General features: G+C 49.6%; 2 protein-coding genes and 1 long non-coding RNA gene across 3 annotated transcripts in view; 1 reads left to right on the top strand and 2 right to left on the bottom strand.

Annotated features, from left to right (window-relative positions):
- Positions 1-22,824: 22,824 nt before the first annotated feature.
- On the bottom strand, positions 22,825-59,292 carry Tekt5 (tektin 5). Its single transcript, XM_032912814.1, has 7 exons — positions 58,654-59,292; positions 50,977-51,060; positions 49,750-49,820; positions 46,479-46,622; positions 42,431-42,653; positions 25,813-25,967; positions 22,825-23,311 (listed from the first exon to the last, which is right to left on the bottom strand). The coding sequence occupies exons 1-7, from the start codon at positions 59,218-59,220 to the stop codon at positions 22,879-22,881; spliced, it is 1,677 nt and encodes a 558-aa protein (XP_032768705.1). The 5' UTR covers positions 59,221-59,292; the 3' UTR covers positions 22,825-22,878.
- A 5,224-nt stretch (positions 59,293-64,516) lies between these two features.
- On the bottom strand, positions 64,517-67,083 carry LOC116908525. The gene is made up of 3 exons (XR_004388992.1): positions 66,941-67,083; positions 65,659-65,701; positions 64,517-64,550 (listed from the first exon to the last, which is right to left on the bottom strand). It is a non-coding gene; the product is annotated as an uncharacterized LOC116908525 (long non-coding RNA).
- Positions 67,084-68,270: 1,187 nt separating this feature from the next.
- Nubp1 (nucleotide binding protein 1) overlaps positions 68,271-70,821 on the top strand; it is a 10,693-nt gene continuing 8,142 nt past the window's right edge. Inside the window, exons 1-3 of the mRNA XM_032912186.1 lie at positions 68,271-68,380; positions 68,457-68,561; positions 70,338-70,471. Coding sequence (XP_032768077.1) covers positions 68,362-68,380; positions 68,457-68,561; positions 70,338-70,471 — 258 coding nt within the window. The 5' untranslated portion in view covers positions 68,271-68,361. The remainder of the gene's footprint in view (positions 68,381-68,456; positions 68,562-70,337; positions 70,472-70,821) is intronic.

Here is a 70,821-nt window from a genome sequence, read left to right as displayed (position 1 = left end):
CCTCTTCTTCCTCCTCCTCCTCTTCCTCCTCTTCTTCCTCCTCTTCCCCCTCTTCTTCCTCCTCCTCCTTTTTTCTTTTTTTTTCACCATGTATGGTAGCCCAGATCCACAGGAATCCTTATGCCTCAGCCTTCCATGTGCTAGAATTACAAGCATGCATCAACATGCCTGGCTTCCTCCTGGCACTTTCTTGTCCCCAGTGTACAAGTGTTGGGAATGTTAACTTTCTGGCTGAACACTGCTAGCACTTGGGTTGGGAGATGTTGAAAAAAAATGCATCTGCTGAAGTGTCACCTCTGGCCATTCCATCAGGCCCTGGGGAGAAGAACTGGGTCAGGACCTTAGAGATGATCTCCCCTGATGGTCCTAATGGCTGCTGCAGTCTTGTCTAGGCCAAGAAGTTTCCAGATTCAAAGGTGTCCGACACCTGGACGGCTCTGTGATAGACCCTGCCCAGGCCCTACCCTACAGTACTGCAGCCGGGGCTTCTAAGGCTTCATTTTCCTGAAGCCTCCCAGGTGATTCCTACGGGTGACCACAGTAGAGAAGCTCCCAATACTCCAATCTCCTAGGTGCGCAAATAGGGAAACTGAGACCCAGAAAAAAGGAGGGTAATTTTGTCTAGGGTCTTGTGGCCAGTGACTGGAGGTGCAGAGTTCAAAGTTATGATCTTAGATTCCCAGGCTAGCTCATCCCTGATGGGGAGGTGTCAGGCAGGGCACACCCACTGACACTCTGTATAATCCCTGGAGTGGGTGGAGCTTGCAGGTGGGGTGAAGGTGCGACCCTAGCAGACGGCAGAGAGCAGGAACCAGAGGTGGTTAGACGGGAGGATGTTTGGGGATCTGTTGGTCATGAGTACATGTAGACAGGAAAAGTAAGGTTGAGAGGTGTGTGGTACCAGGCCTGGGAATGGGCCTAGCCTGCACAAAATCCTGGAATCCATCCCCAGCACTGCAGAAAGTGCATGGGGCACACATTTGTGAACCCTGCACTGTGGAGGTAGAGGCAGGAGAATCAGAAGTTCAAGGCCAGCCTTGGTTAGCGCATCCATATCGAGCCCAAGGGCAGCCTGGGCTATATCAGCCACTGTCTTAAAACCAAGTCTGAGAGCAGTGGCACAAAAGAGCGACCAGTTAGTGCAAACGCATCGTTCACCCTCTCCACTCTCCCTCTTCCGCCCTCTCCTTCTCTGCCTTACCTCTTCCTTAGTGCAGGAGATTCAGCCTAGGGCTTAGCGTATTGCCAGAGCTCTTCTCACCCTCACCTGGGGGCGGGGGGGGGGTGGTGTAGGTCTTGATTTTTCCAAAGTTACTTTAATGAGGGTTCTTAAATGCTTCGACTCCCTTCTTGTCCGCCACCCACCAGAGGCAGTAGAAAAGAAAGGTTAACAGGAAATGTGGTTTGTAGACCTGTTTAGAAATAGTTCTTTGGGGCCGTTCACTACACAATCACTGCTCACGAATCGGCAACAGCAATTCAGTCCAAAAGAAGCCACAAGTCTCTGACAAGCGGCCCGAATCCTTGGGAGCAGCAAGAAGCCGCTGGAGTATAACGAGACATTCTTCGGTGAGTTACAGCAAAGGTCAGCGAGGCAGAGCAAGGCGGACCAACGCCAGAGCCTTCCCCACTGTCTGTGGGTCACAGTTCTATCCTTCCTAAACACGAGCCCTCTCGAGTGTCTGCTTCAGTAAGACATGCTCTCTCTGTCTGTCCCAACAAAGCATGCAACTGAGTTTCCAAAGAAGTCGGAGTTTCCCACTTCATTCCTTCTGTAGTCCAGGCGAGCACAGACCTTCCGATCTTTTTGTCTCAGGCCTGAAACACAGCCCTGCCTCAGTAGAGTCCTGTTATGTGCTGAGGGAGTAGAGGTAACCATTTCCACAAAAGCCAGTGACTGCGAAGTTCACAGCTAGATTTTGCCATTCTAATATATACATGCAATTCAAAATAAGGATAAAATGTGAACTATTTTCCGTATCCATCGAATCAATGCATTTGGGACTAGGGGAAAGTAATGTCTTCTCTGGCTGGAGCACAGGGAATGGTTAGGCATGGTGGCTGTGTAATGCTGAGGTATTGTGCAATATTACTGAGACTGAGGTAAGAGAACTGAGAGCTGGAGGCTAGCCTGGGCTACATATGAACATATACATAGAGAGGAAGGAAGGGAGAAGGGGAGAGAGGAAGAAAGGTATGGAGGGAGAGAGAAAAGGAGGGAAAGAGAATATGTAAATGGAGAAGGACTCTATGAAGATGGCAGGTTCACAAGAGAAGGAGTTCTAGAAGGTTCCAGGAGCAGAGAGTGGCTCCCACTGAGAGTGAGTGAATGGGGAATCTTCCCTCAGCTGTCCCACGTCTTAGTAATTCAGCTCTGTGAGTCTCTGGCAGCTCAGCTGGGCTCATTGATATCTTTAACCATTCAGTGACTCTTTTTAAAACGTTTTGATTTGATTTCTTTTTCCTTTTAAAGACAGGGTCTTGTGTAGTCCATGATGAACTCAAACACAGTTTAAATGGAAGGATAGCATTGAACTTATGATCTTTTTGCCTCCACTTCCTGGCTACTGGGATTACAGATGTGTGCTACTACATCCAGTCTGTGCACCACTAGGGAAGGAACCCAGAGTGTCATCACACTAGGCGAGCACTTTACCAGTGAGTCATAGCCCGAGCCCTGCAGTGACACTCTCCCCTGCAGGAACTTCTGTCTCTGCTTCAACTCAATACTCTCTACCATTGTGGAAAGACACAGATCTGTCTGTCTGCAGCGTGGAGCACTCTGGGTAGGGTCACTGGAAAAGAGACACTCAGTTCTCTACTGGGACATCCCCTCTACGTTCCAGTCCAGGATCCTTGGCTTCACTGAAGCATGCTTGGGATTCCCGGGACTTCAAAAGGGACACACCCACACCATGACCCTAGGGGAAGCTCTGGTTAAGTCCCCAGTGCTTGTCAAGGTCGTCAGGGAGACAAAAAGAGGCAAGGCCAGTGGCCGGGTCTGCTCCATACAGCTCTGGAAAGGCTTCCTACTGTAACGTTCTGTCGTGCAGTTTGTTAGACAATTTGAAGGGAAGGGCTAGAGATCATCTGTCTGGGTTTAATTTCATGTCTTCGCGAAGTAGTACTTCCCTACTAGGTAACAGCAATCACGGCGCCTGCACCGTCAGTTCAACAGCCAATCCCAACGAAGGATTTTACTACAACAGCCAATCCCAACGAAGGTGCCCCACTACCACAGCCAACCACAAGGAGAGAAATTCATTCTCTCTCTCTCTCTCTCTCTCTCTCTCTCTCTCTCTCTCTCTCTCTCTCTCTCTCCCTCCCTCGAAGTGGTGCTCTCTGGGTCTACTTGGCTGTCGGTGAAGAACGAGGAGATAGACAAAGTCACAGATGGGTACATGAGTGTTGGCTGCTACAAGACTCAGCTGCCGGCCCACAGGCCACCTGTTGGAGTAGAGATCGCAGGGGGCACCAAGGCAAAGGCTGCCCGTCAATAGTAAAGTGCCAAGGCCTGGAATCAGGAACGGAAGGGCCCTTGAACCACAAAGCCACTGAGGGAGGCAGGCCCTGTTCCTGGGCCCTGGGCCTCCTCTTGCTCAGAATCACCTCATTGGGGAGGGGAAATTTGCTTGACTCAAGGCCACACCTGTCACCGCCATGCCACTTTGGCCTACTCTTCTCTGGAGATGTTTGTCTTCTTCATGGTGCAAATTCCAGACAGAGAGGAATGTACTCTTAAGAGCAAGGGGCAGCGTCAAGGGCCCCAAGTCCGTGGACCCAGCCTGGGGACAGCTGGCCTCAGAAGGCCAGGCATGAAGTGATGACAGGGGTGGGGTGGTGATACTGTCCCAGCCCAGCATTCAAGAGATAGCAGCTCAGGTTGCTTGGCCCTACCCCTCCCAGGTCCCAAGGAGCCCAAAAGGAAGGGAGGGGAGAGTCGGGGTAGGGGTGGGGAGGGTAAAAGCACCTCCACTTCTTAAAGAGTGGGCCCACCTAGTGCCACAGGGCTTTGAAGCTAGATTCAGGAATGCCTCAGCTCCAAGTCTTGCACACAGTAGGGTGTCCCACACACAGTAGGCACTGAAAATATTTGCTGAGGACCTGTACAGTCTCCAGCAGGTTTTGGCTAGACTCCGATGCTGCCCACTCCCCAGCCTCATCTCTGGCTTACATTGTTACCATTCCTCCAGGTTTGGAATGCGTCTGTTTGCTGTCAATGTCAGCTGGTTCTGAGAACAGCCAGACCCAGAGCTCGGCTGGGGTCTCGTGAAGAACAGGGCATAGCCAGGGAGCAGATCACACATGGACCTGCTAGGCCCTTCTGCGTCTGCCAGGAGAGAACCCCCAATCCAGGCCTGTTTTATTCTGAACCCTGGAACCCCATAATTAGATGCACAGAAGAGTGCTAGGGCCTGCAACCCTTTTGCCTGATTTTGCAGCCCCTGCCTTACCCTTCGAGGGCCCCTGCCTTCTTCCTGTGTCTACTTAGGCAGATCCTGCTCAGCAGCATCTCGGCTTTGCGTGAAGGTGATGTGTTTAGTCTTTCCTCTGTTTCAGGCTGTGCTGCATTTGCTGGAGTCACTAAACCTCTCTGTGCTTTTGTTTCCTCATGCATAGATTGGAAAGTCAGGAGCATGTCCTGTACTGTAGCCACTCACTTTGGAAGCATCTTTCTGTCTCTGAGGTTTTCCCAAGGGGACTGTCATGTGCTCTTGTACTTGCCAATGTAGAAGAATTCAGAACTCAGCATCTCAGACGACAGCTCATGCTGTCTTGTCCTTTGGCGTACATGGTACCAGAGGCAGCTCGTTGGGAACAGTGACAGCTGAGCTCACTTGTCTGCAGGGACAGTAGCTTGTATTCTATCCCCTAAGAATAGCCAGTGTCATTTCCAGCTATCTCCCATGTGTGTCCTTGTCTCTACACCTCGAATTCAGTGGTGTGTGTGTGTGTGTGTGTGTGTACACGCTTATGTGTGTGTTTATGTGTAGGTGGGTGTGTGGGTGTATAGTTGTGGGTGTGTGTGGAGGTGTGTGTGTGTGTATAGTTGTGGGGGGTGTGGTTGTGTGTGGGTGTATAGTTGTGGGGGGTGTGGTTTTGTGTGTGTGTGTGTGTGTGTGTGTGTGTGTATAGTTGTGGGTGTGCATCCGAATGCAGAACAACAGCCACCTGGGGAGATAGCTCAGTGGGTAGTGCTCTCTGTGCAAACATGAGGGCCCGAGTTTGAATCCAGGTAAGAGGTGGTATATGGTGATACACACCTGTAGTCTCAGCACTGAGAGGGGAGGGGACAGGAGCCTCTGGGTTCCAAGCCAGTCAGTGGGTCCCCAGGGAGTGGAACTGTTTGGGAAGGACTAGAAGGTGTGGCCTCATTGGAGGAGTTCTGTCACTGAAGGAGGGCTTTGAGGTTTCAAAAGTCCATACCAGCCTCTCTCTCTCTCTCTCTCTCTCTCTCTCTCTCTCTCTCTCTCTCTCTCTCTCTCTCTCTCTGCCTCTGCCCACTGCCTACAAATCAAGAAGAAGCTTCTCCAATACCCTGCCTGCCTGCCTGCCTGCCACCATGCTTCCAGCCATCGTGATAACCCTGTGAAGCTGTCAACAAGCCCCAATTAAATGTTTTCTTCTATAAGTTGCCTTGGTTATGGTTTCTCTTCACAGCAATAGACCAGTGACTAGGATAACATGCATACACACAGACACTCACACACATAAATCCTTTTATAAACGTAAAATCTAAGAGAGGAAGACACACAGGGTCCTCTTCTTGCCTTCATAGATGCATGTCTGAGCAAACATCCACATACTAACATGTGTGCACATGCATGCACCACGCACACACATCTAGAGTATATAGATACTCCTACGTGCATCTGTGTATATGTATGTGTTTGTGGATATATCCTACAGCAGTGAGATCAATCATGGCCCCGGGGAGTCAGAGGGGCTGGCTGGGAGGGAGTAAGGAAAACCGCAGCTGCACCTTGGCAGCTGACTGCCGGAGGTCAAAGTGCCCCTCTGTGGCTAAACACCCTTGAGGCTGCAAACTAGTCGTCCCCACCATGTCAGAAACTAAGGTGCCAGGACATTGGCCCACACCCATGCTCTAGTGAACGGTCTGTATCCTCACAGGCCCAACTTCGTCACAGTGTCATTTGCTTGGTGGTTTTGACCCTCCTAGCTAGCTTTCCTAGAGGATCATGGGAAAAAAGACTCTGAGTGTGATCCAGTCCACCGTGATTTGGGAAGGAAAGAGACACTTTACCTCATGAATATGCCACCCACCCAATAAATATTCATAAAAATCTTTCTAATGCACAGACTCACAGCACAGAACCCACCCTGCTGCCCACTCTAGCAGCACAGCCCACTCCAGTCTCTCTGGAACACTTTGCTAAAGAAACTCCTTAAACTTCGCCTCTGGGCTGAATTCTTTCTTGTGAAGCGACAAGAACTGAGAGTTTTCTACGAGGCCAGGGCTGAGTTGGTTGGCAGTCACTCAGAAGCTTCTCACAGTGGCTGAGTCTCTGTTTTCGTTTTCTTGCCTCATACACACTAGGCAAGCACTCTAGCACTGGCCCATAGCCCCAGCCCTGTTCCCTTCTCATTAAGTGATGGCCAAAGACAACGTTGGTGTTGTCCCTCTAACCTGGACTCTGTGTGCCAAGGAAGATGAGTCACCTGTCCCTCACTCCCATGCTGTGTGTCACTTTGAGGCAATCGGGGTTGTAGTTAGGAAATTTTCCATACAGAGCTCCAGGGCCACAGCACAAAGGAACAACTAAGAGGTCCCCATGACATCACAAATGTCATTTTATATTTTCTCATAGTCACAGTAAATAAGCAAATGGGTAAGCTGTTTTCAATCCCTGCACTTGGGAGCCTAAGGCTGGAGGACTGAGGGTTCAGGGCCAGCCTGAGCTATACGGAAAGTTCAAGGTCAACCTGGGCTATATACCAAGATTCAAAATTAATTTTAGTGTGTTTTCTGTAGCTCATATCCCACGTGTTATCATTATAGCAAGTAAAGTACAGAAATGTTTTCCTTTTTATCTGAAGAATAACACTTGAAAACCTGGTGTTTATTTAACACTCAGAGTCATGGCTTCCAAATGCATACCTGTGTGTGCTGAGTGTCCCATATTGGATAGCCAAGCCTTCTTCCTTAGGGCCAAAAGCTTTCCAAATGAATTGGGACACACCCAGTTGTTTGACCAAGGTTGGGTGTCAAGAAGACCGGGATCCTCTGAAACAAAGCTCTCTAGGACATAAAAGAGTCTGCATTAAAAACCTAGCTGCCTCCCTTAGGTACCCTGTCTCCTCATCCTTGAGATGGGGGTGGTTCCAATACCCTCCCCCCACCCAAGGCGGGTTTTTTGTTTGTTTTTGAGATCATGTGAACCCCAAATGTTAGAAGTCCTAAATGTAGGCTCAGAAAGGAGCGGACACAAACAGAGCCTTCAGAATAATCACTGTTAGGAGAGAGAGCCTCACAGCCCAAGGGAGGGGGAAGAGGATCAGGAGGGGGAGCCCAGTGGTGCATCATGTTCAAGGTGGCATGATGGGCTTGGAAGGGAAAATGAGCCTTCCCTTCAATAAGATGCTGCGTTGGGAGAGACAGCTGCCATGCACGGCAAGACAGGGATGGTGCAGGTAAAGGAAAGGCTCTCTGACATGTTTTCAGGAGACAGGGAAAAGTTCCGCAGCCTGCGACTCGGCCTGACTTAGCCATGTGCCAAGGGCTGAGGCAGGGACCGGGAAGGACCATAACCGTGTGCAGCTGCAAGGGAGAAGAACCAGACTCGCTTTTCCCTGGAGCCTGAATATTCTAGCCTATGCCTGTCCTTTTGTTGTTCTAAGGACACACTGCACAGGCTGTCACTTGTGGTCCCTTAGTGGCAGGTTCCCTGCTCTTAGTGTGAGGAAGCGGGGCTGGAGAGATGGCTCGATACTCATGCAGAAGACATAGCCTTTCCCAGAACCCACAGCAGGTGGCTCTCAACTGTTGTAACCCCACCTCCAGGGAGCTAACAGCAGCAGCAGCAGCAGCAGCAGCAGCAGCAACAACAACAACAACAATAACAACACCACCACACACACACACACACACACTATTAAAGATAAAATTTAAAAATACTAAGAAAGTGAAGAAATTCAATGTCCTTGTAGACCATATGGTGGGTCACAAGAGTGACCGGGATCAGAGACAACTTAATGGGAGGCAGCCCATTAAGTGACGTCTTCACTTCTACCTAGGCATGGCGGCTCAGAACTGCAATCGTGTCACTCAGGAGGGTTTCGAGTCTGAGGCTAGCCTAGGCTACATAGCAAGATATTGTCTCAAAAAACAATGAGCCTTTAAGTTCTCTTCTGTACGTAGGGGCCAAATCCTGTACCCAGATGCCAGCTCCTCCTCCGGCAGCTTTATCTGGGAGCCATGGTGATGATCACGGGAGAATAACATAAAACAATACCAAGGGTGTGGCCCTGTGAGCCCTGCTCCACCGCTCTCAGAGTTCGAGATTGGATCTCCAGCTCACACACCCAATGATTCCCCTGCTATTCCGTGTATTTTGTGCAGTGACGGACAAGCTAATTCCTTTCCTTTGCTGCCTATGAATTCACGAAGCCACAGAAAGACCTTGAACATCTCTACAAAGCTTCACAAAGTAACCGTTTGTGTTGTGTGGGAGTTCTGGAGTGCTGGGGTAAGCTGTGGCCTGCTGGGTTTTCAGGAAGAATGAATGTTAATTTCTCCTCTCTGATACCAAGCCCAGCCCAAGCCATTTCATTCAACTTTTTGTGACACCAGGGAGGGAGACCGGTTTCAGTCAGGCCTGGCACTTTCAGCTGCGGGGAGAGGCTGGATCCTCCCTTAAAGTTGCTAGGACAGAAGCCCAGATGTGTGAGCCTTGGCTGAACCCTCCAGAGAGAGAGAGAGACAGAATCTCGCTGTGCAGCTCAGGCTAGCCTGGAGCTCATGGACAATCTTCTGCCTCAGCTTCCCGAATGCCAGGAATTCAGGTATGAACCACCGGGCCCAGCTGCAAGATTCTGAAATTAGGTGTATTTGGACAGATTTGGCTGTGGTCAGTAGGAATCGTGGACATGACCTGGGCATTGAATTCTCAGATTAGCATCACCTGCGAGGGTACCATTCTTATTCTGAGTGTCCAAGGACAAACATAACTTTTCCCAAAGCGTGGTTCAGAAGGTGACTAACCGCATGGCACAGAGCATTTGCTTCTAGGGAAAGAATCCCAGAAAACAGGGACTGCCTTGGAACATTGGGACACAGATTCCTGGCCCTCAGGGACGATCCCTCTGGACCCTCTGAAGAAAGGGCCTAAGAGGCCACACATTAGCTAGCTCCCAAGTGACAGTCAGACACAATGACACATATAGATTTTCTGTAAGTAATTTACTATGTGACCATGGGTAGCTCCTTTCTGGGAATTAGTGTCCACATAAGTTTAAAAGAACCTGTTAAAATCCATTTCTACAGGGCTTTCTAATCATATTCTCCCCTTCTTTTCTTCTTTAACATTCATTCATTCATTCATTCATTCATTCAGTCAGTCAGTCAGTCAGTCAGTGTGTGTGCATATGCTATGGCACACTGCGGAGGTCAGAGTACAGCCTGTGGGGTTGGTTCCCTCCTTCCACCGTATAAGCCACAACGATCAAACTCAGGTAGGTCATCAGGCTCGTTACCCACCTAGCAGATCAGCAGCCTAGCTAACCCTATTCCATTGTCTGTGTCTACGGAACAAGTATTCTCCGTGAGTGTGACCAGAGAGGCCAGAAGAAGCATCAGATCCCCAGGAGCCACAGTTATAAATGGTTGTGAGCTGCCAGAAGTGGGTGCTGGAAACAAAACTGGAAGAATGCCACGCACCCTATACACCACTCCAGCCTCATCTCCAACTCTTATGGTGTTATCATCTCAAATCTGACGGAAGTACCATCTCCAGGCTACAGGGAGATTTCCTCTGCCTGAGTTCAGACTACCAGCACCACCTTTAAAAAGCATACATGGTTACATATATCTATAATCCCGGCACTGGTGGGTGGAGACAGGGAGATTCCTGGAGCTCATTAGCCGGCCAGCCTAGCTGAACCAACGAGTTCAGAGAGAGACCCTGTCTCACAAAGACAAAGTGAAGAGGGACTGAAGACACCTAACCTTGACCTCTGACCTCTACATGCCTGTGCATACCCATACGCAATCACGCAAGCGCTCTATACAAATTAAAAGCTCACAGAGTACCTGGTGAATGTTAACCCAGTCTTAGTTGCTGTCATTTGCCCGGGCAGCTTAAAGGGGAATGTTCCCTGTCACAGGAGATCTTCAGTGTGGTTCCTTTGGAGTCTCCTGGGGCACCTTTCTGTGTCGCTGGGTCCATCCTCCCTCTGCAGGCTCAGCCAGGAGAAACTTTAGTCTTTGCTCAGCCCTCCAGCAAATGGGTTCATCCAGGTTTCACCCTTCACTGCTCAGCCAGGTCCTCAGCCCCACTGCCCTCAGTGTGGTCAGGATGCAGCCTTCCTGATACTATGCTGCAAACCATGTGAGCTCCAGACCACATTTGCCCCAGCCATTGTTCAAAGCTAAGACTTGGGAGGACAAAGGGTTCAGGGTCTCTCTGAACAATAGGTGGGGGGAGGGGCAGGCTTCCCAGAGGAAGAGGAAGAATGGGTCTGTGGGCGAGTTGGAGTTGTGGCAGAGAATGAGAGGGCAAACTGGCTGGACGTGGCCTTCCAGTGGTCTGCCCTCCCATAGGTCAGCTCTCCTTCCAGTAAAATCCTAGAGCTCTTTTTGTCTGAGCCCCCCTCACTTACTTGGGTGAAAGAAAGACACCCTGACCTTCCTGAGTGCCTCTGCCCAAACCGCCCCTTTCCCAAGCTTCAGCTTCTCAGTACCTGGACCTGCCTTCTGGAGAAACATCCTCTTCCCACAGCTGTCTAGCCTGTACCCCTTATTCCCTCTGCATGGGACCCTCTTGCTCATCTTGGGGCTGTGGCGATCCCTCAGTTGGAGAAGTGCTTGTCAAATATAAGGACTTTGGTCAGATTCCCCTGCCCTGCTTCTAGGTCCTCGGGACCCTTGCCCAGGTTGTTTCGTTCTGCCAAAGAGGGCAGAATCCAAGAGGATGGGATGAAGGAACCATGCCAGCAGTGAGGGGACACTGTTTATGGACAGAGGTGGTTCCCTTGGACCAGTGTTGTCTTGTGGTGCTCCCGCCAGGAGGGTGCTCTGTCTGGACTCCTGTCAAAGGTCCAAGGCCAAGCTCTGGGCCAAAGGAACATCTAACAATGCAGAGTGTCCAATATACAGGCCAACTGCAGTCCACAGAAAGCTGGCCTTGGAGAGCAGCCCGGGAAGCCCTGCCCTTGGCGTGCCAAACCACTAGGTGGGCATTGTGTCTCCCTCCCACGCCCTGAGCTCTCCTGGGGAGTGGAGAATGAATCAAGGAGGAGTCAGTGGATAAGTTCAAAACCCCAACACCATTTCGTGGTGCACCTCATCTTTATCTGCCTCCATGAAGCACCCCACCACCACCACACATGAAACATATACAACACACACATACACAACACACACATACGCAATATACACATAACACATACGTAGCAAATAAAAGCACCAAATATAATGGGACTAAGTCAGGCGCGGTGGCCCATACATGTAATCCCAGTGCTTAGGAGACTGAGGACCATTATGAATTCAAAGCCAGACTGGGCTATACATTTGAGGCCCTGTCTCAAAGTACTAAAAATGAAGGGCTGGGACTGTAACTTGGTTGGTAGAGTGCTTGCCTAGCATGTACCACAAAGCTCTGATCTTATCTGCAGAACACTTAAACCAGAATGATTGTTCACACCTGTAACCCATCATGGTGGGGCACACCTGTAATCCATCATGGTGGGGCACACCTGTAACCCATCATGGTGGGACACACCTGTAACCCATCACGGTAGGGCACACCTGTAACCCATCATGGTGGGGCACACCTGTAACCCATCATGGTGGGGCACACCTGTAACCCATCATGGTGGGGCACACCCTAACCCATCATGGTGGGGCACACCCGTAACCCATCATGGTGGGGCACACCTGTAACCCATCATGGTGGGACACACCTGTAACCCATCATGGTGGGGCACACCTGTAACCCATCATGGTGGGGCACACCCGTAACCCATCATGGTGGGACACACCTGTAACCCATCATGGTGGGGCACACCTGTAACCCATCATGGTGGGGCACACCTGTAACCCATCATGGTGGGGCACACCTGTAACCCATCATGGTGGGACACACCTGTAACCCATCATGGTGGGACACACCTGTAACCTAGCATGGTGGGACACACCTGTAACCTAGCATGGTGGGACACACCTGTAATCTCAGCACTCAGAAGGTGCAGGCAGGAAAATCAGAAGTTCAAGGCTAGGCCAGTGAGAAAGATCAGCTGTGAAAGCTGAATTTGATCCCTGGAACATGCACAGTGGAAGAGAACAAGGGTCTCCTACGAGTTGTCCTCAGACCTCCATGTGTGACACGCACACACACACACAGAGAGAGAGAGAGAGAGAGAGAGAGAGAGAGAGAGAGAGAGAGAGAGAGAGAGAGAGTAAAGAAAGAAATACATGTAAAACATAGAAGAGTTCATTGGAACAGGAGAGATGGCTCAGTAGTTAAGAGCCTTTTTACTATGTTTTTAAACATGTGAAGGTTTTAACTGCATGCATGTCTATATGCCGCACATGTGGGTTCTGGGAATTGAACCTGGGTGCCCTGGAAGATCGATCGGTGTTCCAATCACTTAGCCATCTCTCCAGCCCCACATCCATTGTTCTTGCAGAAGACACGGGTTCAGTTCACAGTACCTGCATGGTGGCTCACAACCACCTGTGACTCCAGTTCCAGGGTATCTGACACCCTTTTCTGACCACCTCAGGCACCAGGCACACACATGGCACACTCACATAATGTAGGCCAAACCCTCATGTACATGAAATAAACTTTAATAAAAGATTAGAAATCCAAGGTCTAATACAGAGTTTGAGGCCGTCCCAGGAACCCTGAGACTTGCTCAGTTTCCAGGCTCACCCGAGGCCCTCAAGTCTGGCACATCACCCTGTACAACGTGCTGAGAGCAGTTCCAGCTCACAGAACCCTGAACACTGTGGAAGTGAATGGTTGCAATGAGCAGACACTACTGGTAACAGTGCGGTGCTCTCCTGGGGCAGCACCAGGCTGAGACACAAGCTCAGCAGCATGGGAGAGCCGCACCTGCTAAGTGTGGCCCGACACCTGCTTTCCATTGGTCTTGGAGTACGTTTTCCAGAATCTCGTAGAGCAGAATGGACTAAGAATTTCTGCACTCGGACCTGCTCTGGGGAACCGGCGAGGATATTTTTGGACCTCCCATATCCCTTCCCCCTCCCCCACTGTCACCTCAAATCACCCACTTGGCCAGCACCCTGCTTCCAGGGGATGGGGCTGGTGGAGCCTCAGCCTCCTCTGCCTCCAAGGCACTCTGTTTACCAGGCCTGGTAACGTCCAGAGGTTGTAGGTCACACTGGTTCCCCACTGTGCCCTAAATGTCACTACCCAGGGATCCTTGCCCTTTGGGGCATGCTCACAGTGGCCACGGGGATGTGAGGGGAGGTTCCTGGCATAGGCATTTGTGCAAGGGAGTAGCCCAGGATGCTCAGCGGGCAGGCCTGTGGGCGTCAGGCAAACAACCCTTCAGTGTCCAGCACAGCCCACCCAGCCCTTCTGCCCCATGTGGGTGGAGCCTAACAGTAACTCTGGGGTAATAGGGGCAAGGGCTTCATGGCCATCACCCCCTCCTCCCACTCTGGCCCTCTTTTGTAAACCCACCCCCACACACCGTAGGATGAGGAACCGTGGTGGCTCCACATGCCTGAGTGTAGGCTGGGTGGCTTTCGACCGAAGGCAGAGACACTATCCACTCAGTCAGTCAGGGCACCGGGGAAACCCTTGGTCCTTCCCTCTCTCTCTGTCCATTCCTGACCCCTGCATAGTAAACTTCAGGCAAGCAGGCAGGCAGGCGTGCAGCCAAGTTCAAGATCCAAGGAGTCAAGCAAGTGGGTGCCAAGCCTGGGGTGTGGGGTGTCAAGGGCGAGGAAGCCTTCGTTCCCTCTGTTGCCCCTCCCCTTGCTCGTGCCGGCTATAGCAGAGGAGCCTCTGTTGTCCACCCCGTCCTCTGGGGTGTTTGCAATGTTTGCAGAAGTCTAGTTTTCGGGAAGGGCCGCTGTGGAGAGGTGGGCTGTTTGAAACAGGCTGGTAGGAGCGCCGCAGCACATACGTGGGGCAGCTGTGGGAGGGGAGGGTACAGGTGGGAGGCTGTGCAGGAAGGAAGTGCTCAGGGCTACTGTTTGCTGCACTGTGTGTTCAGGGCTTCCGGGGGCACCCAGGCTGACAGGATGCTGAAAGTGTCCATCACTGTGGTCACTATGGAGATGAGAGAGGTTCACTCTACTCTCTGTGAACTGAGTTCCCCGGAGTGTAAGTAGTTCCTCAGCCTCCACAGGATTGGAGGGCGTATGCCTTTCCAGAGGAGGAGGCCCTTTCGGCTCCAATACCACCTCAGGAGAGCCACCAGCCAGCCTCCCCTTCAGCTCGAGCCTTAGCTTGGATTTTATTCATGTCCTGGTTCCTCTCCCAGCTCCAATTCCCAGAGACTCCCCCTCTCCATCCTACATTCTCTTGGGATGCTTGTCTCAGGTGGGCAAAGTAATAAATCTGCCTAGAACTGCTGTAAAATTACCTAGTCCATGCTGCCACTCACACTGGGACATCTATTCATCTAACGAGAATGTCCTGGGGCGCATGGCTGTAAGGCCAGCATATGGAACGTAGGGCAGGCAGATTGCTACAAGTTCAAGGCCATCCCGAGATATATAGTGGGTTCAAGTTTTGCCTGAGTTATGGAATGAGTCCAGGACAGCCTGGACCAGTTTGGGCACAGATGCATCTCATTTTCCCGCCTCCGGATCCTCACCCTATACCAGAAGTTGGTACTGGAAATAAGATTGCAAAGTGAAAGAAAAAGATGTCCCAGTGTCCAGGCACTCAGGGCAGGTTAACCACACCTAGGCTCCGTCCTGGAGTTCCTGACTGTACAGATGGGGAAGACTCGGGAAATTTGCTGGGAACTAAGCAGGCAGCTGCAGACAGGACCAGTGTTGCTGGTGGAGAGAAGAGCTCACACAGAGGTGTCATGACCAAGTAAAGCCCAGAGGGACTGGAGCTGGAGGAGCAAGCCAAAATTAAAGGCCTGTGAGTCCTCCACAAGAGGCTGCTATGATTGCTTTATGAAAGGTCTTACACTAAGCAGACACAAGCTTTGAATCTCAGGCTCCTTGCCAGGTTTGCGCCTCTCTCCCAACTCCTGCTCTGGGCCCAGGCAGTTGGGAGGGGAATTTGGAGACAGGCTTGAGTCTGCCCAGCTTCAACAACCAGGCGGCTCCATCATGCCTAGGACCCCCTACCTGCTAGGCAGCGTGTGACTTCCCTTCACTCCTAGAGGTCAGTGAGAACCTGTTATCGATGCCAGGCCGAGATGCCAGTGCCTTCTTGCCCCTAGAAGGCAGGATCAGAACCTTACCCACCCTCTGCCCACCTTCTCCTCCTCTGGTGTTATCTACCAAGATGCTGACAGAGAAAGACAGCAGGCCCTCTACCCATCTGCAGCCAGGATCCCCACCACCTCACACATCCTTCAGCTCCCCTCCTCCTAGAGGAATCCATGGCCATGCCAGTGGGGCTGGGTTTGGTTGGCACGGAGCTGGCAAGTGCTTACTTCTACTCAAGGGCATGTGAGGGGGCGCTGCAGGGCCAGCAGGAGAGGGTTAGTGTGTGCTTCACTTGATACAATGAGGAGGGCTAGAGGTCTTGCTACTGATGTCATTCTTTGCTGATTAAGGAGGGGTGTGTGTGTGTGTGTGTGTGTGTGTGTGTGTGTGTGTGTGCACGCACATGCATGCATGCATGCATCCATGTGCGTGTGTCTCAGAAAGAACCATTTTGATGGTCAGAGGATTTTGGGGTGGATGTTCTTATTCCAGGGGTTTGAATTTAGTTCACCAGATTTGTTCATCAAGCACCTTTATCAGCTGAGCCATTTCACTGGCCCAAACTGAACCATTTCAAAGTGTGCCACTGGGTCATGTGAGCCTCACCTCTAGTTAGCAGCAAACCATACTCATCGCCCAAATAAGGCCCCACGCCTGTGCCTGTTGGGCAGCTGCTGCAGAACCTTAGGGACCAAATGATGGTTGACCCAGCCAGCCAAAGTGTTTGTTACACAAGCCCAAGTATATGAGTTCAATTCCCAGAGCCCATGTAAAGGAAGAGGAGCCAACTCTTCAGATTTGGCCTCTGGTGTTCACAAATAAGCCACGGCACAGTGCCCCCCCCCATTAGTAAATAAATATAAACACTAAAAAGCGAACTGGGTGAATCTGACCCTGAGGGCAGCAGGGTATATTGTGTGAACAAGATATCTGATCCCCCTACTTGATTGTGCCAGGTATGTCCCTCCATGGTTTGTAAGGACAACCCCAAATGTGGGAGAGAGACAACCACCACCCATATCCTCAGCTAATGGGTCTCCTTCATTGGACATCACCAAACCTGAGCCCAGCACGACAGCTGTGACACCCCTGTCAGGACACACATGCTGTGAGGTTCTGAAGAGATGGGGCCAGCAGTCCCTCACATGCCCATCTCAGTTGTCCTGGGCTCTGTCTGCATGGGTGCCCACACCCAAGCTTGCCCTCGGTGGAGTGCCAAGAATGCTAAGTAGTATTACTGGGCGGGGAGGAGGGAGAGCTGCCCATATCTCGGGGACACCGAGAATTCCATCCATGGGCACGTCTGAGGTCACATGATACCAAAGAAGGTGCAACCAGAGCCGGGAAGCCCAGCCCCCACCCCATATCAGAGCAGGGATGTTCTGTATGTCTTCAGGGGAGGAACGGACAGACGAATCTGCAGCAGCCCTTAGGAATTTCAATTGTCTTCTGACCCCTCCACCCGGCCTGCATGAGGGGGGCACTTGTCTAGAGCACAGGAGTGAACAGCTGAGACTTTGTGTGATGGTGACGCACTGACATTTCAGGGCCGGGCTAAACGACGTGGGCACTTTACTCTCTGAGCCTGTACCCCCAGGAGCTGTGAAGGGGGGAGGATGTCTGGAGTACCCAAGGGCAGCTGGGACCAGTTCATCCTCACTGTGTTGCAGTGGGCAAGCGTTCTCACCTCTCTGTGCCTCTGTTTTCTCAACTGTAAACTGAGGTGGGCAATGCCCATTTCATGGGGTTACCTGACTAGTGTAGCCCTTGGCATCCTCCTCACTGTCTGGCTGTTATCACCAGAGGTTGGAGAAACACCGACAGCCAGCGGATAGGGCTATGGTGTCCTGCTCCCTCACACAGCCTGTGGGGCTCACCTTTGTCAGTGTCCTTGGCAAACAATAGCGTTCTTTTATTTGGGAAGCTGAGTCCAGCCATTCTGGACTTGAGTATCTGAGTTGAAGTCTTATCTCTCTCACTTATTTACTGCCAGAGTTGGTGCGTTCCTGCTGTACTTAAATCTGTGTAGTTTTGTTTCTTAGTCACATTTATCGGTCTGTGCGTGTGTACCAGAGTACACGTGTGTGGTGGTCAGAGCACAACTGCAACCATGTGGGAACAGGTCTTGGACTTGGGTCATCAGACCTGGCAGCAGGCACCGCCACCACCTTAACCAGCTTGCTGGCCTTCATTTCTTTCTGCTTTACCAAGTCTAACCAGTGTTCACTGATTCTTTATCAATGCCCATGGCTACTGAGAGCTCAGCTCTTCCTCAAGAATGCATGACTTTAAGGACACGGGCCCCTTCTGTCTGTGAAAGCCCCGCCCCCTGGCTTTCCCTCTTACAGTTCAAGAGTGGTAAGAACTTGTTTTTCTTTTAGACTTCAGGTTCTTCAGCTGGCTGTTATGAAGTTCTGCCCTACTAATCTGTCCCTGGCCATTGTCTTCGTCAGTCTTGCATGTGGCATCTCGGATGACACCTGTCATGCACACAGGTCCACATAGGTACACCTCGTAAGTGTGCTGGAGGCCAGTCACACTTGGCTTGCCCTTCCCTTCACACCCATTGACCCGAATGAGAGAGGAGAGGCATTTGTCTACACGGGCGATAGGAGAGGGCTACAGTGGTCGAATTCAGGAGAGACGAGAAGAGTGACCTAGTGGGACTTCTCATCCTGTGCAGGGTGTGAGACAGAACCACAGACAGAGTAACTAGGCTGTGGTAAGCTATTAGTCACTGCTGTGATAGTTTAAGTCGGAAGTGTCCCCTCCAGACACACGTTTTGAATGGTTGGTTCCCCGGTTGGTTACCGTACCTTGGGAGGCTCTAGAACCGTGGGAGGTGGCAGCTGGTTGGCAGAAGTACATTATTAGCATGAGTCCTTCTCCTAATTTGGCTGGGTCTCCATTCCCGGCCCACCGTGCTGTGAACAGCAGCTCGCTGTGCTCACGCTGCCACAGACAGGCACTTTGCCATCTCTCATGACGTGACAGACATTTTCTGCCCTGAGTCATCTGCAGGGATTTTAGCTACAAAAGGTGTAGAAGTAACCGATGCCCGGTACACAGGAGAGGCCTTTGGCTCAGTGATCAGACGTGAAGGCAGCTGCCTGGGTTTACATCGGGTCTGGTGAGGCCTCCCAGAAACAGAGCAGACTGAAGAACAGCATGGTGGAGTTTCACATCTGAGGTCTCTCCTCTACTCAGCCATTGGTAGCAGAAAATTCACATCACTGGGAGGGGTGTGTGTGTGTGTGTGTGTGTGTGTGTGTGTGTGTGTGTAGAACCCCAAGGCTGTGAGATAGATCAGCAGGTGAAGACACTTGCTCAGCCTGACTGCTCCAGAGTTCGATCCCCAGGTCATACATGGTAGAAGGAACTGGCCTGCTGTGCCATGAGCCTCCACCACACACACACACACACACGCACACACACATGCACATGCATGCACACGCACACGCTCACACACACACACACACACACACACACACAGAGAGAGAAAGAGAGAGAGAGTGTGTGTAATTAAAAATGTTTTTGTAAAAGAGCCACTGGACTCCTCAGCTAAGCAAAGCTGCTTTCTTGGGGTGCCCAGGAGGGAAGGCCTACAAGAGCACAGCTACCCCGTCTGGAGTCTCGCACAGATGTTCACTGATTGTGAACAGGTCACACAGGAAAGCTGACCAAGTCTGTTCTCCATTCCCAATCTTGAGGGCACCATGCAAGTCTTTAAAAATAAAAAGGGTTATTTTACATATCTGAGTGTTTTGCCTGCATGCACATATGTACAGGACAGGAGTGCCTGGTGCTCGTGTGCTCAGAACAGGGCATCAGTTCCCTTAGAACTGGAGATATAAATGGTTGTCAATTACCATGTGGGTGCTGGGAATCAAGCCCAGGTCCCTTGGGGAAAAAGCGCCCTTAACTGCCAAGCTCTCTCTCCAGCCCCTTAAAGTGCCTTCCAGTCTTCACCCTGGGGCTGTGACTTTCCAGAGGGACCAGCTTATTTCTATATCTTCTCCATGCTGGCTCTTTGAGACAGAATCTCATATAAACCAGGCTGGTGTCAGCTTCAAGGGTAGCTGATGACTCTGAACTCCTGATCAGTCTGCTTTTACCTCCAGAGTGCTGGGAGTAAAGACACACTCCATCACAACACCAGGCCACCTGTGGGGTGTGTGTGTGTGTGTGTGTGTGTGTGTGTGTGTGTGTGTGTGTATTTGTGCTTGCGTGGATGCATGTGCACCATATGCCCTCAGAGGCAGAAGAGGAGGACACTGACTCCCTTGGAACTGGAGTTCACAGACGCTTGAGCCTTGATGTGGGTTCAGGGAGCCAAACCCCTGTACTCTGCATGAGCAGTGTGCTCTTCTAACTGCCGAGCCATCGCTTCAGATCCACCACACCCAGTTTTATGCAGTGCTGAAGGTTGGAACCCAGGGCTTCATGCATGCTAGACAAGGTCACCAAGTCCCCCGTATCCCCAGACTTAAGGAGTTCAGAGTTCTTACCAAATCCTAGCAAGAAGGGCTTATGTGATATCAGTGGTGACATCTTTGAGGCAGGACAAGTGGGAATCAGTAAGACGTGGGGAAGACTCTGTCAAACTCTGTATCATCCACACCAAAGGACATAGATGGAAGGTAACATATAAGCTTTTTTCTCCCCCCCCCCCACCCCGAGGTAAGGTTGTATAGCCCTGGAAAGCCAGAAATTTGCTATATAAACCAAGCCTACTTCAAAAACTTGCCTACTTCTGCCTCCTGAATACTGGGCTGAAAAGCATGGGCCACCACAAACAGTTCCATAAAAAAAGCCAAATGCATATATATATATATATATATATATATATATATATATATATCCTTCATTATTTAAATGCCAGCTAGGGATGTATGTTATGGGTTATAAAAATCCTCTAGAGATCAGGGTCAGCCTCCTCAATCCCCACACCATGAACTTCACTTTTCTCTCGCACCAAAATCTCGTAGAGTTCTAGCACCAGCTCTGGTCTTCAGGAAAATGCTCACACACACACACACACACACACACTCCTTAAAGACTGTTGTTTCTTGGAGCCAGCTAACTGGACAGCATCCCTCCTGAGCCAACTTGGAAAATAGGTCATCTGGGGATTCCTCTGTAACCTCTTGGCCGGTTCTTGGGCCTGGATTGGGGCCAGCCTTGGGGCTATCTCTGAGATTTCCTGCCTTGGGCCCGGTCTGCTGCAGAGGCCCTACCCTGTCTAACTGTGGTTAGCAGCACACTGACTTCTGAGAATCGTGTGTGTGTGTGTGTGTGTGTGTGTGTGTGTGTGTGTGTGCGTGTATGCGCGCTGGGGTGGTCCACCATCATCTGATGTATTTGGAGGCGTGTCTGGGGCTCACTCTTCCCGCCCTCAATATAACCACACCTGTCACCCTCAGGTGTTAGCTGCCTACCAAATGCAGGACTGAGTCGATCCTATACACCTGCATGCGCTGATGCAGGCTCTCGCTCTTAGTATACTGAGTGAAGTGTCTCTGACACGCCACTGTACAGGGGCTGAGACCCAGATGAGACTGAAGTCTCAGGTACCCTGATTTCTTCTTCTTTTTTTTTTCAAGTTTATCCAAAACCTCCTAAACATAGGTTTCTCAAAATCGTCACGCAGGGGATGCATGCTGCTGTTTCCACTCCATCATCCACAAAGCAGTGGTTCTCAACCTTTCCAATGCTCCAGCCCTCTAGTACAGTTCCTCATGCTGCGGTTGCATCCAACCATAACATTTTGTTGCTACTTCATAACTGTATTTTTGCTACTGTTATGAGTCATAATGTAAATTTATTTTGGAGATAAAGGTTTGCCAAAAGGGTCTTGATCCACGGATTGAGAACCACTGCACTAAAGGACTCTTTAGAGCAATAGTCTGTAGGACACAGCATCAGACTGGAACTCAAGGCATAAGCTAAACCCATGTCCATAACGCTATGCTAAATTTCTGAAAGAATTCATTAGGGGAGCTGAAAGGAGGAAGTTCTCCTCCAGATGGACTGTAAGTGTATGCAGAAACTGGAGCTAGCCAGATGGCCCAAAGGGTAAAAGCACTTGCCAGGCAAGTCTGGTGACCTGAGTTCTATCTCCAGGGCCTACAAAGTCACCCTCTATTCTACACACACACACACACACACACACACACACACACACACACACACACACACCCCCAACACTCAGAGTCTAGTAAGGTCCAGATATCAAGACCCTCTCAAAGAAGAAAACAAACAAAAAGATGAGAGTTTATTCTAACCTAATGGAATGTGGATTCTGGACTGGAATGAGCAAGTGGATGGAAAAAAAATGGCGGAATCTAATGAACTGTGGGGTTTAGTTGACAGAAATGTGTGGATATTAACCTCTTAGTTTTGGTAAATTCTCTATAACATGTACGATGCCAGTACTCTGAGAGCAGAGTGTGGTGGTACAGCCTGTAGACTCCACACCTGGGAGGCAGAGGCAAGAGAATCTGTGAGTTCAAGATTAGCCCAGGCTACACAATGAGATTCTGTCTCAAGAAAAAGAAAGAAAATTCAGGTACGCTGGGAGAACAGCAGCATGAGGATTTATGGAGAGTTGTGACATAACATGTGGATGTTGGGAATCAAACTTGAGTCCTCTAAATGAACAATAAGTGTTCTTAGCTGCTGAACACTTCTCCAGTCCTGAGAGTCTTATTGTTGCCCAGAACAGCTTGCTCCGGGCTAACTGCCCTGTGAACTTCACTGGCAATCCTGTTTCTGGCTCTCTTCTAGCTGCTGGAGGGCTGGTTATAGAGATCTGCACCACCTCATGTAGCATTTTAATACAGGTCCTGCCTATGACGCTCACGGAGTCAGCAAAGACTTATCAGCTGCCTAACTCTGTTACTTTTGCCCTAGTCTGTAAATCTGAAACTATTGGGAAATGAACCCAGTATCTTTTAAGCATCCTAGACAAGTAAGTCACCACCGAGACAGAACCCTAGCTCACATATTGAATTCTTAAATAGTGAGGAGAGGAAAGGTAAGGAAACAGGAGAGAAGAGAGAGGAGAAAGGAACCCTCCTGTGTACCTGAGGTGTCCTTGTGGAATCCTGTCCTATCTCCCAGGACCTCCCACCGAGCTATCCATCCCTGGAACTAACTCAGAGAGCTTTGATTTACTTCCGTTCTGTATCTTTACACTTTCCTGAAAACAGAAAGGGGAGAAAACGACTCTTTTATTTTCTTTTCAGCCTTTTCCAGCATTATGCCATTTAACACACCGGTGCAAAGCAGGAACCAGGGCAGGAACCAGATACAGGGTGGGAACAGAGCGCAGAGCCGCCACAAGGGGCGGAACCCCCGCAAGAGGCCCCGCCTCCGCAAGTGACTCCGCCTCCACAAGAGAGTCCACCTCCACAAGAGGCCCCGCCCCCGCAAGAGCTGACACGCGGGACTTGGTTGGTATAAGGGCCTGAGCCTATGCCAGAGCAGGTGTAGCCAGTCAGGCGGGGCGTGCTGGGGAAGGATTTGCGCATGCGCATGCACTTCTCCTTGTCAATACACAAGGTGTTGGCTTTGATGGCCAGCTCGTGCTCCAACCGAGACTTGGTCATCACCAGCAGCTGCAACGCATCTTGCGTCTCCCGAAGCCTCAGTTTGAGCGTCTGTAGAGTGTCGTCTATGGTGAAGACCTCATTCACGAGCCTGGGGCAGGGCAGAGAGAAACCTCTGTGACTCTCCTTTCAGCACAGCTAGCCCCTGTATGGCTGGTAAAATGCCTGGGGGTGGCCACTGCGGTATAGTCTTCAGCCCTAGAGGGGAGCACAGGTGGACGAGCACCTCTGAGAGGGTCACCGAGGCTGATAAAACATGAAGGAGGAGACGGATGGTACAGAGAGCAGAATCTGCATGCCCCCAGGGGGTATGAGACCAGGTTATGGTGACTTTTGCTCAGGTCTCTCCCATCAGGAACACGAATCCAGGCATGCTGGGTAAGCCCCTCTTGGCTCATAGGTTCACTCCTCAGAGAATTATGGCTCCCAACCAATGGGAGCCACCTGGCTTGGAAGAGAGCTCCTCCCAGCAACCCACAGCCATTGGCCAACTGCCTCAGAGGTACTGAAGACTGCAGCACAGTGGAAGGACCCCTGGGGAAGGCAAATCTGAGACCAGTCCCCATATTTCCCCACCTTACCTGCCTCTGCAGAATTTCCCAAAACCCTGGAAAGTCTCTGAGGGGGAACTTTGGTGTAGAGAAAACCAGATGAGGATAAGAGGGCCATGTGGGGACCAAGGAGGAGAAGCTGTACAGAAGCAGTGCCAGGAGGGACTCTGGATGCTGTCTGCAAGTGACAAACCTGGGAGCTACATGAGGCTGAAGAGCTCGTGAAATGTGGCCTCTTGATTCAGAAACTGATATCTGATATATATATATATATATATATATATATATATATATATATATATACACATATACATATATATATTTAATTTTTTTTAAAGATTTATTTATCTATTATGTATACAGTGTTCAGCCTGTGTCTACGCCTGCGGGCCAGAAGAGGGCATCAGATCCCACTATAGATGGTTGTGAGCCACGATGTGGTTGCTGGGAATTGAGCTCAGGACCTCTGGAAGAGCACTGACTGCTCTTAACCACGGAGCCATCTCTCCAGCCCTGATATATATATTTTTAAAAAGCCCCCTGTTCGGGGTTGGGGATTTAGCTCAACGGTAGAGCGCTTGCCTAGCGAGCACAAGGCCCTGGGTTCGGTCCCCAGCTCCGAAAAAAAGAAAAAAAAAGCCCCCTGTTCATTCAATTCATAGTATACCTTTTTAATTAATTTTTAAATACTTTTAAAAGACAAAGTCTCCTGTAGCCAAGGATGACCCTGAACTCCCCTCCCCTCCCTTCCTCTATCTGCTGTGTGCTTCTGCGCAGTTTCTGTGGTGCTGGGAACCAACTCAGTTCCTTGCTCATGCTAGGCTAGCACTTTACCAATAGAGCTGCCTCTCCGGCACCACTTAATTTAAGTTAAATTTAAGAGGATGAGCATGTAGGTCAGTTGGCAGTGTGTGCCTCCAATGTGTGGGGCCCTGTGTTTGATCCTCAGTTCTACATGAAAAGAAAAGCCAAGAATAGAATTACAGTCAACAAGGTGGTGGGCTCCAGGATTGTGGCAGCCATTAGATGCCAGAGAAAAGCCCTCTCCCTGCCCTATGCGTCTGAACCCCCTTTTTTGGAGCTGCATAAGCTTTCTATCCACTCTCTTGTCATCAACAGAAGCAAGTACACCTAGCCAGCAGGGTAGGCAGGATCTAGCCAGCCAGGAATGACTTGGGCTCCTTGCAAGGAGAGAAGTAGGAGATGAACAGGGATGTAAGCAGGCTCCTCTTCTTCCATCAGATCCTGTGGCAAAAGATGCTAAAGAAATGGAGGGGCCAGGACTGTGATCTATCCCTACTGCTAAGGTCTCCTTGGCCTTCTGGAGGAAGCAGGAGGGTTTCCTGAGCAGAGATGTGGTCTTGAGGGATGGGGAAGCTTTAGAGAGAGACAGGGTGGAACCCAGAGCTCTAGACTTCCAATCCAGCTCACAGCTGAGCTTTGAGCCTGGGTGTCCTGAATTATGGTTCTCAGACAGTGTTCCTGCTGCAGCCATCCAGGCAGGACTGGAAATATTCTGAAGAGACACCATGCCCCTCATGTTGGCTACCACATGATTGAAACTATAGTTCCCAAGAAACTGAAGTTCTCTCTCATCCCTGCCCACATGGGTCTCATGATGAAAAGGAATGGTCTGGAAACAGGGTCTCACCAAGTTCTAATGATCAGAGCACCTTGCAGGAAAGACAGGAGCCTAGGAAATGATGGCTAAGACTACATTGTGAGACCAGGGCTGCTGTGTAGTCCTTTGTCCTCTGTTTAAACCTCATGTGAGGACCTGAAGATGCACTGAGGGAGTGTTGGAGCTGGGCCTCTCTCTGTATGTGTTCCTTTCCCCAGTGTGGCCACACTGCATAAATTTCCTGCCCATGCCTTCAGATGCTCATCTAATTGGCCTTGTTAAGGGTGAGTAGACAAACCTACCTTGTTAGAACTGCCAGGAAGAGCCCAGGCTCCGAAACCTACAACTCCAGTAACAGTGGAGCTTCTGAGGCCCACCTTTCTCTTCCTAACCCCAGTAGTTCCTTCTACCCCAACTCACCTGAACTGTGACACATCCCTGCAGAGCTCCACGTTGGGCCGTCGGGTCCTGCATGCTAGCCTGGTCTGAGCCACCTTCAGTGGGCATTCCTTGGCCACAATGGCCCTCTCCAGCAACATGATGGTATTCTCTGCCTGGAAGATCTCCTGCAGTATCTGTGGGAACGGGAAGACTGTCACAGCCTGGCAGAATTCTCTCACTTCCTCCTCTTGGGGGAGGCCGGGAACTGAAGTCACCTCAGGGGCCACTGCTGCCACTCCTGCTTGTCACCATGACACTGACTGCTGTGGCTGGGCCAGCATCAAGACTAATTCTGGGTTTTGAAACTCAGCTGAAGGAAGCCAATCATTGTTCAATGGAAAGAGCAGAAGGAAGAAAAGGAGGGATGGAGGGGAAAGAAAAAGGAAAAAGGAAAGGAAGAAAGGAAGAAGAGGGAAGGGAGAAAAGGGGTGTGTGTTTTGTGTGTATGTTTATGTGTGGTGAGTGTGTGTGTGTGCATGAGTGTGTCTCTGTGTGTAAGTGTATCTCTGTGGTTGTGATGAGTGTGTGTTTGGTGTGTGTGTGTGTCTGTGTGAGTTTGTGTGCACGTGTGTGGTGTGTGAATGTGTGTATGAGTGTGTGTGTATGAGTGTGTGAGTGTGTGTGTGTGTGGGTGTTTGTGCATTATCTAACATCTAGTCATGTAAACAATGTTCCCCATATAATGCTGCCTGCTGTTGACCCACTCCATGGAAAGGTGAGTCCCAGCAGAGGCAGGAGCGAGCTTGCTAGGATGAGAAGTGCTCCATGTCTCCATGTGGGAAGAGGTTGCAGAGGTGTGAGGCTGGGAAAATCTCGTTCATTGGGCTGTATGCACTTTTTGATTATCAGACTGGTACATGTTTATATATCGGTAGAAAAGCAGATGAAAGACTGGGCGGTAGAGTGCTTGCCCCGCATGCACGAAAAAGTGAGAAAAAGGTCACACGGGAACAGATCAGTGAGGAGTTGACATTTGTCCTGGGGACATGGAAGTCACTATGTGTCTTTCTATACTTTTATGTGTTTGAAATTTTCCATAATAAGAAAATGAAGAACATGAATGGAAATGTATGTGCAGAGCCCTGGCTTCCATCCCCAGTATAGCACACTCCTGTACTCTGACTCGGGAGATGGAGGCAAGGGGGTCAGAAGCTCAAAGACACCCTTAACTATGAAGTAAATCTGAGGCTAGCCTAGGCTGCATGAGACCTTGTCTCAAAAATTAATACACAAATGAAAATGCTATAACAAGGGCGACAGTAAAAGAATAGCCACGCTGGGCTGATCTGTTGTTATTAAAGGGGCCAGGCCTTGCCCCTGGCCATCCCTGGCCTTGCCTAAGGTTGGGCAGATGGTAGTACCTGGAATCTCCACACAGAGCAATAACGGCTCTCCACCCCCAGGCATGCAGCAGCCTGGCTCTGAGAGCTGTTCTCTCCTGTGAGAAGGCTCTTTGTAGATGGTTGTGCTGATACCCACTCCAGCCCTGGAATTACCCAGTACCAAAGATGCATGTTTTATTCCTGCCAAGCCTAAAACTAATGCTCTCCACGATCACTTTATTGCCAGAATCTTCTGCAATTATCCATCACCACATAGAGTTCGATTTCGTATAGCCCAAGAGTCAATAATGCTTGAAGAAAAAAAATGCACCACTAAGCTCAACCACGACATTGTTTGACCCTGCTTGATCCAGTTTTACTGTAAATAGATGTTGGTTTTGTGTGCCGCCATCATGCTGAAATTAGACCCAACTCGTAACAGGGCTGTTTATTATTCCTCCTCTGCCAGTCGAATGGGTGTGGAGCTTAAAAACCAGAGAAATCGCTAGTACAGTACTGCTGGGAATGTCTCATCACCCAGACTGGGGGAGTAGGGGACAGAGGGAGCCAAGAGTAGGAGCCAACTTTGTCAGAAGAGTGGTCAGCTAAACCCCAGGACACCTGGTCACATCTGAAATCCAGAGTCACCAAGTGCTACCACTCTCCAGTGTGTGTGTGCGTGCATGTGTGTGTGTGTGTGCATGCATGCGTGTGTGTGTGTGTGTGTGTGTGTGTGTGTGTGTGTGTGTGTGTATGGAATCCTTACTCAGTATGCTGGCTGCCGAAGGTGGGACATTTGGGAATTGAATAGGTCATGACATGGGACCTTTCCTTCATGCAAGAAACAACAAGAAATCAACTGTTTTCTAATCCGGGGGTCTTTCTGATACTGGAAACTTCCATTCTCCCAAACTTGACTTTCATTGTTTGGGTGTGATTTTGTTTGTCTGTTTTTTGAAAGAGTCTTAGAGTGTACCCTGAGCTAGCCTGGAGACCATACATAGCCCTCCGGTTTTAGCCTCCAAAAGCCTAGGAATATAAGCACGTGCCACTACACCTAAGTAAAATCCACTGTAAAGTATCCACTCCACACTTTATAACAGCCCAAACACTCCAAGACAGGCTGGACACAGGCATATGCACGCCGCTATGGAGGTCTTTCTCACTTTTTTTTTTTTTTTTTTACCCCAGGCTTCCCTCAAACTCAAGACAATCCTCCTGCTCCAGCTTTCAGAGAACTGCGATAACAAGGCATGTGCTAGTTCACCTGATCCATAAGCTGTCACTTTTAAATAAATTATTAAAGATTGAGGTGACTCTTTTTAAACTGAGGTGCACGGCACTTGACGGTGCAGATGGTTATGGTAAAGTGGCCAGGGCGAACAGGTCTGAGACTCCTTTTCATGTGTACATAAACAAGGCAGGGATGGAGCCTTGCATCAGTGGTGACATAGGGACACGCGGGTGAGGACAGGAGAATATGTGGGGTCACTTTCTTCCTTCCCCAGGCTCCGGGCTGGAGCCCTCGGTTGCTTCTTATCTCACACCCCTTTGCCCCTCCTTGCTGTACATCTTGATCAGACCTGTCTGTGGGTTTTCCAGAACACTGGGGTTTTCCAGAACCTTCTGCTATGGCCCACTGATGATTCACACCCAGGGCACATCTGCCCAGGCCCAGGTGTGTGTTCCTGCTGCCAAAAGAATGTCCCCACAGCCTCTTATCTAGCCTGCCACTTTGAGCCAGGGTTGTCTCCATCCGAAACATTTCATCAGTTTCATCTCAGCCCTGGAAGCCCTGGAAGCACGCGGTGCGCATGCGCGCGCGTCTCCAGGCTCCCCAGTGGGAGATCCAGCCTCTGAAAGATTGGACTGTGGTCCTGATAGGCTGCAGGACAAGCAACAGTTTGAGCTGGCCAGGGCCTGGACCTCCCTGAGCCATCAGGGCCATCACCCTGAGCAGGAGAGCATCCTGGATTGTCACAACACAGAGAAAAGTAACAAAGGACAACAGCCCAATCCCCTGTGAGAACGCTATTTACCAAAGCGTGTAGATATCTCGTATGTTTGTAATGGCACATGAAATGAAGAGCCACATAGCAGCAATCAAAATGGGTGTCCAGGGATGCAGAGCGCGCTGCTAGCAGTACCACAGAGTCCATAAAGACCGGAGCCAGGGACGTCACATGAGCAATGTGTGCCAAGAGCTCACCCAAAGGACAAACTCATCCCCTTCGTCAGGACCAAAAGAGAAAGCAGAAAGCTCCCAGTCCCAAGAGTTTCTTTCAGTTGGGTGTTGTGGCTTGTTCCCGTCATCCCAGCCTTCGGGAGGTGGACGTAGGGGAATAGTTCACGGTTCTCCTCAGTGAGGCCAACCTGGGCTACACAAGACCCTGACTCAAAATTAATATTAATTAAGTGACTTTGAGGTAAAAGTGCTTGCCACTGTGCCTGATGATTGGCTTCAGTTCTAGTCTCTAGACTAGACAGAACTCGCTGTCTCTTCTGATCTCTACACATGCGCCATGCCATGCGCGCGCGTGCGCGCGCACGCATCCCCTCGCCGCCGCGCCCCCCCCACACACACACTAAAGTACATGTAAATGAAAGTTTCCCTTTAAAAAGAGTCTGCAGTTCAAGGGGGAAATTACCGTCTAAACAGTAAAGTTTCCTGGCTTTCCTAGCTGAACACGGTAGTGTTCCAGAGACTTCAGAATAGCTGTTCGGCTCTGCCCCACTGAGGTTCTGACTCTGTGGGTGGGAGGTTTCTCGGAATCCTTGGTTACTTGGTCACAGAAACCCGTTTCACTTAGAAGTGTAGAACCACGAGCAGGCGAGGGGTGGCAACAGGGAGGTAGGTAAACTGATAGGGTCCTCAGCAAGAAGGGGCTAGGTTAATTACTTTGCTGCAAGTGGGGATGTGGAGCTAAGCCCAGGCTGTCTATGCCAGCAAGGAGTTGCAAGCAGGGCAGGGTTAGGATCTGTGCACGGGGGACCCACAGGCACTTCCCACAGAGGAACTGGCACAAGGGAGCTGGCTCCATCCCGAGCTTCTGGGAGAAATGTACAATTTTGAAACTGGACCCAGTGCTGTGCTCTTTCTCCTGTGGCCCAGACTCTCCAGACACCCCAGGCAGGAAGCAGGGAACCCCGGAGGCCTCTGGAGGAGAGAGCCTGGGCAAGCCTGCACATGCTCCTGAGTGCAGCCCTCAAGTTCCAAGTTCTTACTAAAGGTAGGTAACATGTGTACACGGGCCCACAAACACTCTGCCTCCTTTGAAGCCACCCCGACCTGTCCCCAGAGCTGTGACAGTCCCACATTTATATCAGGTGCAGCAGGTCTGCAACCTCAGCCCTCCAGGGGACCACAAGTCCAGGTCCTGACTGGACTTAGCTCTGAAAGCTGTTCTCAACGAGAACAAAGAAGAAAACTCAAGCAGGGTCTCACACACAGGGCCTTCACGGGAGCTGTCCCCTCTGTTTAAGGGACTCCTTCTCAGATACAGGGAGGCTCCCTTCAGCCACCTCCTCAGGCTGTGGCTCATATGCTTAGGCGGTTTCGGTTGTAACCCATTAAAACAATGCTTTAGAACTTCAGCCACAGATGTGGCAAAGCCCAGTCAAGTTTGCAGCCACTCAGAGCAGAGGTGGATGCCCTCTGGAGAGAGCCATTCCCTCTCCTGGCTTACGCTCTGCCTTGCCTTGTTATACTACACACTCAAGCAAGGGCACACACACACACACACACACACACACACACACACACACACACACACACGGCTGCCTGGCATCTTGGCCCAGGCTCTGAGGGGTTCCCCTGGAATGTTCATCTTTCTGTTCCCACAAAGCTAGGGAAATAGGCTGGAGGGCACAGCTTGGCTCATCCCAGAGGCTGGGCGGGACCTCTGGGGATTGGGCCCAGGGGGTCACCCCATGGGAGGAGTCTGGGTACACTAGATCAGGCAGCTGCTAGGCTTTCCCTGCCCTGGCTGGGAGTGGCAGTTCAGTTGGGAAAGGGTGGCATGAAAGAGAATTCCTTCTTCACTCCTCTGCATCCCCATGAGGCAGGGCGCCTGCCACTCAAAATAAGGAGTCCCGGAAGGGTGTGTCTGAAGCCTCCCGGTGCTGCACATCAGGGGACAGATCACTCCGTCTCCCTAAAACCGCAGTGTTGGGAGTCACACACGCTTCATGGCTCAGCTACTGTCCTTATTTGCTGTGTGACCTTGTGAGTTTTCCAGCCTGTCTGAGCCTAATACCTGTACTCCACATCTGCAGAGCCCTCCCTGGCTGCCAGCTGTGCTTTCGTTCTTTTGCTGGACTGGCAGAATTATAACAACCCACTAGGGCGTGGCTGTAAGGACTGAATGAGATGGTTAATAAGTCTTACATTGGTGGGTCTGAACTGAGGGTTCAGAGAGCCGGTGAAGACATTACAGGCTATGTCTGTGAATCTCAGAAGAGCTCCATTGGGATTGCTGGTCCCAGTGGGCATGCCCAGTGTGAGTGACCCTCATCTCATCCATCAAAACCCAGATTGCATCAAAGTACAGGGAAAGGGCGGGTTCTTTTCCCCTCCTGAGCTATGATGCACACGCCTGCCTTCCCCACAGCTCCTTGCTCTGAGATTCAAGTGGGGATTTTCACTGGTGGCACAAGCCTAGTACTTGCTTGTGGGGAATAAGATATGGTTGACTCTGAACTAAATGTTAAGTGACCATGGACTGGGAACTGTGAGTTCAAGTGGCACTGTGAGTTCATAGTCAGTCACAGGATAAAACAGCCACAAGTGCTTTACCTATGCCAAACTCACTGCTGAGAGTGCCAGGTTGGCAGGTCAGAGCAGGGTGGGAAACCTCCCTGTAGGTTGCAGCCTGAGGACCACTGTAGCCGCAGGGCCAGTAGAAGCTAGAGGGTTGCTTTGCTGGACCATTCCAAAGGTTCTACCTGCCGGCTGCAGGGATGTTCCGTCAGACAAGAGGGGATTAATGATAGTCCAAGATAATTTGTCCCTGGGTCTGCGGCTTTACAAAGTTCTCATCAGCCATCAGCCTGGAGGAATCCCAACGCCGTGCTCCGGGACTCCATGGTCAAGTGTCTTCATCCTGGGGCTAAGCTAACCAGCAGTGTTCTTGGTGTTTTCTCTTTTCCTCTCCTTCTTTCCTTTTAAATGTTATTTACAGGGACTGGGGCGGCACGGGTGAGAACCATGGCACAAATCCACAGGGAGATCAGAAGACAACTTCAGGGAACCGGTTCTCCCCTTCCATCATGAGATCCTGGGATTGACCTCAGCCTGTTGGGCTTACCCAGCAGTGTTTTACCCACCGAGCCATCTCTCCAGCCTTTCTGTTTTGAGACAGCATTTCAACTCTGTAGCCTAGGCTGGCCTAGAGCTCAGGGTGATCCTCCTGACTCAGCCTTCCAAGTACGGATGCATACTGTATGCATCAGCAGATCTGCTGTACTTTGCAAGTCTTCAAGTTGACCTCTTCCAGGTGACTCAACTTGGTGTTTGTACTATGAGGGCTGCCAGACCACGTGGAGATGGGTGTGGCTGTGTTTTAATAAAACTTTACTTATACGACCAGGTTTAGCCCTAGGCCTGTTAGTTTGTAACTCACTACAAACCATCACAACCGAGTCATGACCCCTCAATGCTGCAAAGCCGTTGCTCCTCAGGCTTCTGGGACTCAGAACTGTATAGAGCCTCGGGTTCTCAACCTAATGACAAGACCCTTTAATACAGTCCTTCACATGCTGGGATGACCCCATCCATACAATCATTTTTGTTGCTACTTCATAACTGTAATTTTGCTACTGTTGTGAATCATAATGTAAATATTTTTGGAGATAGAGGTTTGCAAAGGGGTCATGACCCAGAGGTTGCTGAAGCTCTGGGGACACTGACTGGCACTGTACCGTGTAGAAGACAGTAATCCTGGCAGCCTCAGACAAAAGGACTTTACTGGGTAGAAAAGTGGGCTGCTCTTCCCAGCTGGAACACAGACTGGGGCAACGACTTTGAGGGGGAGGGGAGTGCATGTGGCAGAGCTGTTTGCCTCATAAAGCTCTCTGCCTGCATCTTGTCTTATGACAGCCAAACAAGCCTCCAAAGCCAGACGGTTTACTGTGGAGAGAGGAGTGGCTGCAGCTCCAGCTGGCGATCACCCCCTCCAGCTTTGTGCAACCTTGCAAATTTATTGTTTTCTGATTTGCACAAACCCGGGGGTTTCCAAGGAGATGCCTGGCTTGATCCAAACAGACTCTCCAGCTTCAGAAAGGGGCAAGAAGTCTGGAATACTGGGGCAGGGGTGGGGGTGGGGGTCAAATAGTGGGATATTTTTCAACTTCACCCAAGCCCAGGAGCAAAAAGTGGAGAGAGAAGGGCTTAGGAACCCTGCCAGGCACTCAGGACATGGAAGGTCCTATACCAGGGTCCTCCCTATTGAGCCCTTAAATGTGGGCATTGAGGTGTAAGGGAGGGAGGTGGCTCAGTGGTTGAGAGCACTTGATGCAAATGAAAAAGGACCTGAGCTCAAATCCTCAAGGCCCACAGGAAAAGCTGGGTGTGGCCCTGGGACCCTGGGACCCTGGGACCCTGGGACCCTGGGACCCTGGGACCCTGGGACCCTGGGACCCTGTGCCGAGAGGAGCAGAGACAGGGGGATCTCTGGGACTTGTTGGCTGTCATCCCAGGACTATAGTCAGAGAGAGACCCTGTCTCAGGGGAAAACGGTAGGGATGATAAGGCAGGACACCCTCAGCAGTTGTGACAAGACAAAATGTCTCCAAACTTTGACAGACATGTTACAAGTAGATTTGGGTTATAAATGATTGCTCTAATGCTGATGCCAAGCAATCCCTGAGCACAGCGATGGCAGAGGAGCGTAAATGTCAGTGGTTAACAGTCTCTAGCAGGGGTCCTGAAATCCCTGCTAGGCTTTGGGAATGATTTGGGGTGGGGACCTACAGGATGGTTTAGCCGGTAAAGGTGCTTGCAGCCAAGCCTGAGGACCAACCGGCATCGTGGAAGGAGAGAATGGACTCCCATAGGTTTTTCTCTGACTTTCACAAATAACTACGGTGCCTCCTCCAACAAATAAATGTGAAAGCAAAGCCAAAATGGAGTAGGGGATTTTATAGTGCTCTGGAGTAAATGCTTGGAAACCCACTATCTGAAGGCTTCGAGGGGATTTTCCCAACACATTTTTCTTTTCTTACATCTCCCTCCTTCCTCTCTCCTCTCTCTCCTCTCTCTCCTCTCCCCCTCTCCCCTCTCTCCAGGGTCAAGATGGTCTCAAACTCATTAAACATAGCAGAGGATAACTTTAAATTTCTGATCCTCCCAAGTGCTAGGATTACAGGTATGGAACACACACACACACACACACACACACACACACACACACACACACACTTTGCCTAAGGTTTCTCTAGCACTGGGGATCAAACCCAAGGCTTCTTGCACCCCAGGCACGCACTGTACCAACTGAGTTGCATCCCTGGAAATGTTTGAAAGGCTTATAGCAGGTCATAGCTGCCCAACTGTGGTAGCTTGAAGAAGAGTGGCCTCCATAGGCTTGTATTTGAAGGTTTGGTTTCCAGTTGGTAGGTTATTTAGGAAGGAGCAGCTGTGGCCTTGTTGGAGGAGGCGTACCACTAGGAGTGGGCTTTGAGTTTCCAAAAGCCCTTGCCAGGTCCATATTCATATTCTCTCTCTCTCTCTCTCTCTCTCTCTCTCTCTCTCTCTCTCTCTCTCTCTCTCTCTCTCTCTCTCTCTCATCTTGTGGATCAGGATGTAAGGTCCTGCTTCAGAGCCACACCTGCCTCCATGCTCCCCAATCCTCTGAAGCTGTAAGTGCTTAGTTAGGTGTTTTCTTTCATACATGGCCTTGATTATGATGTCTCTTCACAGCAATAGGAGTAACCAGTACACCAACTCAGAGAGAACCCTGGAGGTAGAGGTGACCGTCATTATTCCTCCAACACAAAGCTAAGAGGACACAGGCCCCTGCCACCTACCTACTGAGTCCTCTCTTGCTGAATCTCCTATTCCACATAGCTGTTAAGATTACTCACTCCTGGGGTTGGGAATTTAGCTCAGTGGTAGAGCGCTTGCCTAGCAAACGCAAGGCCCTGGGTTCGGTCCCCAGCTCCAAAAAAAAAAAAAAAAAAAAAAAAGATTACTCACTCCTTCTCATCGCCATGGCCTCCTCCTCCTCCTTCCTCCTCCTCCTCTTTGGTATGTCTGTGTGCATGTGGTGTGTGCTAACACGTGTGAGTGCTCATTCACACATGTGTGAGGCATGTGGCAGCCTGAAGTGGGTGCTAGATGTCTTCCTTGACTGCTCTCCACGTTTTTATTAAGGCGGCGTCCATCACAGAAGCCAGAGTTCTCCAGCTCTAGCTAGCCTGTAGCCATTTTAGTTGGGAGATCCTGTCTCTGCTTCCCAAGTGCTGGGATTACAGGCGGGCCACATGCCTGCCAGGTTGTTATGCGGTGCTGAAGATCGAACCCTGAGGTTCCCACACAGCCATCTCCTTGACCCTTTTCTTATGGACGACGATCCTGCAGTTCACAGGAACGAATCTCCAAACCCCCTCGGCCAGATCCAAGCTCAGTCACTCTGCTTGTCCACACACGAGTTTGCCTTTCCACATTTTTATGTTTTTTAAAAACTTTGTGTGTATGGGTGTTTTGCCTGAATGTATGCCCCACATATATGCAGTGTCTAAAGGGGCCAGAAGACCAGAGTCACAAGTGTTTGTGAACCACCAATGTGGGTGCTGGGACTTGAACCCAAGTTCTCTGGAAGAGCAGCTCATGCTCTAAACCACTGAGCCATCTCTCCCCCATTTCTACGGTGTTTAGAGCTAAGGATCTTTCGTCTCACACTGAGTGTGGTGTGCAGGGCCAGGCAGGGCTGGGCCAGCAGTTCTGCATCCCAGGACTTGGCCAGATTAGAAGCCAGCCGTCAGCAGCTTGGTCCTTCACCCCGGCACTGGAAGGGCTCTGGCTGCTTGGAAAGCATGAAGGCATTTCCCATCCACGGAAACCTCACATCAACCAGAGGCCAGCAGCCAGAGCCAGGACCTTGGCTCCCCACTGACTGTCAACCTCAGACTCTTCACTCTCCTGCCCAGTTCCCAAGCAAAGAGGTAGTTTTGCTGATTCTAACGGCCAGAAAGTCAAAATGCTGAGGACTTGTAGGCTTTAAGACTCACAGCCTTGTGTGGTCTTGTTAAACTCTTTCCATGACAAGTAACTTTCTTTCTCCATCCACTCTTCCCTTCCTACATTCCTCCCTCTGGTCTTCCCTCTTCTCCTTCCTTCCTGCCTCCTCCTTTTCTTTTTCCTTTTTTTTTTTTTTTTTTTATAAGGTTTTATGTATCCCAGGCTGGCCTCAAAGCCACTATACAGCTGAGGAGGAATCTCCTGAGTGCCAGAAGTGCAGGCAGGTACCCCTGTGCCCAGTCTACACAGCACCGGTGAGTAAACCCAGAATGTCGTGCATGGTGGGCAGGCATTCTGCCAACTGAGCCTTCCCCAGCCCTCCGTCCGGTTTCTGAAGAATGTAACGCAGCTCAACACGTTCTCTCTGCTGTACGGTTACCTACTCAAGGCGTCGAGGCCCTCCAAACCAGTGGCAATTAACCAGTGATGCTAGGGTTTGAAATAACAAAGGGCATGATCTCAGGAGGTGTGAGGCCTAGCAGCAAGCCAGGCAAAACAGGCAGGTGAGCGCTTAGAAGTTGAAGCCCCAGGAAACCCTCGTAATCACCTGGAAGTTAGAGCCACTACATTGAGATGGGGACAACTCTCCGTGGAATAAGCAAGAGGGTGAAACCTTGGAGAAGGGGGTTCAGCCTGTTAAGAGGAGGCCTCTTAGAAATCCAAGTCTAGGCCTGAAGTGACTCAATGGGTAAAGTGCTTGTCCGCAAGCATGAAGACCTGAGTTCCCCAGCAACCAAGGAATGGCTGTAATTCTAGTTTTGGGAAATGAGAGGCAAGCCGTGGAGCTTGCTGGGTACCTAGTCTAGCTGAACAGGGGAGCTCCAGGTTTGATGACAGACCCTACCTCAAAAACGTAAGGCAGAGAGAGTAACAGAGGAAGATACCTGATGATGACCTCTGTCTTACACACACATCTGTGTATGGCCATCTGTTTGTGTGCACGTACACACACTCACTTCACACACACAGGCACTTCACACACACAAACATGCACACACACACATACACACACACACACATACTCACACACGCACATAGGAAAAAAGACATCCAAGCACAGGTGTGGGTGTGCAGCTGGGTGTGGGACCAGAGCGAGGCCTGGCTGGAGCAGGTGTGACTCAGCAGTCAGGGCTATGGAAAACAATCGCCTGGGGGTGGGGGCGGGGAGAGAATGATGCAAATATAGAACTTATATTGACATTCTCAAAAATAATAAAGGAAAAGAGAAAAGAATCACACAAGCCCACCTGCGGTGCATGCCCCAAAAGTCTAGCATTTGGGAATCTAAGGCAGTAAGATGAGATAGTTTGAGGCTAGCCTGGGCTATATTGAAAGTTCTAGGCAGCCTAGGTTACACTATGTATCTCAAAGAGGAAGAAAATCACTTGTCATTTCCCTGGCCATCACACACAGCCCCCTCAGTGATGGTCACACCTATCTGTCTCGTGTCTGCTCCGTGTCCCCTGACTACAGGCAGTCCACAACCTCGTTGCCTTTGAGAGCCAACAGAGAAACAGCTTGATGGAGGTTGGGCTTCTGGCTTGTCTGGTTCACCTTGACGCCAGTCTCCTGATGCCACACCCCTGACCACAGCAAGAAGGAAGTGATATTTGGATCCACACACTGCAACACTTTACCTGGCAGTCACAAGGGCGTTTCACATCTCTGCACAAATCTAGTTAGGTCTACGTAACAGGAAAGCCTGGCTTTGTCCCTCAAGGAAAAGAAAGAGGAAAGTGAAGCAAAGGAAGGACACAGATGTTTGCCCAGATGTTCATCCAGGCCAACACACACTGCTTTTGATCTTCCCGGCGAGATCCATGGCATCAGCAGCCGTGGGCTACAGCGCAGGAGCTCATCCGGACGCAGATTCCCAGGCCCCGCCCACTGGCTCAGTCGGACCGGTGCATAGGGAATACACAGTGCGCAAGTCTCTACTGCGGCCACAGGTCCGCACCACCAGGTTCTTACTTCTTCCACCTCGTTTACTGCTCACTTCTGCCTTACTGTGTACAAGTTCTAGCAGGGTTAGCTTGATCTTTCTTTAAATCCAGTCATTTTGTTTTATATGTCATTACTGTTGGGCTTTGGGGGGTGGAGGGTGGGGGCTCTTACTATATTTTTAATTGCATTTACTTGTGGTGCGCGTGAGGATGGGGGTAACAAATACCCGTGCCGCAGTCCGTTCCTGTGGAGCTCAGAAGGCAGCTTCTAGGGTCAGTTCTCTTTTTTTCCACCACGTGGGCCCTGGAGATAGAACTCCAGTTAGCAGGCTAGTTGACTGTTACCCACTGGCCATCTCCTTACCCTAAGTGTTTTGTGTTTGCGGCTTAATGCTGTTGTTTTGAAAAAGGGTCTCCCACTCTGCACACCAAGAACTAGCAGCAAGCCTCGTGTGCACTGCAGTTACAGGTGTGAGTCTCCACACACGGCTCAATCAATTTAGAAGCAAAAGCAGCGTTTCAGTGGAAGCTTCCTGTCGCTACCATTGGTCTAGATCAAACCACACTGCTGTGTGGGGAAAGAGCATGAGCAACGCATGAACTAAGAAAGGCAAGTGTGTGCGTTGGGACTCTAGCCAGGCTCTGAGGCGCCTGCGCCTGGAGAAGGCGGATCATGGATGGAAGGGGCCATGATCTTGCTATCCAGTTCAGGGGTACTAATGGTCCTGTAGCAGAACACATCAAATGTCCCCTTGCCTGCCAGGATCTGCCTCCATCAACCTTAGAATAAACACTTTTTTGCGCTTTCCACAGCTGGGTCAATGCCCCCAAACGTCCTTCTCCTTGGCACATCAGTGGGTCCTGTTCCCCTGTTCTGCACTGAGTTTCACCCTAACATACTCCAGTGGATAACTGGATGTTGGAGAGGGAACATAGGATCCCAGGCTTTTGGCTGACAGAGAACTCAGACCACCTACGAACTATCCTCTCCTGCTCTGGGGCCAGCAACTGCTTCCCTCCAGAGTGGTCCAGAAGATGGCTTAAAGCCCCAGTGTTTTCTCAGACCCCAGGGCAGGTTACAGATTTGGGACAACAAGGCAGCTTATCAAATAGAGGCACTGTTACAAAAGCCGCAAAAAGTGATGTGAGCTCAATCCTCAGCTCCTACAGTGGAGACCGTCCCCAAACGCACGTGTGCAAACAAGCACACCTATGCACACATGCACACAAACACACACAAAGAGGAGAGGGAGATACACGAAATAATTTTTTTAAAAAGAAGGAATATAGCCCAAGGTTATAAGAAATTTGTACCCAACCAGTCAGGGCCAGAGCTCACACACTGCACAGCACAGCTAGAAGCAATGGGTGGCAGCCTCTATTGCATCTTGCTTTGTAATTGTGTTTTATCATAATTGATAAATCAAGTCACTTGGCTTCAGTGACTTTAGGGCAAATTAAAAAACCCTAAACTCTGATGTCAAATTAAAAAGAATTCCAGAATTCTGTAGCAACTCAAAGACAAGTGGCTCTAAGAGGTCAGGAAGGAGGAACTGCTGACTGAACTCAATTCCAGGGCACAAACTTGGTCCACTGTCTAACCTTGTAAACAAAGTAGGTTGGTTGGTTGGTTGTTGGTTGGCTGGCTGGTTGATTGGTTGGTTGGCTGGTTGGCTAGTTGGGTTGGTTGGTGGGTCGGTTGGTTGGTTGGTTGGGTGGGTGGCGGGCTGGCTGACTGACTGGCTGGCTGGTTGATTGGTTGGTTGGCTGGTTGGCTAGTTGGCTGGTTGGTTGGTTGGTTGGCTGGGTTGGTGGTGGCTAGTTGGCTGGTTGATTGGTTGGTTGGCTGGTTGGTTGGTTGGCTGGTTGGTTAGTTGGTTGGTTGGTGGTTGGTTGGCTGGCTGGTTTGCTGGTTGGCTGGTTTGCTGGTTGGTTGGTTGGTTAGTTGGTTGGTTGGCTGGTTGGTTAGTTGGCTGGTTGGTCAGTTGGTTGGTTAGTTGGTTGGTTGGTTGGTTGGCTGGTTGGTTGATTGGCTGGCTGGGTTTTCAAGACAGGGTTTCTCTGTGTCACCCTGACTGTCCTAGAACTCACTCTGTAAACCAGGCTGGTCTCACATGCAGAGTTTCACCCGCCTCTGCCTCCCGAGTGCTAGCATTGAAGGTGTGCAGCACACCCAGCACAAGTACAGTCTTATTAGACATAGCCATGTTCATTTGTGTACAAGTTCTCCACAGCTGCCTTCTTACACACCCTCAGGGTGGAGTAGCTGTGACAGCAGCCACACGGCCCACAGAGCTAAAGCTAGTTAGTATTTGGCTCCTTACAGGAAAACTCTGTGACTGCGTCGGAAGACTCCTAGGGAGATGTCCTGTGAGACTGGAGGGTGGCTGTGCTGGCACTCTCTCTCTCTCTCTCTCTCTCTCTCTCTCTCTCTCTCTCTCTCTTTGGGGGGGGTGTGCGCGTGTGTATGGTGTATTTGCACATGTGTGAGGCAAGTGTGGAGGCCATGGAAGGACACTGGGTACCCTGATCTCACTCTCCATTCCCCGAGACAGTCTCTCACTGAACCTGGCCCTGGGGGAGGGGGTGACAGTCAGAAGACCCTCCTGTGTCTGCCCCTCAGCACAGGGCTACAGCAGAGATCTGTATGACAGGGATATTCAGAGTAGGTTTTGATGATAAGTGATAGTTGAAGCAAGAGTTAAAAGACATTTCAAGAGGTTGGTCACAAGGACACCTGGGGAAGAGTGCTCCCGGCAGAGGAGAGAACATGCAAAGGTCCCGGGGCAGGCAGTAAGCAGGTGTCTGGGGAAGAATGGGGGCATGAAAGGGGCTGCAGCAGACATTGGAAGAGCTGTAGTAGTAACAGCAGGGAAACAACAGGCAGGGAGAAAATGGGAGCCAGAAGGTGGCAGGCCTTGGGGGACAGCGCACAAGCGAGCGCACACACACACACGTGCACACACACACACACACACCCTTCTTCCCATTGACACAGGGAGCCAATAGCAGTGGAGGGCCTAGATTATCCCTGAGAGAGTACAAAACCCTACAGGAATGTGCCCCTTTTTGCAACATTCTGATGAATTCAGCCACATGTAAAGGCCAGAGTTTGATGCCAGGTGACCTCCTCAATCCTCCCTACCCTAACTTTTGAGGCAGGGTTTTCCACTGAACCCAGAACTCAGCAATTCGGCCATTTGAACTGGCCTGTGAGCCTGCGGATCCTCCTGTCTCTGCTTCCCTAGTGTTGGGACTGCAGGCTCACACTGCAGAGTCTGACTCTTTCCATGGGCGCTGGAGACTGAATTCAGGCCTTCACTTGGAGGGTAAGTGCTTTGCCAATTGAGCCACCCCCTCGCCCCTTCCCTCGCCCCTCCCTCCCTCCCCCTCCGGCTGGCTTTTCTGTAAACACCCCTGTCTGTCTCTCTGTTGCACCCATGGAAGCCCCCTTCTGACTCACTCCCCACTGCTCCCCTCATTACAGTCTTGCAATTATTTTCTAGAAACTCATCTTGTCTGCACACCTGGGCAGATGCCAGTTCAGACGCGAGTGGGCGTAAATTGCTCCAGCAACTTTCCATCAAGGTCTGCCTGTCTGTCTGTGGCCCTCTACACCATGGACAGAGAGGTATACAGCAAAAGGGCTGCTTTCACACAGGTTTGGGGCTAGTCCCTCCAACTTCAGCAAGACCCTGCAGCAAGACCGAAGTCACAGTGTAAATTCCACACCTACCACTGCTCTCAAACCGACTGTTAGCTGCCTGTAGACAGGCATCCTGTTTGGGACGCTCATTCCCTTCCTTTATTCCTAGTGCCCAGCATAGCTTCCGGTAGCCAGAATGCAGTCTACGTTTGTGATGAGCAGGGGAAATCAAGTCTATGCAGGAAGGATACCCCAGAGGTGTGAACTGACATGTTGTACCCCAGTTACAGAGTAAATAGAGGGTACCAAGAGCCACAGCAGTGCCCTGGGTGCCATAGCCCCAAACTCCAGTCTCCATCATCAATGACCAGGGATGCCCTGCTCACCTGGGAAGCTCACAGCCCTCTCTTAGACTGGACCGATTCAGCACCCGAGTGTCCCGCCGGCTCACCTTAGCCAGCTGCGTCTGCAGCTTGTTCTTCACATCTGTCTCCTCAGAGATGCGAGCGTTGAAGGCCAGGTTGGTGTTGGTGAACTGTCTCCACAGCTGGTCCGACAAGGTCTCAAACAGGTGCTCCGCCTCCTCCCGCAGCCGGATGGAGTTGGCCCGCATGTTCTGAGTGTGTCTGATGTTGTCATTGCTGAACTTGGCCCAGGTTTCGGGAATAGAGACTCTGCAAACAATGGAGGGCAAGCAGGAGTCAGGTGGGGAACTGGGGGAGCTGCTGAAAGACTCGGGGACCTCCGTATTCAGGCGATCCTCAACCTTGGCGTGTGGTTTTTTTGATTTTCCTGCGCACCCAAGGGTAAACCCGACCTCCCCACTTTCCAGGAGCTCCCAGCACAGCCTTGATGACCACAAACGGCCCTGCTGAGGGCAACTGCCCTAACCCATCCCTCTTTGTACAGGGTACGAATGCAGTCAGAAGGGCTTGGTGATTGTTGATAAGGCACTCGGGAGTGGATGGGACAGGTGGTGGTCCTTCAAGGAGCTCTGCCCTCCCACCTCCAAATTCACAACCAAGCTAAGAAGCCCAGAGTGGCTCAAGTGCCCAACTCAGTGACGAGCCTGAGGCTGCACCTGACTAACCTGTTTGCTCAACAAGTAAGGCTTCAGCTGGTGGGTGTTGTGGTTTGTTTGTTTGTTTGCTTGTTTTTGCAGTACCAGAACAGAGCCCAGAGTATCACACAGGCTATGCAAGTGCAGTGCTCTGAGACACACACACACACACACACACACACACACACACACACACACACACACATACACACACACGCCATGTCCTAATCGTTGTTTTGAAGGTCCACCACAGCCAAGCTTTACTCTAAGCTCCAGCAGCAGAGCTGTGAGTAAGAATGATGGCACCCAGGTCCCTGGGGCAACACATCCAGAGGAGGAGAGGCCTAGTAAGTAGAGAAAGCGGCTGCTCTCTACTCCCATGTGCCTGGAAGGAGTTTGAAAGCAGGTGATGGGGACGCTGAGTCGGGCCTGCATTTTGGCTGAGGAATGAAAACAACACATGGAGACTTCCAGAAATAAACCATTTATATGTTTTTAAATTTTTTAAGACTTATTTATTGTATATGAGTACACTGTCGCTGTCTTCAGATACACCAGAGGAGGGCATCAGATCCCATTACAGATGGTTGTGAGCCACCATGTGGTTGCTGAGATTTGAACTCAGGACCTCTGGAAGAGCAGTCAGTGCTCTAACCACTAAGCCATCTCTCCAGCCCAATTTATACATTTTATTTTATCTATGTCAGCATTTTATAATGACATTACATTTATGTTGTGTGCATGTGGAGGCAGAGGACAGCCTGCAGACACTGAGTCCCTCCTTCCACAGGGTGGCTCCGGGGGATTAAACTCAGGTCATCAGGCCTGCTAGCAGGAGGCCAGCCCCTTATGCCGTCTCACCGGCCCACTTCAAAAGCTTTAAATATCCTCCACTATGATATGTTGCTGTGATCACTGTGTCTATCAGGGTGATGGTTACCCTTTGTCTGAGCCAATCCTTGTCATAAGTTTATATAAATGTATTGAAGAGAAAGAACAGATGTTGTAGTGGAACACATCTGGAATCCTAGGAGGCTGAGGCGGGAGAACAAAATCAAAAACTGAGCAGGAACCTATAATATTACAGTGTTTGGTCTTCCTACGTTTCCAGTCATAGGAAGAGTATGCGTGAAAATATAACCTATGCATCTTCAAGGGCTGACCCGGGAGACCCTGTGTCAAAAAAAATAAAAGACAACCCCCCCCAAAAAAAACCCATTACACTAAGACAATGTGCTCCCACAACGAGACACCGTTGTCAGTAGATACCATGCCCCTGCCTGCCCCTGGAGCAGGCAGCTTCGAGATCCCCAGAGACAATTTCCTGCTCCCTGGGGAAAGTCACCAAAGGTAGCTTGTCTCCTCATACATGGTACACCTCAGTGGCAAGACTGCACTTCCCGGAGCCCAAGTCTTCTAAAGACAGAAGGGAGTGCAGGCTTCGACAGAGAGGCAAGGAGTCAGCGCCGGCAAAACCCAGACATGGTGTCCCGTGTGGACTCAAAGCTCAGTTCTGCCAGCTGCTGCCAGTTTAGGTCAGCCACTTCATCTCTCTGTGACCTGGTTTCACCAAATGGGGATAATGACAGTGCCTATGCCCTGGACGAAATTCTGATCATAGAACCAGATGCACGGTAAGCGCTTGTCACTTAGTTATTAATTCATACCATGCTGTGTGTCAAGCTCTCCACACAGCCAATGTCACCATCACCGCCATCGTCTGTCAGCACTAGTGGCCCTGTGGTTATCACCACCTTCATAGTCATCATCACGACCATTGCCAACGTCGTGACTCTTCCCAGGCTGCTGAGAACTGCGCTGGGTAGAGGCACTGCAATCCAGTCAGTCACCCGACCTCCTCAACCTGCCTCAAACCTGCAGAGTCCCGAGCTAGCACATCCAGTCCAGGGAGCAATTAGTGGCCACAAAGGCAACTCTGAGAGTCCAATCGCTTGAGGGCCAAAGCCAGTCTCCTAGCCGAGATGGCTTGGTGCCAGGTTTAGGGGAAAGCATGCACAGGTAGAGGGGCCATTGGTCTCCCTGTGCAGATGGGCGGTTGTGGCTACAGGAGCTTCAAGCTCTGCCTTACGATTCCAGGACCTCGACTTTGTTGGAAAGAACTCACACAGCAGGAAGCGACACCAACCAGAAATCAAAGAAAGGCACCTTACTACTTGGCTAAAATCCAGACGATAACTCTGGACTTGGTCCAGAGAGCCTCGCCAGGGGCTTCTTCCCCTCCTCTCTTTCTTCTCTCTTCCTTCCCTCCCTCCCTTCCGTCCATTCCTTTATTCTTTCACTCTATAAATGCCTACTGTGTATCTAACTAATGCCCAGTACAATTCTATCTGCTAGACTTAAAAAGTAGTGCGTGATAGACCGCACCCTCTTGCCTATACCCAGAGCACCTCTCTCCAGCCCTCTTCTCCTCAGACTGTGCCTGTGGATAGAAAAGCCTGTCTTATTCTTCTTCATGACCCTCCATGCTATGGTGACATGCCCTCAATAATGTGCTATGCATTCAAGAGGCACCTATGTTACTCAGAGCTGCCAGGGGGAAAGAGTTATGCTGCACACCCAGCACCCAGCCAGTGTCCGCTGTTCTATCAAACACCGAGCTCTGTGCTCCCCACATCCTGTATTCACCTGTTGTCCTCACGGCGACCCAGGGAAGTAGGCACTCTTTTGCCCCCGTGGTGTTGATACATAAATATAGCCCAAGTGTTTAATTTGCTTTAACTTATCCACAGTGTGCACATGGAGACCTGAACACAGTAAACCATGTCAGCCTGGCTGCAGAATTGGTATGTGTGTGGTTTCTCTGTGTACACACGCACGCATGCACACACACAGTAAGCAAGCACTGAGCCGCCTTATTCCTAGTTCCTAAAAATCTACTCTCTCTCTCTCCCCCACAAATCACAGTGCTGGTGGACACTACTGAATGGAATTTCTGCTTCTATTGGTGACAGCCCTTATGTTTTATGCTGTGGTATAACTGGCAATGGGGTTATTCCCAGCACACCCTGACGCAGTGGCTAAGCCAGTCACATAATTTGGATCTTGGAGAGGGTAAGCAAGAATGGAAGAATGGTACTGTGAACATGTTCCCAGTGCCTCCCACCCGAGGTCACAAGGTGGGTACAGAACAGGGCTGCAGGGTGAGTGCAGAGACCCCCAGGACACAGATCAGTAGCTCCCACGGCTTGACTCCAGACGGCTTCCAGAACCTTCCCCGCAGCCTTCTGCTTGGTTCTGATGCTCCCCTCCAGACTTCTGGTGAACTTTCATTTTAACCTGTTGGTCAAACTGAAACCCCGCCCCTTGCAACAGAACATCCCACTCAAAGGCTGTTTGATTGGCACACACTACTCTACACCTCTCGCCTTTACTCCCACTGGACCTGGCCAGAGACGAGGAGACAGAGCTTGGTACTTACGTTCCGTCAAACTTCTCCATGCCGTGGAAGAAGCTAATGGAGTCGGATGTGTTTCTCAGGTTAAAACAACCCTCATCAATATACTGTGAGGAGCTCTTGTCCTCGATGTCCCGCTCTAGGGCATGTTGAGCGTCCCGATTATCTCTGCAGGGAGAAGCAACGTGTGGTCACCCTGCGTCCTCCACCAATGGTCATCACCATGCAACAGGCGGAGGCCAAGCCCAGGCTGCAAGCCCAGGCCTCAGTCTCCAGGGAAAGTGCTCTATGGCAGACCCAGAGGCTTCTCAGCTCTATTCCCACCTGGTGTCAACACCTCACGGCCATAGCCACTAGGGCTAGCTCCAGGACAAACTCATCCGTTATCAGGAAAACAGAAGTGAACCAGGCCAACAACATGACTCAGGACATAAAAGAGCTTGCTACTCATGCTTGATGACTTGCATAAGGAGAGAACTGACTCCTGAGTGTTATCCTCTGGTCTCTGAATGACATGGGAGTGTGTGCCAGCACACACACACACACACACACACACACACACACACACACACATACACACACACTGCAAGTTGGAAAAAAAGAGGATGGGCCAGCATTTGCTATAAAAAGCCAAGTAGTCAATATCTCAGGCTCTAAGTAACACAGCATCTCAGTAGCATTCACTCAACCAGTCACAGAATAGTTAGGTGCATGGCCTGTTCCCCCCACCCCCACATGGTAGCTCACAACCATCTGTGACCTCAGGTCCACAGGATCTGGCCTCTCCAGATACCAGGTACACATCTAGTACACATATGTGCTTGTAGGCAAACACTCATACAAACAAAATAAAAATAAGGCTCTTTTTAAATCCCTGTATTTCCGGGCAGTGGAGGCACACACCTTTAATCCCAGTACCTGGGAGGCAGAAGCAGGTGGATCTCTGAGTTCAAGGCCAACCTGGTCTAGAGTGAGTTTCAGGACAGCCAGGGCTCCACAGAGAAACCTGGCCTCAAAAACAAATAAACAACAACAAAACCCTGTATTTATAAGAACAGAAGGCAGGCAAGATTTAGACAGTCCCAAGCATTTCTAGACAAAAGTCTGGAGTCACGTCCATCACAAACAAGTCACTGTGAAGTGAGGCTATCTGACCAGAAGAGTTAAAGTGTAGTTAAAACCCACTCACTGCCTTCAGGTCGCTCAGATTTATATAAACAAATACAGCAAAAGTAAATATAATGACCATGGTAAAGGGAAACATGGGGGCTTTAAAAAGACAGGATGTAATACAGTGGAGGGAACCGTTAAAGCGGCCAGAGAGTTAACGTGGAGGACTTCCCGGGGTTGAGCCGGTGTCTGAGCTGGGTGCTCATGTCAAGTAGGAATGAGCATTCTGGACAAAGCTGCACAGGAGACAGAATTCCAAGCTAACACAGAAGCAGAAGAGCTGGAAGTGGCCAGCTTTCTGGGGACCAGGAAGCAGCTCAGAGTCAGGAAGTGGATGGAGTAAGGGTCTGGGTGGAGTCGGAGGCAGGGCCTGGAGAGAGGCAGGGACTGAACAGGGTCAGGGAGTGGTGCCCGGAGTCAGAGACTGGTGGGGTTGGAGATGGGTCAGGTGAAGAGGAAAGGAGGGGTGGGGGCAGGGAGACTCCTGGGATCAGAGCTAAGAAGCTTGGCCCAGGCAAACCATCTTTGCGATCCTCACCAGATACCAAGTACCTGCTTCTTTTTCATTTCAAATGACATCTAACACCAGAATGAATGAATTCTGAAAGGAGGATTCAGAGTCTGGTCTTAAAAGGAAAACAGTAACTCTTGGCTATTAATAGAAGGTCATTTTAGACCTAAATGTAATTCCTAGCTAGGATCTAGCGACTCTAGGAGCCTGAACCCCTTTCTGTTTATTTCTGTTGGTTGAAGGTGAGTTCTTGTTAATAATGGCAGGGTCTTGAAGTAGGAAGGCGATGGCAAGGCATTAACAAGGGTTCGGCCAGGCACCAGCCTCTCCTCCCTCCCCCTGCGTCTCCCTCCTCTCAATCTCTGGCTCCTCCCGTGTCTCCATCGAAAACCCTTCTGTGTCCTCCTTTCTCCTTTGTCTCCCCCCTTCTCCTCTCCCCTCTCCTGTGGATATGGTTGCTATTGAAAAGTGCCTAATCACTCAGATGGTGATGCTACCGTGTGACACCTGGGAAATCCTGTCAGGGCACCTCGCCAGGACCCACCCAGGGTCACGTTAAGTCAGGATAGAGAACTCGGACTGTGTCTTGGCTCATGAACATGCGCTTTAATGAAAGCCAGAAGAGAGCTGGGAGCGCGGCAGGCATCACTGCTGCGTGCTGGTGAGGCCAGGAGGAGGAGGAGAGACCTCTGAGTCCTCTTTTCCGGCATACTCTCACCCTGCTGTCAGTCTACCAGGAAGGGCCCAAGCTTGGCTCTTCCCCAGACAGGAGGAATCTTTTCTGTCCTTTGTGGATGAGTGTACCCATTAGAACGCCCCGCTTCCTGGATGTAAGTCTCAGTCCTGGCCCAAAAAACCTTGAGCCAAGAGTCCTCACCCATGACCACCTGAGCAAGTCGGCCTCCCAGCAAACTAGGTCTGAGCATTCATTCCCACACTACAGACCACCCTGCTGGCCGCATCAGGAAGGGCAGCCTGGGCCGTGCCCTCTGCGACAAGAGCCAGCAAACGAGAAAAGCCAGCAGAGCAGCGTGTCTAGGAAAGGTAAACACCAAACTCCGGTGCCACTGGGAGAAGCCGTCTCCTGGGAGCCGAGAGGCCCAGGGGCTTAGCTAGGGGCCCCAAGCCCAGCAAAGCACGGGCCTCCCTTTAATTATGCTAGGGGCCCCCGGCTTGGCATGATACCAGTTTACATCATGGTCTAAGAACAGAAGCTGGTGCCTTTTGAAGACTCCCTGCTGAAGCGTCTGCCAGCACCCTTCTGGAGATGTCCCAGGTCGCTGGCTTATTGCCTAATGTCACTGGGTGCCGCCCTTCCCAACGTCAGACCTGGCCTGGGGAAGCCATAGCTAAGGTGGGTCTAGGGAGGCTGGTGCCTTCTGTCAGTGCCAATGGCACCTGGGATGGGCTAGCTCTGGAGAGCAGACAACATCCCTCGGTGGTCCCATCCATTGAGAGGAGCATTGGCAAATCAAGACACCTACCACCCTTCCCACCCCACAGAGCTAGTGTTAAACATCTAACAGCACATCATGAATCTCAAGAGTTACCCAGAGACAAGTTTCCCAGAAAGCTGGGAACCCACAAACAACCCTGAAGGAGAAGGCTCCTTACCTAATCTGGAAATCAATTCTTTTAGCTAATTTTCTCATCTGATCCTGGCAACATTTTAGTAAATCTACTTCCTGAAATGGAAAAAGAAAGTCAGAAAGAGCAGATGCAGGTGGACATTCACAGGTCAGAGCCCTCCTGCAGGAACCCCATGTAGGGAGACACCAGAGTGGGGGTCCCAGGACCATGGAAGCTGAGAGTGGATGGTAGAGGCCTGGAACTCAGCATCCTCCTGCCTCAAACTCTCTAGTGCTGGAATTGTAGGCGTGTGCTGCCACACCTAGGTTTCTTTTTCCCTTCTCTTCCTCTTTTCTCCTTTCTTTCTTCCCCCTCCTTCCCTCCTTCCCTTCCTTGTTTCTTCCTCCTGCTTCTCTCCTCTCTCTCCTTTCTACCCTCTCCTCCCCTCTCTCCTTTCCTCTCTCTCCTCTCTCTCTTCTCTCTCTCTCTCTCTCTCTCTCTCTCTCTCTCTCTCTCTGAATTGAACTTGAACTCAGGGCAGGCAATTCTACCACTCAGCTATCCCCTACCCCTCTTTTTATTTTGAAATCGGAGCTCACTGCTTTGCCCAGACTAGCCTTGAACTCATTTTATAGCCCATACAGGCCTTGGCTTAGTGATGCTCTGGCCTCAGCCCCCTGTGTAGCTAGTATTACAGGCATGGGGCACTATATTTGGCTTCTTTTATGTATTTAAAAATTAAAACTTAACAACCACCTATGTGCAGAGTGATCACTGATTATTTTATCACTAAATAAAACCATGCACATGAAGCTGTTTACAGTGTGTAGTACACACTTAATAAACACTATGCTTAGCATCAGGCATAGTGCTTGCCTAGCATACATGAAGCCTTTGCTTGGGTTTGCACTGTATAAACTGGATGTCATAGTGTATGTCTGTAATCCTAGTGCTCAGAAGGATCAAGAGTTCAAGGTCATCCTCAACTACACAGTAAATTTGAGGATAGCCTGGGCTACCCAGGACCCTGCATAAATGAACAAAAATAAATACATGAGCTTATACTATTATCATGGCGCCATTCTTATTTTAAAATAACATAAGGAGATAAAATAATCCTGTTCTATTTTGGTTTCTCCCCATTTCTACTTGGGGCTCTACTCATGTTCTCTCAGCCCTAACTCCACAGGGCATCCTGTGTGCTCCAGACACTTCACTCAGAACCTTCGATCAGCCAGCTGTTCTCTCTCCCACTCCCAGGGGGTGCCTTACCCGAATAAGGTTTTTCTCCACGTTGTCATGGACCAGGTCAATCCCAATCCTTTTCTCCCGATTGTACAGACACTCCAGGGCCACCTATTGGAAAAAATGGGAAAGAGGGTATCCTGTGTAGGCCTAGGTAGACCCTAAGTGTAGGTGACATACAGCCTTTGCCTCATGGACTCTGTTTTGTGAGAAACTTGGTGTTCCATGGGCCTTGTCACTGTGCTTTTGTGCCAGGGGCACTGACAAGCCCTGTATTCAAGGCAGGACAAGGACATGTCCCAAGAAGCAGAATAATTGGGAGGGAGCCCATGATGGTTCACCTTGAAATCACCTTGATAGGGCTTAGAAACACCTAGAAACCAGACAGAGTGTCACATGCCTTTGATCCCAATTCTCAGAAGACAGGAGCAGGTAGATTTCTGTGAGTTCCTGGTGAGCCACAGTGTGTTCCAGAACAGTCAGGGCTACACAGTGAGCCTTGTCTCCAAAGAAAAGAGAAAGAAACAAAGAAAGATGGGCAGATGGAGAGATGACAGATAGATAGATAGATAGATAGATAGATAGATAGATAGATAGATAGGAAGATGGATGGATAGATAGATGATAGATGAAGATAGATAAATAGATGGATAGATAGATAGATAGATAGATAGATAGATAGATAGATAGATAGATAGGAAGATGGATGGATGGATGGATGGATAGATGATAGATAGATGATAGATAGATGATAGATGAAGATAGATAAATGGATGGATAGATAGATAGATAGATAGATAGATAGATAGATAGATAGATCCATCAAAGAGATCACCAAAGCACACCTCTGGATGTGTCCATGAGGATGATTCCAGAGGTGATTAGCTCAGGAGGACTCGGACCTCATCAATAGATTAAGGTCAGAGGTTAAGTCTAGGGGAAAGTAGGTCACAGGAGTATATCTCACAGACCTCTTCCTGTGTTTTCTCTTTGCTTCTTATCTTCCAGGAAGTAAACAGCCTCTGTCACACATTTCCACGGCCATGATATTTTGGCCAATCGATTATGGATGAAACATTCTGACACTGTGAGCTGTCATCAACAGGTATTGATCACAGGGTCACACCCCTCCTATACTCTCCTAAGCTTCCCCAAACCATGATGACAATAAAGCCGAGCTCTTTCACTTCAGATGTGATGTGTCAGCAGCTATCCTACTTCTAGGGTTCAAACTCAGGCTCAGCCATTTCTTACTGTGTGCACTTGGACACGCTGGGTAACCTCTCAGGCCCCCTGTGCCTTCATGTCTATGTGGCCTTGGGATTGGTGCATTATCTCACCAGTCAGGCTTGTTAACAGACCATGCTCACCACCAAGTGTCAAACCCTCATGCAGAACCCTGTCTGTGGTGGAGGTCTTCACTGTCAGCTCCACCCATTTCCCCGAGCTGGGGTCTCACTGAAGGGAGGGGACAAGCTGAGCACCAGCGTCCCTCTCTCTGCTTCCTGACTGTGGACAGACATGAACAGATGCCTCCCGCTCCTTCCACTGTGATGACTGCTCCCTCAAACTGCAAGTCAAAATAAACCCTATCCCTCAGCTACTCTTACAAGGAGTTTTGCCATGGCATGAGAAAAGTAATTTGCCGATGGTCCCTCTTGGGGTTTCAATGACAATGTTTGCCCTGCCCTGTAAGCCTGATATTTGCATGCTTACTCTCCAGGTGGCGAACTGTTCAGGGGAGATTAGATGTGGCCTTGTTGCAGAGTCATTGGGGGTGGGGGTCAAAAGCCCACACACCAGGCTGACTCCCTCCCTCCCTCTGCCTGTAGATCAGGATGCAAAGCTCTCAGCGACTGCTCCAGCCAGCACCATGCCTGTCTGCTTCCCACCATGGTGATCACGAGTTAACCCTCTGAAACTGTAGGCAAGCTCCCAACTAAACTCTTTTGTAAGAGTTGCCTTGGTCATGGTGTCTCTACACACAGTGGAACAGTAAAGAAGACAGTCCCTATGACTGTCATGACAATGCTGTCACAGTCCCTGGACTTCATTCCAGCTGTCTTGGGGACCTGAGCACAAGAGAAGGCAGGAGAATGAGATGTTTGGTTACAATTGTTCTTATAGGGATGAGGAAGTGACCATCCACCAGCCGGCCTGTGACATCACAAAGGCCAACAGGCTTAAGGAGTGAGCAGAGGGTTCTTGAAGTCCAGGCTTGGAGCAACTCAAAGAGGAGGGGGGCCCAGTGCCTTGTTGTTTAGGAGCTTTGGGGGCCCTCCTCTGAGGTGGGCCTGGCTGAGGTGTGGGAGTGAAGCCCATTGAGTGCACAGAGAGCCCTGCCACAATGCAGTCTGCATTCCAAAGAGCAAAGAGAACCTAAAGAAATTAAAGATGGTTCGGTGGGCGAAGACACTTACTGCCAAGCCTGATGTCCTGAGTTTGACCCCTAGTGCCCACATGCTAGGAGAGAAGCAACACTTACAAGCTTTCCTTTGACCTCCACATACATATCATGGTGCACATGCATGTGCAAATACACACATGTACAATAAAAAATAAATTTTAATAAGGGATGCAACAAAAATAAGGTGACCTTGGTGGGTGGGGAGTACCCAGTGGCTGGCCAGGGAGGAAAAGACAAGTGGTGATTGGTTATAGGATATTCGAACCAGTTTCTAGTTAGGTTGTGGCTCAACCCTTAGCACATACCTTTAATCCCTTTAGCTGGAATACAGACATGGCCTTAGTACGCACCTCTAATCTCAAACTAAGAAGGTAAAGTTAGTTTGGAGAAGGAAGCACCCATGTTTGAACGTGATGCCTGAGTGGCAGAAAAAGCGACGAATCAGAGAAAGATTTCACAGAATAGAATATGCCCAATTCTCATGAGAAGATAGAAGGGAAGCTACTTAAGGGAGAGACAGACAGTACAGGAGGAGAGTCCAGTGCAGGAACAGAGTAGAGATTGTGGAGAGCAGGGCAGCAGAGGGGGAGAAGGAGGCAGTGTTACCGAGAGAGTTTTACAGAGACAGACTGAAGAGAGAACGAGCTAGACACAGGCAAAGACAGAGCGAGCAAGAGAACGAGAAGGAGCCAGATGATTAGAAAAGACTGCTAGTTAACTTGAAGCTGAGGAGAGCAATTCAGAGGCCGAGAGAGAAGCCAGATCAAATCAGTCAACTTGGAGAGAGGAGTTTGGGCCAGAACAGCTGAGTTGAACCAGCCAGCCAGAGTTTAGAAAGAACAAGAAAGGGCGAGCTTATTCAGCAGTAAATCTCAGAGGGTGAAAGCATTCTAGGCCTAGGTCAGCAGATGGAGGTGGTAAACCTCAGAGAAGGATTTACATCAGGAGATAAAAGTTACTTTTATCGTGACATGAAACATGAGACAGAAAGGCAAAGACAGCAGGGATGATGAAGAAGTTCCTGCAGTGCAAAGGTTAGAGAAACAAGAAGAAAGCCACTGGGACTGGCATGGAGAGAGGAAGGCCAGAACCTTAGTACTGGTTATGGAGGAAGGGAGTTCAGGAGTTAAGAGTTTAAAATGGGTCTGGGGATAGAGCTAAGAGTGCATGCTTTGCAGTTCCCAAGTATAACATAAACTGGGGAATGTCTGTAATCCCAGCACTTGAGAGGTGAAGGCCAGAGAAGCAAGAACTTAAGGTCATCCTGGGCTACATAGTGATTCTGAGGCCAGCCCAGGCTACATGAAACAGCATCCTACAACATACCCCCAAAAGATGTTAAATGTAAGGAGGCCATCTGGGAGCCCATAGGAGAAGGATGCCATCTACTTTGCTATTTGGACCACGCTTTCCCTCGGCTGCTGAGGGTAGGGAGCCTGGGAAAGGATGGCCATTCCTGTCGCTGAGAAGCATCTGGACTGGGGTAGCCCAGGAGACATGGAGTAGAGAGAACTTGGGTGTGTCTGGTGCCCGAGTCATGTGTGCACAGGCAGAGCTGGGTTTCCAGCCAAGCTGAGGGAGTGAAAAGAGAGTGCGAGTGAGAACAAGACTTCCCATGATGCTGTGGTCCCTGTCCAGCCTGGGGCTGGGGGTGGGGGAGCAGAGCTCTCCCGAGATGGACGTGGGAGTTCCAGAGTGATAAGAACCTATGGCATGACCTTTCCTGTCAATGTCTAACTCTGGGGTAGATACAGCTGACAGGTGTCTCAGCCTTCCACAGTCGGGAGTCCCAAACCGAGCCCCTGTGTGATCCTCTGAGACCCAGAGCTAATTCCCACAGCAGGAGGTACACACAGACACCCCCACCCCCACAGCACCCAGCTTCTCTACCCAATAACCAAAACCTTCTCCAGGGCGCAGAGAAAAAACGTTCTTTTACCCAGACCCCTCTGCAGCCAGGAGGCCCCTGTGAGCTCGGGCAAATAGGCTAAAAAGGGGAAAATGGAATTCTGGATTACTGCTATTCCCGGCCAGCATGAGATAGAGCTGACATTTTGTCTTTTGTCCTGAACTCACTTCCTGCCTCAATGAGAATATCAAATGCTCTGGGAGTCTGTCACTTGAAATAGGATCCTTCCTTTTAGCATTAGGACAAGAACCACCTGCTCTGGGTGACTGAGAGGGAGAGTGGGGAGGGGAAGTGGGGAGGGAGGAAAGGGGAGGGGGCTGGTCCCAGGCATGGAGTTGGGTCTGCATTTGTCTCTGGAATCCTCATCCTGACAGGAAAAACTGTTTGGCTAGGCTATAGCTGCTAAGCATCCATTACGTGCAAGCCAGAGACATTTTAATGTGAAAAGCTAGGAGCCTAGAAGACCAAGGAAGTGTCAGAAACATGATAGACACATGAAGATGGGTGTTCACTTACTCAAAAGTGTCCATTGATCCCTGAATCCACTAAGAAAAGCTGGATGGAGGTACACACGCATGCATGTACGCGCACACACACACACACATACATATGCACACGTGTACACACGTGCATTTATACAATGCACGTATGCACATATTTACACTCACACATGTGCACATGCATACACTCACATGCATGAGTACATGTGCACACACGTGCACACACACACATACACACATGCACACACACCAAAAAAGAAAACCTAAAACTGGAGCTACCATGTGACCCGCTATACCACATTTTGTTTGTGCTTGGAGAACTAAGTTAGCATCCCATAGAGACACTTGCACTACTTACAACAGCTAAGAAATAGAACCAGTCTCGGTAAAGAAAATGATGGGATTTACTCAGCCTAAAGAAAAATGAAATTATAACACTTGTGGGAAGGTAAATGAAATTGGAAATCATGAGAAGCAAGATATGCAGACTTGGAGAGACAAATAGATGTTCTCTGTCCTGTGATAGATCTTCAGCTGTGTGAGTGCACACGTGTGTGCATGTGCATGCACGTGTGTATATGTGTGTGTGCATGCACATGTGTGTGCCTATGATCTATATTTCTATGTGCTGAGACTTGAGCTAAGGTGTAAAGGGACCGTGAGAGGTCAAGAGGAAATCCTAGAGATGGGAAACAAGGGGCAACGTTATATTTGATAATGAAGCAGAGTTGGGAGGATTGTCAGGGAGAGCCGGAGCACAGAGGGGATAGGCATGGAGGAGGTACGAGAGGACAGGTACAGTGGTTTAGGGTTAGGAAGTGTGTCCTTGTTGGAGGAGGTAGGTCAGTCCCGAGGGGTGGGCTTTGAAGTTTCAAAAGCCTACACCAGGCCCAGTGTCACTCTCTCTGTATGCGCCCTGCAGATCAGGATGTAAAGCTCTCAGCTACTGCTCCATTGCTAGGCCTGTCTGCTTCCCCCATGATGATTATGGGCTCACCCTCTAACTAAGCAAGCCCCAGATAAGAGTCCCTTAATCAGTGTCTCTTCACACACTAGAACACTGAGTAACTAAGACAACTAGGGACCTTACATGGGCATTTGTCTTAGGGTCTCCATTACTGTGAAGAGACGCCATGACCAAAGCTACTCTTATAAAGGAGAACAGTTCATTGGGGCTGGCTTACAGGTTCAGAAGTCAGTCCATTATCAGCATGGCAGCATCCAGGCAAGTATGGTGCTGAGAGTTCTACATTTTCATCGAAAGGAAGCCAGGAGCAGACTGATTTCCAGACAGCTAGGAGGAGGGTCTCAAAGCCCCCCCCCCATGACACACTTCCTCCAACAAGATCACACCTCCTAAAAGTGCCACTTCCTGGACCAAGCATATTCAAACCACCACAATATGTGTGTGCGCACGCACACAAACACATACGAGCGCTGGCTACCACACTCCACTTTAGACTGGGAATGTATCCAAAAGCATTGGCTAGACAGTAGTCAATCAGTACACAGGTCGATAAGGACATAAACAGCCACCAGGGCAAGCAGCAGGCAGGGGACACTCCTGAACATGTCAGTGAGAAGGCAGAGAGGTTCTCTGTCCCAGCAGAGCCTAATCCCAGTCAGTAGACACAGAAGACTAAGCCATAGAGGCTGAAAAGACAGCTTAGTCACGGGGTTGCTGTGTAGGCTGGAGGAGCTGAGTTCACATCAGCCAGGCACAGAAGCATGAAGTATAATCTCAGTGCTGGGGAGGCAAAGGTAAGGATACCCAGAGGCCAGTAAGTGGGCTTCTAGTTCAGTGAGAGACGCTGTCTCAGAAAACAAGCTGGAGAGAGATTGAAGACGTCCACCTCTTGTCTCCGTGTGTTGTACACACAAACAGACACTCAAAGTCAGTTGTGTCTGTTACAAGATGTTGTCTCCAAAGTCCTAATGGCCCCAGCATGTGTGCGCACACTTGCATAAGCAGGTACACGATGTCTTCATGGGGCCCTTATGTAATGACTGATATTAGCTGTCAACTCGATTGGCTGCGATCAACTGATAGGCTCTGGGAAGGTGTGTGAGAATATTTAATGAGAGGGAACCCTCCCCAGCAGTGGACAGCAGCCGCATGTGGAGAGGGTTTGAGGAAATCAGCGCAGCTTTTGCCTGCCTGCCTTCATTCCTTGCTGGTGAGACCATCTACTCTGCTGCAGCTGCTATTGCTGCTCTCCTTCAGAACTCAGCTTCTTCCGCCTTCCAACATGGACGGAAGGCCTGTAACTCTTCAGGTCCTCCCTGGGCCTCCATCACTGACTGGGATACTGAGACACTCAGACTACTGCACTGAGCAGCTACAGGGTTCTCAGTCCCTTCAGAAGGCTGTCATTTCACTACCCAGTATGAAATGTATGCACCAATCCAATAACCCCCCCGCTGTCTATATTCATTCTACTGGCTCTGCTCCACTAGGGCACCCTGACTAGCATATCTAAGGAGAATTAAAATTGATCCAGTCTGAAAACTTGCACCTGATTGAAGCTATTCTGAGTTGACTGAGATTATTATTAATTTTTTTTATTATATGTGTATGAGTACTTTGCTCCCTTCCATGTCTATATGCCACAAATATGCCGTCCCCTCGGAGACTGGAAGAGTGTTTCTGAGCCCGTGAAATTAGAGTTCCTGGCCAGTGTGAGCTAATGCCATATGGTCGCTAGGAGCCCGAATCCAGGTCCTGTGCAAGAACTACTGCTCTTAACCCTGAGCTATCCCTCCAGGATCCATTCATTTTCACCTTAAAATTCTGATAGCGAAAGACGACGCAATTCAACCCACCTGCAAGGCGCCTGTCACCTTGACTCAGTGACAGCAGGTGCAGTGGTGTCTCCTTCCCCACTCACCTGCAGGGGATTGTTCATCTCCTCAGCTGCGCACTCCAAGCGCCTCTTGAGGGTGTCCATGCTGTTGCTCTCCGTCAGAAGCCTGTCCAGCTCATAGCACAACTCGGACTTCCAGAAGCCGATGTCGCATACCCTCTGGTTCAGGTTCCGGGAGGTTCCCTCCTGCATCTGGTGTATCAGCTGGTCCTTATCCTGCATGATCCGCAGGGAGTCGCCTGTCAGTCGGCCGGCCCATAGCCGCGAGGCCTCTGCACCTCTGAGCTGCAGATCATTGGAGCGGTCCCAGTCGCGTGGGGTGTAGCGACAGAAGAGCGCGGAGCGGAGCGAGGGCAGGATGGTAGGCGGCCGTCGGCTGTTTGAGCATTCCTCTGGGCATGTCTGCTGGGTGGTGATCTTGTAGAAGACGCTCGGTCTCCACGCGTTCAGGTAGCGATATCCAGGCAGGTGAAAGGGTTGGTAGCACTCCTGTACCACAGGGTCCTGCCCAGCAGGGGGCAGCGCCTGCAAGCCACAGACTTTCTTGGGACCACAGTAACTCGCTGTCTGAGTGGTTCCAAGAAATTCCATCTTTCCCCATCAGCCCCAAGTGGGCAAAACTTTGCCCAAGGGGCCAGGGCATCCCAGGAGCTAGGAGCCGCGGGGCCTCTGTGACTCAGTGCTGGTGTCATAAAGCAGGTTAGGGTCTTTGTGCCAGGTCCTGGTTCTCCAGGCGTTTGAAGACTCTATGATCCAAATAAAAGCAGTCAACAAAGAGAAGTGTGTTTGGAGCCTGAAGAGACAGTTTGGTGGCTAAGAGCACAATAGTGCCCTTCCAAAGGAGCTGAGTTCCTAGCAACCGCGTCACAACCGCCTGTAATTCTAGCTCAAGGAGAGCTAATTCCTCTGTCCTCCACAGGCACCCACGCACACAGACAAACGCAAAAACACATAATCAAAAGGAAAAGAAGGGGTTTTTTTGTTTGTTTTTTTTTTTTTAAAGATAGGGCGTGGCCCTGGCTATCGGTGAGCTTGCTTTGTAGACCAGGTTAGCCTCGAATTCTCAGAAATCCTCTGCCTCGGCCTTCTGAGTACGGTGATTAAAGGCTTGCAGCACTGCTCCTGGCGGCTTTTTTTCCCCCGATTTTTTTTTTAAGTGAGTGGAGTTTTTCGACCCCTCAGGTTTGGGGTTGAAAGAAATGGCAGGTGTCCGTCATTCTGGAACAAAGTCTGCCTTTCTAGAGTCAGTCTGGGGAGGGTAGCAAATCTAATGCGGTCCATACTTCTCTCCCTGTGGGATCAGCTGGGCCAACATTAGCCATCTTTGTTTCTTTGTTTCTTTGTTTGTTTGTTTGTTTGTTTTATTCCCAAGATAACATCTTAACAGCTCAATCTTGCCTGCAGCCTCAAGGGCTTGGGAGATGGAGGCAGAAAGTGGGGATTAGGTCATCCTCAGCTCTCTGTGTTTTGTTTTGTTTTTGTTTTGTGTTTTGTTTTGTTTTGTTTTGTTTTGAGACAAAGCTCCAGGTACCCAGGCTGGCCTTACACTTTATATGTGGCTAAGAAGAACCTTGAACTTCTGATTCTCTTTTTCAGCTCTCCTAAATGTTGGGATTACAGGCCTCTGCCACTACATAGTTTGTGCTAAAGTTTGAAGCCCACGGTTTCAACGCATGCTAGGCAAGCATGCTATCAGGTATATCCCAAGCCCTTGGCTCATGAATTTGAGGATATCCAGGGCTACATGTGACTGAGTCAAAGCATCCAAGGTTTTAAAATGGTCCATGCACTGCAGACTGATACTCAGCTGTAGTGTTCTCGCCAGCAGGAAGAGTGAGTCGGTACAGGACTGAGCGCGGACAGTTAGATCACAAGGACTAAATGTGGAGTGATTGCCACGGAGAATCACGACACTCTAGGCAGGTAAAACGGGGCAACAGAGACAAGCAAGTTCCACAACTGACAGTTTTGAGAGTGCAAAAATGGTCTCATCAGTCTTCCTGGAACATCGAATGGGAGGAGGGGAGAAGCTGGAGCTGGAATGGGATGATCAAAGCGCTGTGTGGCGGTTTGAATAGGTTCCGTCCCTATAGACTCAAGTGTTTGAATGTGTGGCCCACAGGGAGTGACACTGTTAGGAGATGTGTCCTTGATAGAATAGGTGTGGCCTTGGTGGAAATGTGTCACCGTGGCAGTGGGCTTTGAGGGCTCCTAGCGCTCAAGCCCCACCCAGTGAGCAGAAGACAGTCTCTCCTGGTTGCCTTCAGATTCAACTCTCGGCTCCTCCTCCAGCACGACGTCAGCCTGCACACTGCCATGCTTCCTGCCATGAGGATAATGGACTGAACCTCTGAACTGTAAGCCAGCTCCAACCAAATGTTGTCCCAAGAGTTGCCTTGGCTGTAGTGTCTCTTTACAAAATGGAAACCCAAACTAAGACACTCTGCTCTGATCGTGGAGGAGACTGTACAGCTACTCATGGTTGTCAAGAACATTTTAGTAAAACTGGATGAATCAGGGCCAATGAGATGGCTCGGTGGATAAAGACACTTGCCACCAAGCCTGATGACCCAAGTTCAGTTCCTAGGATTTACATGACAGAAAGAGGGAAACAACACCTGCAAGCTGTTGTCTGACCCTTGACCTCTACACAAGTTTTGTGGCACTTGTATGCACCCCCTACACTCACACACAAACACACACACACACACACACACACACACACACACACACACACACATGCCTTAGTTAGGGTTTTACTACTGTGAACAGATACCATGACCAAGGTAACTCTTACAAGGACAACATTTAATTGGGGCTGGCTTACAGTTTCAGAGGTTCAGTCTGCTATCATCAAGGGGGGAGCATGGCAGCATCCAGGCAGGCATGGTGCAGGAGGAGCTGAGAGTTCTGCATCTTCATCTGAGGGCTGCTAGCAGAAGACTGGCTTCCAGGCAGCTAGGGTGAGGGTCTTACAGCCCACACCCACAGTGACACACCTACTCCAACAAGGCCACATCTTCTAATAGTGCCACTCCCTGGGCCAAGCATATACAGACCATCACAATATGTGTGTATGTGATGATTTTAAAATTTTAAGTGAATTTTTCATACATTATACTTCAACATGCTTGAATTTTAAAACATGGAGGGAAGATTTTGAGCTCCAGGAAGCTGACACCATACTTGTTTTTCATTATAATTAAATCCCCAGCATCCTGCACAGTATCAAACATCTGGAAGGAAACCCTTACTCCTCTGGGATGTGTTTAATGACAAACTGTCCCACTGAGAAACTGCCTCCACTCTTAACTACTGAGTGTAACAACACGGTGTTGAGTGGGAAGGACGCTACCATGGTGGGCCTTACCCTCTCTGGGGATGGAGAAGAGAACCTGCCCTCTGTGGCTCTGGTTAACAGGTGTATCAACCAGCTTCCGGAATACCCGAGACCGTTAATGGATCAGAAAGAGGTTCTGTAGCTTCCGGTCTGTGATTAAGTAGCTCATTGCTTTGGGCCCCTGACAAGCTGTGCCCTGAGAAGGCCACACATCATGGCCAGAGTGTGGTAGAGGAATGGTACTAAACCATGAACAGGGAATCAAAGAGAGGAGAGGAAGCAGGAGCCTGTAACCCTCTTCCAGTAGAGCCCCTCCCCATCCCGAGATACCTTTCACTAGGCTCCACCATCTCTAACAGTGGCTCCTTTGGAACCAAGCCTTCGACAAAGGCTTTTGGGGACACTCAATGTCTGAAGTACACACAGGTTGAGGCTTAATGGTGATTTTTCTCCCTAGTTCCCTATAAGGTCAGATGAGCAGTCAGAATGTAGAGAAATGACATTTATTAGCCACATGGTGTGGAGTGCTGTTTTACATATTCCAGTATGTCCTTTCCATGGGATGGGGTAAGAAAAGCACTAGGCTCTAGTCTGCTCCGGTCTGCAGACTTACAGCACGGCGTCCTCTCAGTGCGATGTCACTCCTAAGAAGTGTCTCTCGAGAGTCAGGGGCCAATGAATGCACTGCCAAGACTGTGCACTCGGGCATTGAGCGAGCAGCTGGGGCGGACTCCAGAGGTGGAATTGCCTATCGCCCTGGGCTGCCACCATTAGCTGATATTGGTGTGGAGGTATTTCCAGGGACCTGAGCAGAGCGGGAAATGATGGAGCAATGGCTGTAGCTCAACCTTGGTGACCCTTTCCTAGAAACACCGAGTAGATAATATGAAATGAAAGAGAGGGGGAAGGACGGCAGCCACAGCCGACAGGGACACAGGAAAGGCTGCCACAACTGTGTGCCGTGTGCTAGACAGTGGAAACGTTCACACACCGAGAGCATGAGTCTGTTGTTGTCGTTTTCAAAATCCCAAAGGAATCAATTGGATTCTATTTCCTGAACACTTCCATGATAGACAGGGAGCATCTCCACCTACTGGCTGATTCTAGGTTTAAGCCTGCATTGGTGGATGGTGACGGGGTATGCAGGTGCCACAGTGCACACGTGGAGGTCAAGGACCAACCTGCTGGAGTCGTTCTCTCCTCCCACTTGGGGTACGGGGATTTGAACTCTGTTCTCGAACTGGATGGCAAGGCCCTTTACCTGTTGGGCTGTCTTACCAGCAGCACCCTTTCCTTCCTTTAAATTTCTTTCTTTGTAAAAAACATGGTTGTACCCTGAATCCTTGAATTAGTGGCTGATCTAACCTTTCTCCTCTTTCTTTCCTTCCTTTTTTAAAGATCTATATATTTTCATTTTATGTGTCTGTCTGTCTGCTTGTCTGTTTACCATGCATTTCTGGTGCCCTTGGAAACCAGAAGACAGTGTTGGCTCTCTTCAAACTGGGGTCATAGAATGTTGTGGCCTGCCACATGGGTGCTGGGAATTGAACCTGGGTCCTCTGCAGGGGCAGTCAGAGATCGTGGCAGTTGAGCCATCTCTCGAGCCTGACGGTGAGCAAGCCTTAACCAGACCTGTCCAGCTGAACCAGCAGCTGATCTCGTCCTTTCTGCCTCGGCTTCTGGTCTTGCTTGATCCAGACTTTCGCAGTATGATTGGTGCAGCTTTCCCGACATTGCCTCAGTTTCCCCTCTGTAAATAAAAGTGCAGGACTTGACCTCCACAGCTTTCACTACAACCCTAAATTCACTTAACTACAACTTGCTCCTTGCAACTCTGGCTTCATGTCTTTTTTAACTCAAAATAACAAATATTACAAATAAAAATTATATTTATTTAATGTCTGGGGACACACATGTGCCATAGTGGGTATGTGGCAGTCAGAGACGACTTGTATCGTTCTTCTTCCACCACGTGTGTCCCAGGTCATCAAGCCAGGTGGCAAGCACCTCAAGCTATTGAACTACCTTGCCGATGCCTACGTTTGATGACGCCCAGCTGCCTTCTAAAACAAAAGACAAACAAAAAACAAAAAACAAAAAAACAAAACCAAAAAAAAAACTCCTCTATCCTCCCCACTTTGCAGATGAGAAAACTGAGTCTTAGAGCCGAGAAGTAGTTTATGTTAATCGGTTCAAAGATGTGACAGTCAGCCTCACATACATGTCTGACACCAGACACGAGCCTGCAACCACCTCATTCCCTTGACCTCTCTTCCCCCAAAGCCTTCGATGCCACTGCCCCAAACCCACGGCCAGGGCAGGGCTAAAGCAACACGAGGCACGAACTAAGTTTCAGGAATCTGAACTGATAAGGTACTGAGCTTAAAAAAAAACAATAAAAAGCTAAATATAAAAAAAATTATTTAATTTAAATATAAAAATAAAGTCCTTGAAGATTTTTAATTAAAAATCTATTTTTTAAATTTGGGGTGGAGAGGAGCACAAAACACACTGCGTCTGGATCCCGTCTGATCTTGCTTCACTTACCAGCATATTAATAATCACAGTTTTGGACGTCCTCCTTAGGAAAGATCAAAATAAAACAGAGTTTTAAAAAGAGAATAAAGAATTAAATACTAGTTTAGAGACCAAAAAAACCCCCAGAGGTTAAAAAATTTTTTTTAAATCAAAATAAAAAACCCTCAAAAATTCAATGTAAAACTTATAATAACATCAAAAACATATTTTCAGACAAAGTTTCCACAAGGGTTTAAAAAATTAAAATGGCAGACCATAGAGATACAATACATTAAATTAAAAAGCCAAATTTTGCTTAATAATGCTAACTTAAAATAATGCCACACAATAAGTTCTATGTTTCATTTTATCAAATTTCAAAAATTGAGACATACACTTATGTTACTACATCATACAACTAACACGCATTCAAAATTCCAACGGACTTCCGCCTTCCGTTCTGAGGCGGTGTTCTGACAGTCCACTCAACGACGGCGAGCATCGGTTACCTCCACGTGGGGTTGCTTCAGTTGTGAAATGCCCTAACTTTATCTTCAGACAAAAGGCTGTCTGAAAAGGACAGATGGACGTAGGATAGTCACTGCTGGGCTCTGCCAATACAGACGAAGCTAGTCCTTCGTAATTCCTGCTTCACTTAAAGTCTGTGATGTTCTGGGCCAGAAGGCTAAAGATAGAGGCTCCAACATTATGTGAAATATTAGAGACCGTCCACTGGCAAGCTATATCTGTCATTTCTATGATTTTAAACGCTGCAACCATGTGCTTCCTGCATGCTCAAACAATATTTACTCCTCAAACCTCTGATAGGGTTAAAGACTAGACAATTCTATTCTTACAGTTAAACGTGTTTAAGATTTAAGATGGCCTTAGGCTCTGGCATAGGCTGTTTATACAAGTGCTCAGCCACTGAGCTGGATCTCAGTTTCACCACTAACTCTGTCTCTTCTCTTTCCTTTCCTCCTATCCTTTCTTTCCTTTCCTTTTTTTTTCTTTTCTTCTTTTTTCTTTGTTTGAGACAGGGCCTCCTTATTACCCTTGGCTGGCCTGGAACTCCCTGTGCAGATCAAGCTGGCTTCAAATTCATAAAGATCCACCTGCCCGTGCTTTCAATGCCGGGATTAAAGGCGTGTGCCCCCCACAAGTTTAATTACCTTAAACGACAGTTTCCTCATCCAAAAGCAGAGGCAATGGGAACTGGGAAAATAGGATTGCCAAAAGATGCACATTAGGAAATTCACATAAAAACATACATACATCAGCCAGCAAATCTATCATCAATAAAATGCTGGTAATGGCAGAGATGGACTATTGATTAATTTTTTTTTTTACATCCGTAGTGCAGGGACAGGCAGAACCTGTGCTTTTATTATTAAAACTTGTGCCAACTCATGCCTTGGCGGTAACCAACCGCTCTCTAACTGAAATTAAGGCTCACTTAAATGGCCTTGTTAATCAAGAACTAGCCTTATTTTGAACCATGTGCTCCTTCACCCCCTCCCCCACCATCAGTTATCATCATTAAGGCCAATGTGACATGTCATCGCTAAAAGTCAATGCAAGTGTGTCCACAGCCACCACTGTTGCACGTTTTCCCTATGTCTGTGCTCCATACCCTATAAAGCTGGCATGACCACAATCTGTTTGCTCGCGCTCTCTCTCTCTCTCTCTGCCCCCCTCTCCTTCCCTCCCTCTCTTTCTTCCCCTTCTTCTTTTTTCCTCTTTCTCTCCCTCTCTCCATCCCTGTTCTGATATGGCCTTTCATGGCCCCTTCCCCATTAATCTTTTGTATGAGGTCTGTTGTGTATTTTTATTTTTTCAGCTTGTCTTGGCCCCATTTACTAGCATGCCCCTTCGATGCAAAGACTTTTCAAGTCTGTTACCCTACAGTGTCTCCTACTAATGTCAGATCCACACTCATAAAGTCTCACCCACATGACTGCCCACACAAGAACTGAACAAGGACCGCTGTCAATGCACATGCCAACGTGGACGGGGTCATGCCTCAACCTTACACCTTCTACAGGAATGCTGAGAAGGGGAGAACTGATTATCCAAAACCGAATGGTCGTCTTTGAAAAGATACGTATAAGTATATATTATAGAGAGCCAACAGGTTGTATTTATATATGTATATATAATATATAACATGTATTTATATATGTATATATAATATAACATATGTTTAAATGTAATATGTAGCATATATTATAATGTCGTGAGGTATTCATATGAGAAGACTGTTCAGACATGAGTTTAAGCCAATAGGAATATTTTGTCATTCAGAATCCCAGTGTAGCACTGAGCCTTTCTTAGAATGAGCTTTTAGGCACAAAGACCATGTTCTGGGTTGACCTACTTCAGTTAACAAGAACAATCAGTCAGAATCGGCACTACAGAAGCTAAAAAGCAAGGTTAGAACATTTAGAGTCTTACCCAGAGCCATGGACTTCGATGGAGTAAGTCTTTGTTTTCATTTTAGCAGGTGGTGCTGCTATGGGCAAGCTGAGTTTTACAGCCTGAATGGCACTTCCATCATGGAGTCAGTTGTGCTAAGGTCTCGGGGCCTACTAAGGTCTGGAGCCCTGTTACAATAACAATAAAGGAGTCCATGAATTTGAAAAACAGCAAGGAGAGGTATATGGGAAGGAAAAGGAAGGGAGAATTATGTAATTATAATCTCAAAAGTGAAAAATCTTTAGAATCTTTCAATGACAACAATAACAACCACCACCACCATCCTGTGCCAAAGTTGCATGCAGCCATGCTCCTATGGCTGACTATGGACAGGATGTCTTCATGGTGTCTAAAACACTGCTCCACAGACACAGCCAGACTGTCAGGGAAATGGTAGCAGCAAGGACAGTGGGGACCTGGAGAAGTGAGAGAAAGCTAGGAAAAGCTCCCAGTGGGGACACAGGAGTGTGTTTGAAGAGGTTACATCAAACAAATCGGAGGGGAAAGCAACAAAGTATTATTCTCGAAAGCATAGCGATCTTAAGAGTGTTTGGGGCGCTTGTTGTTTTGTTTTTTAAGTCCAGGAGCTGGGAGTGGTGGTGCACATTGTAATCCCAGCGGCTGAAAGATGGAGGCAGGAGGATCAATCGAGACCTTTCACTTCTGGGGACCGAATTTACGGCTTTTCACTTGTTAGACAGGTCCTCTACCACCGAGTTACGCCCATTTATAAAGTTTCACCTCTCCGCCAAGTATGGCAAGAAAATCATTAATTCAGGATCAGCCTGGGCAGAAGAGAGGAGAGAAGAGAGCAGGAGAAGTGTTTTATTGGTTGTCCTGTTTTGTTTCAGTGCTGGGAACTAAATATAGGCTCTCATGCATGATAGATGAAGCCCTCTCCCAACTGCGCCACAATCCCAGCCTGTTACAGAATATAAGGAAGGGCAGATTATTTGAAACTGAGTAAATACTGACATGGATTGTACTTTTACTAGTAGTATTGCATCGTCACCGAGGTCATGGAGAATAACGTTCTTTGACGACAAAAACTATACTTTAAAAACAAAACCCAAAACCGTATTACTGTGCATACGTGCATGGAGAATCCAACCTCTCTTTCCATCCATATGAGTTCTGGGATTTGAACGCAGGCTGGCTCAACAGCGCCTTTAATCGTTGGAGCCACTTCATCTGTTCAGATGCCATAAATGTTTAAGAGTCTCTCTCACTTTTAGCGGGAACAGACATAGGAGCCCCACCCACTGCACGCACACGGGTTTGCGCGTGCGTAGTGCTGGTCGGGCGAGACAGTTCACGCGGCTAGAGTGTCAGATTGGACCCGCAAGGCGGAAGCACGCCCCTGAGATTCCGGTGAGCGCAGCCCGGGCAAGAGCTGCAGCATGGAGGGGGCGCCCCACGGTGAGCTAGCGCAGGACGCGTGGGTGGTCCTGCTGGGACCGAGCCGCTCTGACTGTGTACCCTTGTCTCCGCGCAGGCTGCCCCGGGGCCGATAGCGCCCAGGCGGGCCGAGGAGCTTCTTGCCAGGGATGCCCCAACCAGAAGTTGTGCGCATCCGGAGCCGGCGCCGCACCGGACCCGGGTGAGGAAGCGGCGGGCTGGTCAGGAAGTGGAAGGGGCGGGACTCGAGGGGATAAATGACAGCGGGCAGTGGGCAATGGGCAGTATTTTCATTGGTTGAGAGGGTTTGGCGTTGAAGGCGGAGCTTAGGGAGCGAGAGGGAGGTTTTAAAAGTCAAATAGCGGGAGACCAGTGTTGGAAATGAAGGTTCAGTCTTATCTGTGATAGACAGGGAACCGAGAGGGACATTAAAAATAAGCTGGTGGCACAGGCTACCCCCCGCCAGAAATTCTAGGGGCAGAATCAGGAGGATGGCTGCAAGTTAAAAGCTGGCCTGGGCTACAGGATGGCTGCAAGGTAGAAGCCAGGCTGGGCTACAGGATGAGACCCTTTATGAACGAATGAGTGAATGAACGAACATTGGGTCGAATGTGTTGGCACATGCTTGTAATCTCAGCCCTTAAGACTTTAAAAAAAAAAAGATTTATTTCATGTATATGGGTACACTGTCGCAGTCTTCAGACAAATCAAAAGAGGGCATCAGATGCCCATTCCACATGGTTGTGACCCACCGTGTGGTTGCTGGGAATTGAACTCAGGACTTCTGGAAGAGCAATCAATGCTCTTAACCGCTGAACCATCTTTCCAGCTCCCTTAAGACTTTTAGAAGAAGATCAGGAGTTCAAAGTCATTCTTCATTACATAGTGATTAGAGGCCAGTCTGGGCTTAGACGAGACCCTGTCTTCTTCTTTTTTTTTTTTTTTTAAATCAGTAAATAGGACCTTAAAGAAGGATAGAATAGAAAAAGAGTGATGTGGGGCAGGTACAGGGCTCAACTGAAAACCACTGACCTCAGTATACACAAGGCCAAGCACAGAGGGCAAAATGAATAAATACTGAGGTCTTTCAGGCCTAAGTCCTGTCACATGTCCATCGCAGGTCACAGAGGCCCCACCTGTGGCAGAGAGAAGAATCCTTCTGTTAAAGAGTCTCTCAGCAGACATGAATATTCATGATCTCAGTGGAGAGACAGAAGGGAGACTGAGACCAAAGTGTGAGAGAAAGCAGACAACAGACATGTTAAACCCATCAGGGAGAAGCTGTGAAGGGCCAGCTCCAGGGTGAGGAGGACTGAAAGCCTACCTGGAAGGGTCTTGGGAAACAGGAAGCTGAGAGAAGGCTCTTGGAGGGATTCAGAGAGAGGCTGGGTTTGGTTGTTGGGTCACTTGCAGATTGACCTTGAGCAAGACTTCTGAATGCCCTCATCAGGAAGAAAGTCACCCCCAGTATAATTTGTAAGGATTTGAAACAAGATGAGACATTGGAAACAGTGAATTGCTGGGATGGTTACTTGCTGAGAGCTCTGGTGACATTTGCCACTGACCATCCCTTTTTTGCTGGGGCTGTCCTGTGCTTAAGAAACTGAACATCCATCGTCCTCAGTTCCAGTAGCAGTTCCTCCTTGTGACATCCAAAAATTTCTGCAGATGTTAACAGATTCCTGCTGGGTTGTAAAATTTCACTCTCTGCACACTTCTGTCCAGGAACTGGGGCTTTGAACATCCCACTCTCCTGGGAGCCTATGTTCTAGTAGATAAGGCAGGGCATAACTAAGACAGTGTTTTCAGGCTGGTAGTGGCCATATTTTCTTCCTAGCATTTGTTACTATTCTGCTGAAGTGCCATCTCACAAAGAGCCTTAGAAACAGCCTAGAGAGTGTGACTCTTCCTAGCACTTTGGAAGAGGGACAGGCGGGAGTGAGGCGGGGACGTCATCGCCTCCTCTACTCCTTTGCAGCTGTGGAGGAAATCAGAGAGAAGATGAAGACGGTGAGACACAGGATCTTGGTGCTGTCTGGGAAAGGCGGCGTTGGGAAAAGCACATTCAGTGCCCACCTCGCCCACGGCCTGGCAGAGGATGGAGACACACAGGTGAGCGCCTGGGCCAGCTGGGAGGTGTTCCTTGTCAGAGGCTGCCGATGGCTTTAGAGAGTGATTCTTAGTCTCCAGGGAATCAGCCTCTCTGGCTGCCTTGACCCTGCAGGGAATGAGCTGCCAGGCCACTGGCTGAGCTTGTTTGCTGAGTTCTCCATCCAAGATGGCAGTGTACCTCTTCACATTCTGGGACCTTTTACACTTGCCCCTCATGAAGCTCCTTCTGTTGTCTCGAAGTCCAGATCCTGCAGCTGTTCATTGGTCCATCTCCTGTGAGCTAAGAATGCTATTTACATATTCCTGGTCCCTTCTCCAGTTAGACAAGCACCTATATAGTATTATTGGTT

This window comes from Rattus rattus, chromosome 9, assembly GCF_011064425.1.
Source record: "Rattus rattus isolate New Zealand chromosome 9, Rrattus_CSIRO_v1, whole genome shotgun sequence".
Lineage (NCBI taxonomy): Eukaryota > Metazoa > Chordata > Mammalia > Rodentia > Muridae > Rattus > Rattus rattus.
The sequence above is the reverse complement of the archived record's forward strand: the minus strand, read 5'-3'. Positions and strand labels throughout refer to the sequence as shown.

Coding starts and splice junctions, on each gene's coding strand:
- Tekt5 (XM_032912814.1), bottom strand. CDS start 59,220: ATGGAATTTCTTGGAACCACTCAGACAGCGAGTTACTGTGGTCCCAAG. Junction 49,821..50,976: donor TGGAGAAAAACCTTATTCGG/GTAAGGCACCCC, acceptor TTTCCATTTCAG/GAAGTAGATTTACTAAAATG. Junction 23,312..25,812: donor AGGGATGTGTCACAGTTCAG/GTGAGTTGGGGT, acceptor GCCCTGCCCCAG/GCTCGTGAATGAGGTCTTCA.